We start from the raw sequence: 67,972 nt of genomic DNA, 5'->3' as shown, positions 1-67,972 counted from the left end.
GTTTCTGGCTTTTTAGTGGGTGGACTGGGCAGAGGGGAGGAGGCCAGGTACCTCTCAGGGTTAGCCCAGGTTTACTCCAGCCAGGTGCAAGAGGAAAGGCTGTCCCAAGCGCTGGCAGGTCTTGTGCTCACACCCCGCAGTGCTGAGAGCACCCAGAGCTGTGCCCAGCACAAATGCCAACTCGGTCTGGGGTCCCATCACATCCCCCCGCTATGTGAGCCTGTGCAGCTCTAGTGAGGGGAGCGGGACCCCTGCTTGCACCCCTCGCCCCCGCCAAGCACCTCCTCACCACCCCGTCCTCACTGAGCCGTACCTGTGGTTTCAGACGTGGATGAGTGTGCCAGCCAGAGCCATGGGTGCGGTCAGCTCTGCATCAACACGGCCGGGAGCTACCGCTGTGCCTGCCGGGATGGCTTCAGCCTCGCTGCTGACAACAAGGTGTGCCAGCCCCTGGTGCCAGCCCCTGAGCCGGAAACCTTCAGCCAAGCAGGTAACCTGTCCCCCCACATTGCAGGACAGCCCCGGCTGCTCGGGGCCTTTGATGAAAGCTGGGATTAACATGCAGCATCACAGGGTGGCTGGAGCAGGAGTGGGAAGATACAGGCGAGGGGACAACAGCCAGAACCCCTCACCTTTATTCCCAGTGACCCGGGAGTCCCTCTACCACCCAAACAACCACCTCATGCACAAATCCAGCCACTGCTCCATCTGCAAAGGTGACAGAGCCCATCCACAGCGTGCAGTGGCCGAGATGTGGCTGTTGTCTCCGTCATCATCGTTCCCGCAGGGCAAGTCTGGAGCCACGAGGAGCGGCGGGCACCGCTGGTGACGGCCCATTATTACTTTTGGTACGCGCTGTGACACTTCAAACTCGTACCGTGAGTAATAATGCGCTGTGGCCAGCATGGGCATCACGCAGGAAACGCCTGGGAGAGCAGGGCACCGTCTGCACATGCCCCGCAAGCCACCTGCCTTTATCCCCCGTCCAGGGCCCTCAGCAGGGACGATCCTTTGTGCCCACCATGGGACAGGGCAGACCCAGGTGCTAACTAATCTGACAACACGGGCACGAAAGGCCAGGCTTCGCCGGACATCTTGTCCTTTAAGCATCACCCACTGCCTGAAAAACTCCCCCACTTTGTTGCAGGTACTGCAGCAGCAAGGAGAGGCTTGTGCGCATTAGCAGCAGGACTAGATGCCAGTGCTTGCAGCAGGCATGGATTCAATTGACGCTCCAGGGGCTGGTCCCAGCGGGGCAGACCCTGGGGTCTCACTAGGATGGGAGCAGAAAGCAGCGGAGCTTGGCCTGAGCCCTGCAGCAATGTCTTTCCCCAGCACCTTCCACTTCACCTCAGGCAATGGGCTTTTACTAACTGACCTTTTCTTGGTCCCTTTTTCAGGTCCCCCCAGTGAAATGAAGGAAGAAATGAAAGACCTGAAGAGCAGAGTGGAAGCGCTGGAGCAGGTGAGCTTTCAGCACACACCTCTGCCCTGTCCTGTCCTTTCCTCACTGCCCTGTCAGGGCTTGAAGCCGCTCTCAGCCAGCTCCCACCCCAGGCTGTGCACAGCCAGGGTTTCCCTCTGCCTCGGCTCTATTTTTAACGTCACGCTGGCCTCGCACTGCAGCGATCCCAGCTGTGCTCCTCACTGCTGGCAGCGCCCACACAGCAGCTCTTCCAGCCCGGTGGCCCTTTGAACGCAACCAAAGCCCCGCAAGCCAGCCGGCATGCCGCCCCGGTGGGGTATGCCCCAGCAGGCAGCATGCTACGTCCCACCGGGTGGTCCTCGTGACTGGGGAGGACATGCTCACGGCTCCCCTTCTCCCTGCAGAAACTTCATTTGGTGCTGGCCCCCTTCCACAACCTCATGCCGTCTGCGCCGGAGGACGTTGGCACAGACCCCATCAGCCGGCTGTCCCACTCGCTCCAGCAACTGGACAGAATCGACTCCCTGAGTGAGCAGATCTCCTTCCTCGAGGAGCGTCTGGAGACATGTAAGTGCCTGGAAAAAGCAGGGTTGAAGTATTTCACTCCACCCATATTGGCCACGGTGAGCAGATGCAGGCCAGCAAGATCACTAACACATATGCCACTATTAATCTATATCTTCGTCAAGCTCAGCAGCCTGTAATTAATAAAAGATGAACACAAACAGCCCATTAGCTGCATTGCAAAGCTGTTTCTATGGCTGCACCATCTGACTGCCCTTGTAGCAGCCAAAAATCCTAAGATCAGCACATGGAAACGTGGCTCTGGGGCAGAAGCAGAGGGAACCCACTATAAGCAGTGGGTCATGTCTCACAATCAGTACCCTCGCTGTCTGTGTTCCTTTCCTGTACTGTTATAACTTAGTCCTTGGAAAAGAAACCCCAGCTCTTAGGAAATTAACAGTCCAAAAAGTCAATCAGGAAGGTTTAGGGAGCGTGCAGAAGTTGGCAGATTTATGAGCCTGGGAAGTTTTAGGCATTTCTTTTTGAAGTCTACAGACCAGTCCTTTGCCAAGCAGTGGACCAGAGAGGGTCTCCTAAGTAGCAAACTCTGAAGAAGAGACACTGGTGAGAGCTGCCATGTGCGAAATAGCTGAAGGCAGGGGGTCCTGCCTGGTGTGCTCCCCCGCAGCACTCCGGAGTCGGGCAGCATCCCTTTGGATTCCTGAGGTGTGTGCAATGCTCTCCCTGGAGCACTGCAGCTTGACTCAGAGTAGAGCACAAACCATATGAATGCTATTTTGATAGGCAGCTCTTTGCAGCTCATTCTCCCATTAAATAATTCCAGTCAAACACGTCCAGAAGCGAGGCATGGTTGGGCCGGCTCAGGAGCTGGTGTGAGGCAGAGGGGTGAGGGTGCTTGGAAGGACTTAGGGTGAAACTGTTACAGGGCATATCCAGTCCCAGTTCACTGCTTGCAGTAATGGCTTAGATATAAAAGACTTCAAAGAACTTGTTTGAAGACCAAGTAGCTGCAAACAGACACTTAAAAAACATCTCAGAAAGGGGTAATCATCAGAACCACCGAGTGTTCCAGCAGACCAAGTTTCCTAATAGTGCCCTGTACATATTATTAGGGACAGCACTGAGGAATGTGAGCAGTATCACAAGGTAACATGGATTTATTCCAAGGGATGACTCCAAAGTCCTGAAATGAACTCTTGCCAAGCCTGTTCCAGCAAGCAAAACTTGGTTTTGTCCCTCTCATGGTCTTGAAAGTCCCTGGAGGACACAAGACTGTCCTTTCGTACTCCAGCAAGCACTTGGGGCTTGCAGGGCATCCCACGGAGAGTTAAGTAGCCACCCATTTTCTGTGCCTTGCGAAGCCTTTCACAACTGAATGTTAAGATACAACTGCACTCTCCAATTATCTGCCCAGTGGGGATGTGCGTAAGGACTAAAAAACAGTTTCTCTTCTTTAAACCACCACTGAAGGCACAAGGGTGGATCTCTTTAAGCCATAACCGTTTTAGCCCCTGAGTCTGAATTACCCCCAATTCAGCACAGACTGTCAATGCTCAGCTGTGACACAGCCACTAAGCAGCACGACAGACTCACAACTGCACGTGGCTGGGCAGCAGCCACCCCATGCAGTCCCTTCCCCAGCCCACGGAGCTCCCTGGGCGCTGGGGACTTTGGTTACCAGCAGCACCTGCTTCTGATGATTGTCACACAGCAGCTGTGTCTGCAGTGGGGACAGGCTGGTCCCAGGCTCCTGTCCTGGGGCAGCCAGTGTTATTGTCACTGGCTTTTCCCCCTGCTTGGGATGCTTTGCACAGGACTTCCCGGGCCCAGGCAAAGCTGGCAAGGACTGCGGCATGCCGGGGAGGCGAGAGTGACGCTCCCAAATGTGGTGGGACAGAGCCAGCCTGGGAGCGTTTGGCAAAGGGAAAGCAGCAAGTGTGGGTGACATTCATAGAGGTTGAGGTCAACCTTATCCTTCTTGGGGAAAGAGGCAAACCAAACCCAGGCTAACAACATTGCTAGATTGTTTTGGGGTTTGTTTTTTTTTTTTTTTTTTCCTCTTCATCTTCCCAGGTTCCTGCAAAAATGAACTCTAGCCCAGTGCCCGAGGAATTGGAACAAGCTGAGTGCATCCGCAGCTATTATCTCACTCTCCAGCCCCAGCCTGGGGACAAAGCCACATCATCTACCAGAAGGCACAGGGTAGAAGAAGGCTGGTTTCCTATCAGCATCTCCATCATTTTCTTTTCCAACGCACCCTATCAAAGGTCACACAGTTACTTCCAAACTGGACTCTGAGCCCTCAGCATCTCACCCCCTTCCTGCTGGAGGGGCAGAAAATAAATGCCTTACCTCGTGCCATTAGTGCCTGTCTGGCTGTGCCAGAGAAACCGGCTGTATGTGAAGCCGTGTGGTGCTTAGCTTTGCTTGGCTTTTACTTAGCATGACCCTGGAACATACCTCCCCGTGGAGCACAGACCTGGCCTAGGCAGGACAGCTTCCCCCCATGCTCCCACCCAAAGAAAATGGGGGCAAGTCCTGCATTTGGAGGACTACGGCCAAAAATGCCTTGTGGCAGAGGGGGCAGCCCCATCTGCAAGCAGTGGATGGGTGCAACTAGTCCCTGCAAAGGTACTGCGCTGGCTGGGCACAGGGAGCGAGCGCCCATCCCTGCAGCTTCTGTTCTGCTCTCTGGGACCAGCCTCTCTCCAGGAGCTCTGGAGGTGGGCTGGTGCCTCGCTGCTTTTTAACCTGGCAGCTGCAGTAGCTTGCTGTGAAATTACCTGCTCCTGCTCACAGTCCTCTGCACCATCCCTGGGCCCTACAGAGCAGTAAACAAGGATGAAGCTTTTACAGAGGCCTGAAGGTGCAGACAGTCTGCTTTTACTTGCTTTAGTAGAAAACATTTCCCTGTGACACTTCCATCAACAGCACAGAGCAGACAGGGACAAACCTGTGCCACTCAGTAGTGCCAACAGGGTGAGGCCAAGGAGGGAGGGACAGTCCTCTGCACACCTGGATTGGGGACCAAGGCCTGGCACACCCACGTGTTTACACTGGCACGAGCAGCGGCTGTTGGGGCAGCCGGTCTCTCCCAGCTCCAACAGCTGCTGTGCATACACCTACCTCCCCCCAGCACAGTTCCCTCAAGCCCAAGGACACCGGTACAGCAGAGCAGACGTGACCAACCTGGTACAACACTTTCTTACTTGCCTAGAGCAGAGCTGCAGGAGGAGCCGTGTGGGCAGCGGGGCGCTGCAGGGGTTGTACCAAAATAAAACCTCCTGCTGTGCACACTGAGGCTGTGGGATCATTACTGGCTGGGAAGGTGCTTGCTCCAGAGCCCTGCTTTCACATGGGCTCCCACGCCCACAAGCACCACCTTCTTTTTCCCCTGCAACAGGTCCCTACAGGCATTTGTCCTCCTAGTTCAGGCCAGGCTGTGGCTCAGCGTGAGGCTAGGGTGCAGAAGCACAGGGTGGGGACAAGGACCTGCCATTCCCCCTCAATCACCAAACCCACACCCTGCAAGAGCTGATGGGTCAGCACCCTAGCACCCTTCTTCCTCCCACAGCAGCCCTCCTCCCCCAGCTCCCACACAAGACCAGGAGTCTCCTTTATTTAAATAACCAAGGGTGTACTTTTTTTTTTAAAGCACATAACATTATTCTCAACCCAATTAAAAGTGAACAGCAGATAACCGCAGACAGAGGCACTACTCCCTCCTCCCAGGGCAGGATGCTGCAGGAATCACTCCATGGATGTAGTTATCCCCCCCAGGAGCCCTCCCAGGACCCTCTGAGGTTTAACCTCCATGACAGCCCTTTATCTGCCACTCTTACAAAGTGCTGGTTTGGTTCCCATCCTCCCACCCCGACCCGTCCCACAACAGGTCTGACCCCTGAGTCTGTACTGTAAGGCCTCTCTGATAAAGCCCCTGGCTCCCACCAGCACCAGTTCAGCCCAAGAGCTCCCTCCCTTGGGGACCACTGGCTCTAGGGGAACTCCCTGCCTTTCCCAGTTGAGGCTTTAACCCCAAAATGCCACATGACCACAATTCCAGCAACACAGCTGCAAAAGCTGGCTGTGTCAGTTACACAAGTAGCCCCAGGTGGCTTATCTGAAGGTTATACACCCTGCACCATGAACAGCAGAGCTAAAGCCTTGCTAAACCCGAGTTAGAGGTGAAGGTTAGCCTCTGGAACCATGGACCTGACCCAGCCTTGCTCTTTGCAGAGGTCATCAACACTTCTGCAGCTTCCAGCAAGGGATGCAGGAGCCCTGCTCGTCTGTCACCCCAAAGCACAGGGGAAACCCCTTTATCTGAACAGGGGAAGGAGCCCATTTCCTGCAAAGGGAGAGCTGAGGCCTTCCGAGCCCCGTTACAGTTACAGCTCACCCACCCTGCGGCTCTGCAGGAGTTTTACAAGCCTTGCAGAGCAGCAGTTCCAGCAAGATCTGCACAAAGACACGCGGGACAGGCACCATCTTTCGGCCACTGCTGACCATGGCAAGTGGCAAAACAAGCATGACAGAGCCCTGTGCATCTGCAACAAGTACCACAGGTGCTACCGTGACAAGGTCAAACCACAGCAGGGAGTTGGCAGCACAGTTTCCTAACACCAAGGGAGCTCTGAGCCAACCCAGGTGCACATCACACACAGCATCCAGAGGTGTGCCACAAACAAGTCACACATGAGGACAGGCTTGCCCAGGACTCTGACAGATCTGTGCAGTTTTTGAAATCAAGCTGGTGGCTCTAAATAGTAGGAGCAAGCATAGGGGTGCATTCAGATGACTAGGCTGGCGAGGCTGGACAGCATTCAGCTAAACTCTGCCCAGACCATATACGCTGGCTTGGTCAGACTGCAGCTTCCCTCTCCACTGCTGCACCCCTCAATGAGCAAGGGCACTTTTTCAGACAAGGCAATCAAGCCCAAAGAGACACTATAAGGCTGACTGGCCCCACACATTCCCCTCTGCAGCCTAGCTGAGGTTATTGGCCCTAGGTACTTTCTTCAAAAGTGAAAGACTTGGCTCAGGAGTGCGTGGGCAACACAAAGCCCCAGCACAAGATGCTGCTGTGACCCAAGGGCATCTCTCCAGGAGTCAGGCCCTGCCTCAGAGACAGCCCGTGAGCTCCACCATGCTGGATGGCAGTGCTCCGGGCTGCCCAGGGAGGACACCATACTCCCAGTGCTGCCAAAGGGCCAGAGTCTGGATTTTCACCCTATTCTCAGCCCTCCTTGAGCAGCATGTCAAGGTTGTGCAGATACAAACTGCTGCCTGGTGGTTTCCATCTGGGACAGCACAGGGCCAGGCCAGCACTAGCTGAGCCTGCAGGAACATGGGTGCGGGGACACTCACGTGAGGCAGAGCCCGGCCTCCAGCCAGGTTTTTGTTGTCACCCCACACCAACTGCCTGAGCTGGGGGAACTCACCTCTCTGATCATTGAGCCCTTTGGTTGCACAAGTTTGATGCCTGAGAAATTCAGAAAAAGGAGAAGTTTCATTGCAAGATAATGAACCCATAAGAGAAATCCACTCAACAGGGAACCTCAGTGCTGGCTCGACACCCTGTGGGTGCCAGTCCGTAGTGTTCCCAGAGTGTCACTGCAGAGGAAGAGAAGTTCCTTCGGTGTTTGGCAACAGACAGGTCCGTTCAGCCACCACCACACGGTGACGCCACTGGAGAAGCATCTAGGACGAGTCCTTCACCTCATTTGGACTTGGACGGCCTGACAGCCTGAAGAGGGTCTCCCTCATGGTGCGGAAGCATCTGTCAGTGAGGTCAGAGACATCGTCTGATGTGAGGCCTTTGGTCTCTATTGGAGGCAGAATCTCAACCTTGATTTTGCCTGGGAACAAAAGAAAAGCCTATGAGAAACCCACTAACCACAGGAGCACTGTTCTCTGCCCTCCCAGGACCCCTGCTCCTCCCACCCTGGACAGCCCCAGCACAACCCTCATCCCCTCACAGGGCTTCAGGCATCCATCCCTGGAACACAGGCAGAAGCTGCACTGGTCTCAGGGGCAAGAGATTGCTCTGGGGATTAGACCCTGCCCTCTAACAGCCATGCCAAGCAGAGTATTTCCCTTGTGCCCAAACTGACACCCTTGCCAGAGCTTGCTCCTTTTCAAGGCCGGTGTCACTGCTCTGCCCTGACCTGACCTGCTAGCCAACAGAGTAGGGAGAGCCCAGGACCATGGACCCCCTCAGCTCCAGGGCCATGCCGGGCACAGCCTGCACCAGGTGCTCCCTCCACCTGCTTCTGTCCAATGCTCCTACCTTTGGCTGGCTCCAGCCATCCAGGCAGGGAGCATGGCAAGCCTGACTTCCTCCCGGAAGCGAGAGTTACAGCTCCAAGTTGACCGAAAGCCAACTTTCTGCGCAGCACTTGTACTGACAGACTTCAGAGCTTTGATATAACCAGCGTCCTTGGTTTGTTTGCAGAGAGGTGCCAGCTTTGAAAGATCAGGAGGCAGAGCACACTTGCTTCTTCCCCCAAGCCCTCATCAAATGACTTGGGCTGTACAAGTTATGAGAAGGAGAGGTGGTGTCCAATTTTTAATGAAAACATCCCTCACCGTATTTAATTACATTCTTTCCGGAGTTAACCCAGCCCAGGCTCTGGTGCCAAGTGCTTTGAACTAACTCCACACATCTCCCAGAGGGACTCCTCCTGTTCACCTCAGCTGTCCTTCCCTCCCACACCCTTGTGAACCAGATCTCCACATGGGTACAGCATCAACCCTGTCTCCGAGTGACTGTAAGGACCCTCTGGCTCTTTGGTACCTGATGTAAATAGATTCTTCTTTGGGTTATAGAAGGTGGTGAAGGAGGAATACACCACAGGGATCACTGGGACCTTGCAGAAGAAAAGGAAAAAGAGGAGTTACTTGCACTGCAGCAACTCAGGGCAGGCCAGAGACAAGCAGCAAATCCCATGCAGCACAGCTGACCTGGCCCGGCTCTCAGACACACAGGGTGCCCACAGCCCCACAAGCAAGACCCACTTCCAAGAGCTGGGACAGTCAGGAGTCAAATGGGATCAAAACCACTCCCCAGCAACTCAAGGCATAGGGACATTCAAGGCACTAGGGCCAAGCTACACTCCAGCCTCAGGTCGGCACTGGCTCTCAGGGCTTCTCATCCCAAGCCAGGCTTCAAAACCCAGGTATTTTCTGACTTGCCAACATTGGAGGATGCCTGTTTTGACAGGCCTTGCCGTGCTGTACAAGCACAGGTTTGGGGCAGGCCAGCTGGTGTGCCTTCAGCTTCTAAGAAAAGGAGTCACCAGTTGCAGTCAATTGCTCCCAGGGAATCTTCAGACAGGCAGAGACACAGCCAGGAGGGCAGGCACAGTGTCCTTATTTCAGTGCTGATAACAGACAGGATCTACAGTCGGTGACTCAGGGGAAGTGTTTGCAGAGGTGGGTACCATTTCCACTGTCAGCCTTTCCTTCCAGCAGCTGCCAGCCCCTGACTTGATTGCATCACCCTGGCAGGAATGGGGATGGTAGAATGCAGGCTACACCCTGTCCTTGGCCAATTGAACCCAGCAAGAGATCTGACACCTACTACCTTCTCCAGGATCCCTGCTATAACACCTCTTTTAGGGAAAGCACTTCCCCCTCAGGCCTCGAGTCATCCCAGTCCTGAGATGCGAGGCAGAGCATGCATGGGAAGGCAAGGCACCTACCTCCTCCCAGCCACCTAGTCCCAGCACCTGGGAGCCGAGCAGGGTGGCCCAGCTTCCAGCAATCACCTGGGCCCAGGCAGCAGAGCCAGGTCTTCAGCATCCCTGGCACACTGCCCCAGAGCTCTGCCCAGGCAAGCACCACCACTCCTTCAGGAGTGCAGACAGCTCTAGCTGTCCGAAGCCAAGGAGCAGGGGAGCAGACAAACAGCTAACTGCTCAAGGATCCTCTCATTTTGGGAAGAGAAGGCATTTAAGACATACCAAGAAGTGCCATATAGCTATCTGGAAGGGAGCAGCTATTTCCACACAGACCAAGCCCAGATGTTGCTCTAAAGCACTAGCATTAACAATCCTGAATCAACACTACACTATTGCAACCTGGGGGATTGAGAAATGCATCAACAGCTTTGGGATTCCCCAGGCAAGCTCACAAAGTGCAGCACCCGCTGGGGTCCCTGCCAGAAGCAAGCTCTGCAGCTGCAGCTGTGCTCCCAGGAGCAGGGCACAGGCACTGCACCGCCACGCTGCTAGGCAGCTGCCTGCAAAGCATAGAGCTCGAGGGTCAAGTGTGCCTGTCCCCCATGCTCTGCCCTCCAGATGGGACACCAGGAATGCAGTGCTGGGGCAGTCAGGAGAGAGGACAAGGCAGCTTCTCCACTGTCTGAAGACACCCATCCACAGGAGTCAAGTCACTCCTGCAGGGGAAGGAAAAGGGTCTCAGCTCCTGCTGGGCAGCGCTTATGACACCTAATGGTGGTTTAGCTGAGCAGCTCAGCTGTGACCTGGGAACACAGCTCACGAGAGCAAATAAACCATACCACTGCATGATCAGTCTGCAACACCACCGCAAAAGCATTCAGGGTCCCCGTGCAGGAGCAAAGTGCTGTTACCTGTGCCTGGACAGCGAGGTGAAATGCTCCTTTCTTGAATGGCAGCAAATCCCCAGTGCAGTTCCTTGTGCCCTCTGGGTACACCCACACTTTCACCTGCACATGGCGAGATAAGGCTCTGCTCCAGCAATCCACTTGCAGTGCTCCCTTCCTGCTGGCCAAGCCACCAGCCAGCCTTGCCAAGAGCTGCAGGTGGCTGTAACTCCAGGCAAGCCAGCATCAGCAGTTCCACACCCCCCCATGCCACCCCAGGATGCCCAGACACATGCCACCCTGCCAAGTGCCACAGTCACACTCACATTGTCAGTTGCCATAGTCTTGGCCACCTCCGCCATCACCATCTTGGCGCTGCTGGTGCTCTTCCTGTTGATGAAGATGACACCACCAAGGTAGATGATGAGCCCCACAGTGCCGGCGTACATCAGCTCCTTCTTGCCCACCTGGACACAGTCGTCGGGCAGGACCTCCATCAGCCCTAACATGATGGCAGAGGGTGAGACCCAGCAGCCACCCCCCCTGCCTGCACTCTGATGGGACAAGAGAGACAATCTGAGGTGTGGACAGGAGCACCAGGGATGGGCCAGGGCCTTGTTTCTCTGCTGGCTTCTGCTGCCATCAGCAGAGCAGAAGGAGACTCAGTACACAGCAGAATTACAGGCGCAGGGTGGCTGCAGGTCATAGCAAGACACCTGAAGAGGCAGCTCATTCCTTGGCCCCAGGGTGCCCAGCATGGCTACCAGGCACACTGACACACATGCTAGGCCAGCCAGGCTATCAGTGAGGCAGGGATGTAAAAGAGGATGAGAAGCACCTGAAGCTGAGCAGTACCTGGGGTGCTGCACAGGGATGTGATTGCTCAGACTGAGGGGACACCCTTCCTGCAACCAGCACTGAGAGAGAAAGCTGGATCAGTTGGCTCAGTAGCACGGACCAGTCAGGGCAAGAGGCTGCTTGGCCAGGAGATGTGAGCAGGATTTCTCTGATGGTGAGAAAGAACTGCTTGCTCCCTCCCTCCCACCAGCTCCTCACCCATCATGTCGAGGGTGCTCTGGTGGTTGGACACAATGATAGCAGGGCCTTCCACCTTGAAGTTCTCCAGTCCCTTCACCTCAAACCTCAGGCCGAAGAAATACTTGAAGGTCTTGACCACAGTTTTGATGATTCTGCAGAAGAGAAGAGCAGTTAGACAGCAGCAGGGCAGGGAGGCAACAGGGTCTGCTATACCCAGGGTGGGTGGAAGGAGACAAGAGCAGTTCTGTCTTGACAGAGAGCCTCCACTCTCATTTGCTCTGTGGTCCACCCAGGTGTCTGTCCTGCATGGTCCCATGTGCTCAAGGTGCTTCAGTTGCATGCTAAGCCCTGCCCATTCCCAGTGTGGGAATTTTACTGGAAGCCTGGGGGATGGTAACTTTGAAGCCAGTACAGCCAGACTCGATGGTCCATGCTTCCTTCAAGCTGACAGCATCAGCTCACAACCAGGCTCACTACTAGCTCTTTGGAAGAGGCAAGTCCAGCCTAGCACAGCTGCAAGAGCCCTGCAAACAGAGGGCAAACTGGAATCCCTCCAAAGTCCAGGAGGGAGAGACGCTGGTTTCAACGCTGGATCAAGGACCGCTCCTCCCGCTGCCAGTTCTATCCACTCAGTAGTGTTTGTTTTCCCCTGTGCCATGGCTGTAGTCTGCTCCGACGCTACCAGTGTTTTCCTCCTGCAATCAGTAGAGCCCCACAAGCTGCTCAAATGTCTCTTTTATGAGCTGCCACTCCCCAGCACGTGGGCCTTAGCCTGCACATCCGTCTCCCAAGGAAGGCTCTGCCAACTCTGCTCCTTGCAGTGCTGAAAGATGCTGCTTAACGATACAAACAAGCACAGGGTGCCATTACTCCATGGGAGTCCAAGAAAGGAGGAGAATGAAGGTTAAGAAACACTTCCCTGGACAATGCAAGGATGCAAGCAGCAAATGGGATGCTCCCCACGCAGCTTGGCAGAGGCTAGGTGCCCCCGGCAAACCCGTCTTCAAGCAAATAGCTTTTGCCTGTCAGTTCACTTCCCCAGTGGATCTACAGGTCTGTCCACAAAGCTCCCAGCTTTCTCCCTCTGCACCCGAGGGCTGGGGGCCCAGCTGGCACAAGACACCAGCAGCTCCACTCAGCCCTGCCAACGCATCGAGTAGGCTGCCGTGCCCTTGCTGAGCACATCCATCCCAGGCTCGCTGGCCCAGACCCTGCCAGCCCATGGGAGCAGGGCCCATCTACACCGCCCCCAGACAGGTGGGATCTGGGCACCTTCCAACTGGGCCAAAGGACACAGCCAGAAGCTGGCAGCACACAGGGGCTATTTTGGGCAGGGGAGCAGCCATTCACCAGGACAGGAGGCAGAGGAGCTTGCACATGAACAAAGCCCCCAGGAGCAGCCACCAGCTCTGCTCTAGAGCAGATTCAGGAGCTGACCTGCCTTCCAACAAGCACCTGGATGCCCCACCTCAGGGCCCACCTTCTCCCTGGCAGACAGTGGATGGAGTTTTCCTCCCTGCAGGAGGAGGCCAAGGGGCAGTGTCACCTTCTCCCCCACCACAGGGTCCAGCCGGAGGGCTGCACAGCACCATCAGCCCGGTAAGCACTCCTGTCACTGGGGCAGGAGGCGAGCACCTGGCTGGCATCTCATCCTGGCTTGGCAGCAGCTCCCAGCATCTGCTCTCCAAAAGCATCCCCACCCCTGCCACCAGCTCTTGAACCACACACCTTTGTCCAGGCCACTTTCCCTGGTTTTCTCCTACCCACAATGGGGTTCATTTCTCTGTGGGGTGCCCCACCACACAGACCACCCAGGCACTGACTTGGACACTGGAGTTCAGGCCAGGCCAACACCCGCAGATGACACAGCTGAGTGACACCACTGCTATCAGTCCCCCGGCATTCAAACTTGCTGCAAAGGTTAGAGCCGCACCCAGGGAAAGGACACAGGGAGGTGCCCAGGCTGTGGAGCTCCGGAGCACCATGGGCCTGCACCGAGGTTACGGAGTGCAGTCCAGGTGAAGAGACAAGGGGGCAGGTGAGGAGAGGCAGGGTGACACAAATCAGTGAGGTCATAGTGGATGCCATGCCACCAGACAGACCTAAATCCCACTTCTCCTCCCTTCTGACTGCCAACCAAAAAAGAGGTCACTGCTCTGGAAGTCACACTGCTTGGTAGCTGCTGGGAGAGGCTGGTTACACATTACTCAAGAGTAACCATTCAACTTCCTCCTGCCAGTAAGGAGCCAGCGTTTCCTTGCATAAGATGTGGCCTCAGCCACTGAAAGAGGCAAAGGGGCAGAGCTCAGAGCAAGCGAAGAAGCAGTGGGTGACCAGCAGCCCTGCTGAGCTGGCCACGTCATCCACGGGGTTAAGCAGATGGGTCCTACTCCCCTGCAAGCAGGTTCTCTGCTGGTATAAATGATCCTGACTTGGTGCAGTCACAGCTGCAGAAAGCTGTAAATCTCATGCACTTATTGCCAGGCACAAGGAGAGAGTAGAAAAATGAGAGGGAATGTGCTTTTTCAGTGCACCCCTAACAGCCTGAATCTGAAATCCAGCAGCACTGGCTCCACGTGCTCTGCTCCGCAGCCTGTGACAGAGGCCTTTTTAGGATCCTCTGATTTTCAAGGATTAATGAAGTGCGCTTACCAGATTGGAAGCTCTTGCAAGAGGTTTCGCCACTAGATAAACAGCTCTATCTCTATCAGACACAGAGGGCAAGCTCTTCCAAGTCACACCAGCTTGGCACTGGGGCTAGGAGCACCACAAGGACAGGGTGTTCTGCGCCAGGCAGCGACACTGTTATCGCTGTCTGTCCACCAGCACGTGCTCTGCTTCAACCCCCTCCCCGAGCCGGGATAAGCTAAGCAGACTGGGATGTTGTAGAAATAAGGAGCTCACTGGATCACCTCAGCCACAGACCTCCCAGGGGCTGGGATACATGACCAGGATCATCAGCCAGTGCCAGCACATGGAAACGATGGGCTTAAATTACAGGAAAAGGGCGGTTCTGGCCAAAATTCAGCTTTGAGTTTCAACATGAGTTGTCCAGTGCAAGGAGTTCTTGTTCCCAAAGAGCTCCTTTAAGTTTACAGGAGACTTACAAAGTTTTAAGGGTGGGGAAGAAAAAGAGAATGTCTCTGTAACTAACATCATAACTTCTCCCAGCTGAAAAGCTGGTTGTGCATTGGAAAGCTGCTCCTCAGCAAGCCACAGCAACCAAAGCTGGAGACAGAGCCAGGCTGGAGATCCCAGAGCAGATTGCTGTTTCCAGTGCCTGGGGCCACAGCATCAGAGTAGATCGCAGACCATCAGCTTGGGCAGGCAGGGCAGAGCCCACAAGGCATCATGTCAGTGCCCTGCGCCCACTCGCTCCGCCCTGAGCCCTGCCTGCGAGAGCCACACCGCAAAGCAAAGTCCAGCCCCACCAGCTGAGATGCTGCCCAACCTTTGATCCAAAAGGATGTATTAAGGCAACAGGGCTTCCCTTTCCCCCACACCCATATAACTTGGCCTGGAACACGGATGGTTAGAGTAGGTAAAAAGCTGCCTGTGGGAGAGCAAAGCAAGGAGCCCAAGTTCTGTGCTGCCAGCAGAAGTGCCAGCTCTGCCCTTAAAATGTGCCTTTGCACGTAGGGGAGCTGCTCTTCTCCAGCAGCAACTCAGCCACCGCCCCAGGCGCCCCGTCAGAGGACACAGGCAGCCTGACAGCCACAAGCCCGCCCCAGGCAGCTGCATGGCCGCCATGCTCCTTCCTCGCACCGGGCCGAGGGCAGCATATTAAACACTGTCTGCCAGCAGGCAGCTCTCCTGGCACAGCCTCCGCATCTGGAGGGGGAAAAACACCCAAACAAACACTGCTGTCACATAGCTTCCCCCAAAACCTGTGCAGCCCCTGGAGCACGGCTGCTGGCCGCCATCCTCACACCTTCCAGGCCCCTCCGGAGGGTGCTCATCCCCACATGGGGCTCTCCAAAGGTGAGGGCACAGCCGTGGGCCAGAGCAGCCCCTCACCACAGCCCCCAGCACCCCCCGTGAGCCAAGAGGCAACCCCACTGCCCCCAAGGCAGCCACCGAGGGCCTGCTGTCACAGACCTGAGGTAAAAAGGCCACCATCATCCCCCCCGAGGCCCCCACGCAGAGGCTGAGCCTGAAACCGATCCCCCCAGTTCGTGTTTCACCCCAGCCGCCCCTCAGCCCCGCCGTGCCCACGGCGCGGGCTCACCCACTCACCTCATGTTCTTGACGGTGCGGCCGCCGTTGACGAGGAGGCAGACGGGCGCCGTCAGCGCCGAGCTGACGATGCACAGCAGGTAGTAGAAGCCGATGCGCAGCACGAAGTTGACGGCGGGGCTGAGCTCCATCAGGACGTGGAGCAGCAGCAGCACCGCCGCGCCCCACAGCAACCACCCCAGCGCCATGCCGCCGCCTGACCGCACAGCCCGCCCGAGACGCCGCCGACGCCGCTGCTGCTGCCGCCTCCGCCGCCGCGCCGAGCGGCGTGGGCTGCCCCCGCCTTATGTGGGCGGTGCGGACGGCCCGGCCCGCCCCGCCCCGCCCCGCCCCGCCGCTCCCCTCAGCCGGGGCGGGACGGTCCCCTCAGGGCGCGGCGGAAGGGCCGTGGGGGCCCTCGTGGGGGCCCCGAGGGCTTGGGGACCCCTCATGGCGCTATGTGGGTCTGGGTCGCCTCATGGCACGGTGAGGAGGGCTTTTGGTCCCCTCATGGTGCCATGTGGGGTCTTTGGGTCCCCTCACGGTGCCGTGTAGGTGCTTTAGGTCCCCTCATGGTGCCATGTGGGGTCTTTGGGTCCCTCATGGTGCCATGTGGGGTCTTTGGGTCCCCTCACGGTGCCGTGTAGGTGCTTTAGGTCCCCTCATGGTGCCACGTGGGTGCTTTGGGTCCCCTCATGGTGCCATGTGGGGTCTTTGGGTCCCTCATGGTGCCACATGGGTGTTTTGGGTCCCCTCATGGTGCCACGTGGTTGCTTGGGGTCCCCTCATGGTGCCATGTGGGGTCTTTGGTCCCCTCATGGTGCCACGTGGGTGCTTTGGGTCCCCTCATGGTGCCATGTGGGGTCTTTGGGGTCCCCTCATGGTGTCGGGGGGGGGTCTTTGGGTCCCTCATGGTGCTATGTGGGGGTTTTGGGACCCGCATGGTGTGCTGTGGGGGCTTTGGTTCTGTTCATGATGCTATGTGAGTCTTTTGGTCTCTTATGGCATGGTGAGGAGGACTTTGGGTCCCCTCACGGTGCCATGTAGGGTCTTCAGGTCCCTCATAGTGCCATACGGGGTCTTTGGGGGTCCCTCATGGTGCCATGTGGGGTCTTTGGGTCTCTCCTGGCATGGTGTGCGGTCTTAGGGTCTGCATGAAAATTCGCAACCGACCAAGGTCAGCGCGGGTCAGTTGCGTATTTTTGTGACAGATCCCTGCTCGCCACATCTCCCTTCCTCTCGTCTCGCCCACGTTCTCCGCTGGTGCTTGATGCTGGTTTTCCACTGGCCCAAATGTGCTGAGCGGGATGGAGTTTCTCTGCTGGCACTGAGGTTAGGTCAGGATCAGGCCCAACGGCTTTATGGGTGTGAAGCTGGCAAGGGAGATGAAAGTGTGTCTGCTGGGACTGACACAAACTGTTTCACTGGCCTCCGCTGGTTTTGCAACGCTTTTTATAGCAAAACCCCAGTCCCGCGGGTGGTGGTGACTTCACCGGGGTAAGAAGTGACCCTGGCGATGCAGCCCTGGTGCTGTGGTCCCAAGCATCCTTTTGGCATCCTCAGCTTTGCAGTTCCTGGAAAACACAACGAAAAGTGATGACCCCTTTCCAAATAACCCTTGTTCCCTCTGCTCTCCCTAGACTCAACAACAGAGGTAGCGGCTGTTCGCAAATGAGCTGTCACCGAAGCGGAGGGGGCTCACTGCATTTTCACTGCCTTTCAGCAGCTTTAACACTTGAAGCAGGAGACAAGCTCCTTCTCTCTGCTGGAGAGCTCAAGGCCGGCACTCCCTACAGCTGCCAGGCAATGACATCTCAGAGCTGGTCTCATGATTCCTGCTAATGCCACAAAGAACCCTTATTGTATTAGCATCTCGACGCAGCATTAGATTAATCCCTCCAGCCCGCGTCGTACAGGCTGTTCAGAGAGCTTTGCTCCAGCACCGTGCCAGCCAGCATATGCCTGGGAAGTCACCGAGACCTTTTCAGCTGAACATACGCTGGCCCAGAGCAATTCTGCATTATCCTCGTGACTTTCGCTTTTGTTGACATGGGAAGAAAGTCACTGGTGATCTGTCACTGGGGCATCGTGCGAGCCGATCCGCTCAACTCGCAAACGCCAGCTGACGTTAGGAAACTCAAATGCGAATTCCAGCACGGCCGCGGCGCTGACGGCAAACAGCATTAACAGATATGGCGTGGTGGGGATAGCAGTTGCGCATTCGCTTCATGTGTGGGCTCCTAAAGGAGCTCGGCTGTAATTCCCTTCTCCCCACGCACTCCAACAGATTATCTGGAGTAATGCAAATGAAACGTTTGATATTAGTCTGTAGCTCAAGGAAGGGAAGTGATTTCTGATGCCAGATTAGAAGCCAGACATGGGCCTGCCTGCTAGCAAGCAGAGCTGTCACGCTGAGTTATTTCATAAGGCAAGCAGTTATGCTGCCAGATGACAACAGCCTGTGCATTACCATTATCATAACAAACTCCCTGATGGAAGCGGGCCCATGAGCCTCAGCACGCTCCGTAACGCAACAGGGATCGCGTCATCACCCCTGAAACGCGTCCGCTTTTGGGCAGAGGCAAAGGCAAACCCCTCCCTGCCCTCCCAAGCTTCAGCAGCCAGAACGAAGCAGTTCCAAATTCTTTTTAAAAAACCCAGCTTACTAGATTGTGCTGCGTGTTTTGCATATTTAAACTACTGACTGAAGTATTTAGACGCGTTATAAGTGTATCCTGCAGGTAGTCTAGCTGAGCAGGGTCCAGAAACACTGGCAGGAACAAGCACCCAGCCAGCGATGAGCAGGCAGTGAATTCTCTGCAGGAGGCACCACCGGTTGAGGGGGTGTGTGGCACCCAGTGCCTCCCAGCACCCTCAGTGGGCACCTTGAAAAGCTGCCTTGAAAAACTACCTTGAAAAGGTGAAAAAGTGCTAACAGCAAAGCATGGTGAGCAGAAGGGTCCACGCAGCATCGCTGATGGTGGGATTTCTGTGACTGGGTCCAAGAAAAGTCATAAAGCTGAGAGCGTTACCCTTGGCCTTAGTTTTCTGATGTCTTATAATAATCTGGCTGTGGTTTTTATCTTTTATTTGCCTTAATTGCTTCCCTTGGAAACAACATGTGACCTCACTTTTGATGACTAGCTTCTGACTAGGAAAGAAGTGGAGCCAGGGAGAAGGTCTCCCACGCATGCAGGGAGAAGGTGAGTGAAGGGAAGAGAGGGAAAGCACTCAGTGGGGTAGGAAGGAAGGAGAGACATGTCCATCGCCTGGCATCATCATGCAGCGCTGAGCAGGTTGTAGAGCAGCGGGAGGCTTGAGGGCGGACGGGTGCTTCGCGAGGACCCCCCGGGGAGGCACAGGCTGTGCCGAAGGAGGGCTGGGTCCGTCTGCAGAGCGGCGTCTGTCTCCCCGCTGCCTCACCGCAAGTCTGCCCTTGACTACCCGCGGCATCTTTGGCAGATCTACCTGGCGGCCTGCTTCTCTTCGCCTCCTGCCAAGGGACATGTGTTGAAAGCAGCAGCTGGGTTTGGTGACATTAAAAGCAGGGGGAGGAGGAAGTGACCAGCGCAGCTTCATTCTTGGCCGTGTCAAGGCATGCATGTGCGTGGCTTGTGAGCCCTCCCAGGAAGGGCGGATAGTGCGGGCAGCATGAAGCCCGGGGTTGCTCAAGCTCCTAGACAGCAACCCTTCTGCTGGGTGCAAAGCAGCCTCGATTGTCAGGGACCTGGGGACAGTAAATTGATCCATGCATCTGATCTAACTTCTTCCAGACCTCTGCCAGTCCATCCATCTGTCCATCCATCCATCCATCCATCCATCCATCCATCCACCTGCTGATCCATCCTCTTCCCTCTTGACCTGTCTCAACTACAGCTGGCTTTGCAAGATGTCTCAGAGCCTGGTGTCACTGAGTCTCACCTCTGTGGAGCTCAGGGTACAGAAAACAGCCCAGCATCACAATACAGATGTAGATATGCTGCTATAGCTTGCTCCCACATAGGCAGAGGTATAAACTGGTAACCCGGACCATCTTTGCATCGGTGAGCAAGGCTGCCCTAAGGGCTGACACCAGGAGGATGGCATCACTGAAATCTTCTCCTGAAAGTGTTGCTCTGGCAAAGACAGTGAAGAGGTCTGGCCTCGGCTGTGCTGTATCTACTGCTGTGCACAGCAGGGCCTGCTGCAGGCTGCCCGGTGAGGCAAGGATGGTGACTAAGAGCAGTTTGTGCAAAGGATGCGGGTGAATCCCGTTCCCATCTCATTTGTTTCAGCCTAAAAGGGTGCCGGTGCATGGGAGGTAAAGCTCTCCTGCTGCTCCTCGTGTGGGGTCATGGAAGCCCATGGCTGAGCCCACATTTGCACGGGCAGAGCTTCAGACTGAACCCCAGCTGCTGCGTTGGGTCCTGTCGCCCCGTGGTCACACTTCCTCTAGTTGCTGTAAGTAATAACACGTAAGCGCTCTCGTGACAACAGAGTAAACACTTGGGGAGGAACTGGGCTGTTGACTCAGCGTGGTTTGAATGTGAGCGCTGCAGGACTACGTAGCAACAGGGTTGCACAAAACCCAGAATCATGAGATTGCTATACTGCCCTGGTGCTGGGGTTCCGCATGCGCAGCCTCCAGTGGTCACTGGAAAGAGAAAGCGCCGGAGGGAGTTTGACTCTGGGAACACACAATTAAGAGAGAAACATACTGCAAAAGTGTATTAGATAATCAGAGCCTTCCTTCCTGTAACCTTTACTCACCTACAAATTACTGTATTGAGAAAGTAACTGCGTTATCTGCTCGGATGTTCGCTCCAGCCAGCCGTGGTTTTATGGTCCCGTTCGTCAGCGACTCGAGCACTTTGCAGGTTTCGGGCCCCACGCAGCCCCTGCCAGCCCTGCAGAAAACACCCCTGTGCGCTGCAGGTGCCTTGGACACCCAGCCCTGCCGCTCCTAACACACCTAAACCCTTTCTCAGCTGTGCTTTTTAAAGATCTGCTTTCTTGAAGCTTGCCTTACCTCTGCCTTGAAAAGCTCAACCACTTATTTAAATCCACGCAAAATACAAGGCTGATTTGGCACGATGCTTATCCGCAGGAGGAACGCCACACAAACAGCCCCATTGAGGGCCAGGGCACTGCTCCTCTGGCAGTCAGGGAGCAGGGTGTTGGTGTCAGTGAGCACACTGGCGGTGTTTGCAGAGTCAATGCACCATCAGTCAAGGATTACTGCTGGAGCTTCCACCCACCATGCCCCCCAACACTGATTTTTATTTTTTTTTCCTCTGGCAGACTGTGCCAGAAACAGGAGACTGCAAAAATGTGAGTCTGCAAGATCTTACTGTTGCATTTGCATTTTGTACACCCAGGCTGGAAATCCCCTTGCACCTGCAAGACATCGTACCATCTGCCCCAGGTGAGGCTCTGAGTAAAATGAGAGTGTATGAAGCGCAGGACACAGCCTTGGAAACAGCATCTCGTCCGGCTGCAGCACTTGAGCTCCCCTGGGCCCAAGGCTGTAAAACTGGAATAACTTATTTTTTCCCCCCAGTTGCTTTTAGGATTTGGCTTTTTCCCAAATGTCATGTGTAAATAAAAGAAATCAAATTGTTTCTAATGGATTTTGTGCTGGTGGAAGGGGCTGGGTAGTTGACCTGGAGACTAATGGACTGAATGGGGAGGGCAAAGCCGTTAGCCAAGGGCTTCTCGTGATGGGCAACCTGGGACTGAAGAGGGGTTTGCTGTATCTTGCACGCCAGAGACTCTCGCCTCAGGGAGCCACCAGCCAGCAGCAGTATAACTTGCCCCATCTGGGCTAGATTCAAGTGATGGTGCTGAGCTCTGTGTGTGTGCCTTCTTTTTCAGCGCTGAGAATCTGTCGGGTGCTTATGGCCAGCATGTGCCTGAGTGTGCCTCTTGCATGCACCGCCGGTGCAACCTGATTCTGAGACGACAATCTCTTCATCCTCTCCTCTCCTGCTCCCTTTAATCGCTTTGCTGTGGGTGTGTAACTGTAATTACTGCAAAGATGAAGATCTCTTTTCCTCAGAGAGCTGCAGTAATTACCACTGCACAGTGGCCCGTGCGAGCTGGAGCAGCGGGAGACTGGGGCTTTGGGAGTCGAGGCAAGATGTGCCCCAGAGAGGAAAGGGGTGCTGATCTCCATCGGGATCTCCATTCCCGCCTCCAAAAGAGCATTTCTCTTAGTCTGAAGCATCACTTGGTACCTGCTCGGTGCAGGCCCTGTTAGCAGGAGCCATGCTTTCTCCCCGTGCTCCCTCCGGTGCACAGGCAGCGAGCAGCGTGCCGAGCGTGGCACTCCCAGGCTGCCAGACCTGCTGGCGCGGTGCCGCAGGGTGTGCCACTGCCCCGGGACTGAGCGGTACTAAAGGGCCTTTGGGCTAAGCCTGCAAGTGCAATTAAACATCAGCTCAGCTTCTGCGTCACAGGCTATTCCCCAAGCTGAGCTCAGCCCATGCTGGAGTCCGCGGCACCTCCACAGCCGGAGCTTGCCCCGGGGCCGCTGGTTGCCCTGCCTGCAACAGCATACACCGCTCACAGTGGGCAACCGGTACCGCCACCTCTCTTTGCGGTCACCTTTGGAGGTGATCCCGTCCTTCTGCTCCTGAGCATGTCTCCAGCCCCCTTCTCCATGTCTTCAAGGGAAAATGGGCTCCAGCACCTGCACAGAGACTTGCTGGGGTTGAGCAGAGGAGCTGCTTGCAGAAGAAAAACGGGTGTTGCCACCACAGAGCAATGGAAATGTACTGACACAGTTGGGGCAGGGCGGGAGGGAGCGGTGCAGCCTGAGGTTCTTTCAGCACAAAGACCGTTTCTCTTGCAAACAACTCCAGTCTTGCCACAGGAATGAACTCCCGTCTTGCCTACAGCAGCAGCACTGCGGGCTGAGCCACCGGGCAAGGGCTGAGCTCAAATGCCAGAATCCATTGCCCCACTGCCAGGCGGTGACTGGATTTAGCAGAAGCATGATGTGAAACCAGTACCCAGGACTTTGGGCATATGAAATTAGTACCCAGCTCTTCCTGAGGTACTTGTGTGGGAACAGAGTGTATGGGCGATTTGGGGTGCCAGATAGGATGCTGGGGTACCTGGAATTGGATGCCAGGAACTCCCCAGCTCGATCGGTCTCATTGCACAGCCTGGCCGGAGCTGCCAACGTGTTGCAACCAGCTCAGGATCTCCTCCAAGTGCCAGAGTCCAGCACAAGGTGAATTCTTTTCCTGGCAGGCCTCCCTGACTGCTCGAAATAAAACAAGTGCACCTCAGCGGGCTAAAATCCACACCGGGAATATGTCTCCATGAAACAGTTTCTCTCCCTCTGTTCCCCTGTTATTGATTAATGCCTCTTAATGACTCCAGCTAAAAAAAATCTTGTAGTTGCTGCCTGTCACAGAAGATCAATGGAGCAGCATTAGTGAGAGATATAGAGGCAAACTGTCCCGGGCGAGTTCGCCGCAAAAGCCATCTCTGGGAGCAGCACCGCCGCCTGCTCAATCAATAGTTCATCATGACCTCTCCCTCTTGCTTGCTTTTTTTCCCCTTGAGCTAGCTGGGCAGCAAAGGCTGCTCTAAGCTTTCACAAGGACTAGATTATAACTATCCTGATTGATCTGATATGTAAAGAATAAAGGGGCCTCTTAAGCCAGCTGTCTGCACTGGAAAAACTCAAGTGGCTGCGCAGACAGGGTCAGACCCTCATTAATTCCTGGATGCTCAGGACCCTGCTCACATGACGCATGAAACCTGTACCACAGCACTGGAGGGAGTCAATTACTCATGACAAATACAATCCGACTTGTCCCCAGAGATTTCCCGGTCAGCTGCTCGAGCTGCTGGGGCCTTTTCATGAGTCCATCACCATCGGAGCCACCACGCTCTATCTCTTCCAGCACCCTTTTTATGATACCTCCTTGTTTCTCCTATTTCCCTGTCGCCAGAAATCACGGCGCTCGCTGTGGGGACATGGGAAAAGCCCTTTGCTGCTTCCCGCATGCCCACCACCAGCCCATGCCGTAAGATGCCGTGGCGAGCGGGAGTGTGTCCCAGGTGAAGCGTGGCCATATGTGGGTGTCCTGGGCAGAGGAGGTGAGGGGGGGGTCTCTTTTGCTCAGGCAGCCGCTGCCTTCTTGAAAACCCTTGCCCTTTTGCACAGCAAGCCTCCAGACTGGAGACTTTCTCCTGCAACCACCTGAGGTTAATAAACAGGGAGCACCCGGAAAATGAAGGCTGACTTAAAAACCCAAGAGCTGTGTGTGTTTTCTCCCAGCACAGCACCACTTCGAGATGCTGTGATATTTCACGGCTCCGGTGGGCAAGTCCAGGCTGTGGCTCCAGGTAAAATTTGTTTCCTGCTCTGTGTTCGTGCAGCTGTGTTGTACCAATGCCGTGGGTTACTCGATGCAGTTCAGATACCAGCTGGGAGACCCCGACCCCTTGTTAACACATCAGCACACTGGACATGACCCCAGGAGGCTGCAGGGGTGTCTGTGAGCATCTGAACGGCACTTGTGGGGAGAGGGATGGCCAGCCTTTCCTGGCCTGTGCCGCACTGGCTCTCGTTTGCCAGGGAGAGGTGCCAGCGTGCGTTTGGGTGCCGTCCCTCTCTGATCACAGTGGGCTGTGTGTGTGTCTGCACAGTGCGGCCAGGGTGCTTGTCCTGCCCGCACACCTCTGTCGCCTCCATGGCCAGTTGAGCCCCATGCCTGCTTCCAAGGAACAGCCCACCAGCCAAGCCTGACTTGGGGAGCCAAACGCTCAGGGGGAAAGCCATGTCCTGGCTCTCGCAGCAACAGGAGCGCTCTGGCTGAGGGTGGGGAGCAGCGTGGAGGGGCTGGGGGCTGGCAGGGGCTGCCTGCCTGCGGGCACCCACGAGGGAGGAATCCCCTGGGTTGTGTCTCCTAGCGCAAGCCATGACGATGAATAACTCTGTAACCAGCTAAGCCTGTGCAGGGATCTGCTTGCTCAGCCTCCTTGTCCGTGCTCCTTTGCAAGCTCCCGGGAAAAGCCCGTGGTTAGCACATGACAGAAATCCTAATGAGAGCAGCTCCCCTTCCAGAGCCGCTGGGCTGGCAGAGCCCCACCGCTCTGGCCACAGTCACCACCCTTTGCCTTTAACCCCGGCGCTGCCTGTGGCAGAGCCCTTGGGCTGCCCCTCTTCCACCCCATGGTTCAGTGCTGGGTCTTTTGGCAAGGGGCAGCGGTGTCCCTGGGGTGTCCCCAGCTCAAGGCTCTGGTGGTGAATGGAGGGCAAGACCCCCAAACCATCCCCAGCAAGCCAGGAGCTCTGCGGGGGCTGCACGCCTGTCCCAAAGCGTGCAGGGAGCCCCAGGAGCCCCAGCTTTGGACCCCCCCTCTAATTCTGTAGTGCTTAATTACAAGTAGCAGAGATTTGGAGAGGAAGAAGAGGGGGCGGGCATAGGACAGATTGGAGGGAAGATTGTGCTGGCGGTGGCAGGGCTGTCAAGCCAGAAACACAAGAGCTGATTAGCATTTCTAATTATAACTGCTTCGCTCAGCCCCATCAGGGCCCGGCAGGCAGGCAGAGGCAGCTGAGGCGTTGTGCCTTGTGCGGAGCCAGCTGTGGATGCCATGCAGGAAGCACAGGCTATCAGCCTCAAATCCTTAAAGGGTGCACAGAAAAGAACATTAGAGACCAGATCCATCATCTCCTGAGCTGCGGCAGCACCTGGGAACGCTGGGTGCCATCACAGCCCCCGGGGCAGAAATCCCTCTGGTTCGTGGCCACAGGGCTGATCCTGACAACATCGCTTGGAGAGGGGAGAGTATGGGCAGGGGGTGAGCATGTGCCCCTCTTTTCGTTCTGCATCCTGCACCCCCCTGCCAAGCAGTGGCTCTGGGCACTGCAGACGATGGCATCGGGCTGCGCTGTCCCCGGCTGTCACCCACTGCTGACATCCCACCCAGAGGAAGGCAGGTGGCAGAGGATGCTCTGGAGGGGACGAAGGGTGGGTGGGTGGAGGTCCTTGCTCACGAGTCAGGGCTGCTCTGTACTTTGCTGTTAGTACTAGCTGGCAAGATAATTTATTCAGTATTGAATAACATTAACATGTAATTGGGTAAATATTATGGGCCAGCAAATGACTTACAGGGCTGTCGGTGCCCTGAGAGCTCCCGTGTCCCGAGGGCGCAGTGCTCTTGGGGACATGCCCGTAGAGCCACCGCACGTCTGGGAAGTGATCAGAGGTGAGTGTGCCACACGCCGTGGGTTTAGCAGAGATTAGCAGGGCTTTCATGGGCTGAGCGTTACAGGAGAAACCGAAGCCGCTTAATCAAGGGAGTGAGGGAAAGAGTCCCAGGAAGGACATCAGCATCGCCTGCTTTCGACATCTTCTGGATGCTGACGGCTCCTGGGGGACCACCTTCCCCACCTCCATGCCACACGGAGCACCTCCGGATTCCTGCCTGCTGCCAGGAGCCTGGCCTGGCAGTGCCAGGGGATTTTCGGGGAGGAGAGAGACCCCTTGCACAGGGGCAGCCCTGTGGGAGTGGGGCGGCAAAATGGGCACCTCCGGTGCCAGGTCCTCCACGTGCCTGGGCGGTAAATGGGAGACCGCACCGCGGGGAGAAATCCCGCTGCCCTTGCACAGTGAATATAAGATATAATCACACCTGCAGAATTTTTATTACTCTTTTGATTGGATTAATTAATCATTCAGTGATAACCGCTCATTAGGCATTCCAACGATCAATACTAATCACTTAATTACTTGGCGTATTACAGCTCGGGAAGGTCTGCTCATTCCTAATTAGATTCTCCGGACAATCCACCCCTGAAGGTTGCAGAGCCCCGCAGCAGAGATCCGTGGCATTTCAAGCCTCTCTCAGCTTTGGCCCAGGCGTGTCGCTTCCCATCTCCGACGAGGGTTCCATTCTGCCTGCGTGCACCATTGCTCGGCCCTTGAAATCAGGGCTGAAGGCGCAGGGACCTGCAGCAGGACGGTGATCCGGGGAGCGCTCGTGGGTAGCACAGGATGCTGCTGAGCCCAGGTAGTGGGAGTGACTTCGTGCCGCGAGCACAGAGGGGACTTCACTGCAGGCAGCTGCCCTGGCAGAACAAATACCGATGGGCATCGCTGTGCTTCATTCTGTTGAGTCTCAGCAGGCAGGAGTCGGGGCAGAGGGGCAGGCAGGGCAGGAAAGCTGCCTGCCGCTGCTCAGCCTCCCGAGATGGCACGGAGGGTGTTGGGAGACAAATCGCGCTGAGGAAGGCTCAGGTGAGCGTGAAAATAACCATCTTCAGGCTGGGAGGGAAATAAGGAATTTATTGGTGCTTGAGTAGAAGAGCTGTTTCCCTGTAGCTGTGAAGGAAAGCAGCATGTCACAGCACCGGGACCCCCAGGACCCTCCTCATCCTCACAGCTGGCTCAGCTACTGGGCACCCAGCAATGCATCTTCTTGTCTCCGCTGTTTTCCAAATTACCAACACCAACGTAAAAAAAAAAAAGTAAAAAAAAAAAAAAAATCACAGAGGCTCTTTCTTTTACTGGGCTAATTAAAACTAAAAATAAGCTGTGTAAGCTCCAGAGAGCCATCCTAGCTTCAGCAGGACGTAAAAACCTGCACGAAGAAGAGCTGCAGGCAGACGAAGCAACGTTAACCCGGCCCCGTTACTGAAGCAACGCCATGGGCAATGTCTGCTGGTTCGGAGGCGAGCGGGGAGGTCACGGCGCCGCGCTGGCGTTGCGCAGTGTGAGAGCAGCAGGCATCTCCTCGATGTTAAAAGCGGGCAGCAAAGGAGCCGCCGGATTTGGGGTGTTTTGGTTTGGTTTTGTTGTGATGCTCATTATTTATCACTGCTGATCGGATTAGGCCAGCACAGGCTTTCGCTGGTTAGTCCCCGGGCACCCGGTGCTTGACACCGAGTGGGAACCGCTGGGTACAAAGCGACCAGCTTGTTTTCTAAGGTCATTTTGAGCCAAATTCGAATGGAAGGAAGCAATTTGATGCATGAAAAGAGGACAAATGGATAATCTGAAGAGTTACTAATAGCGAGCGAGGAGTTATCCTAACAACGGCCTCACGAGTGACCCTCCCAGCCCATTTTCCATGATATTTTTGCCTCTCTTTCCCCCTTGCTCTAGCGTGCCCCTGCGGACTGCAGCCCCCCTGGGTGAGAGGCTGTCCCTGGCCTGTCTGCTCGCTGCCTGACACAAAGCAGCCCCTGTCTTGCCTTGAGCTGTCCCTGCCCGGAGGCAGTGGAAGCGGGAGGACAGGCACTGCTGCCGCCGCTCGGCTTTAAGGCTCAGACGGGGGACAGCGAGGAGAAGGAGCCGGGGCGGGGGCTGCTCTCGGCCCCGGGGGGCACACAGCCCCCGGGCCGTGCTGGCGGGTTACCCGCAGCAGAGCGGGGGGGCTCTTCCAGGCTGCCACCCCAAACAGCTTTACCTAAAACCCGAGTGCTGGGGATCAGCATCTCCACGAACCGCCCCCCCACCCCCCGGGTCACCGACCGGCCCCGGGGCTGGGGCACCCTGCGTGGGACCCCCGGGCGCTGGGATGAGCCTGGGGGTGGGACCCCGGGTGGGACCCCGGGTGGGACCCCGGGTGGGGAGCCCTGGGGTTGGGTTGACCCGCGGCCGGTGGGGTGGGGGCTGATGCCGCGGGGCCGAGCCCAGCCGAGCCGTGCCGGGTGGCAGCCCCCCCCCGCGCCCGCCTCCCGAGCTGCGGCGGAGCTGCGTGCGCCGCCCCGCGCCGAGCCGGGCGGAGCCGCGCTGAGCCCCGCCGGGCCGGGCCGGGCGCGCTGCGGCGGTGCGGGCGGGCGACGCGGCTGTGTCCCCCTCCCCCGGCCCCCCCCCCGGCCCCCGGCGGCGAGGCGGGGGCCGCGGCCGCCCCAGCCATGCCCCCCGGAGCCTGAGGCCCGCGGCCGCGGGGCGCCCGCAGCATGCGGAGGATCCGGCGGCTGGTGCATCTGGTGCTGTTCTGCCCGCTCTCCAAGGGCCTGCAGGTACCGGGGCGGGGCGGGGGGGGTTCACCGGGCCGGGGTGGGATGCGCCGGGCCGGGGGGGGGGGTCGGTGATGCCCGTCTCCGCATGCCGGCACCGGCCGTGCACAAAGGGACGCTCCGCCGCGGTCCCCCCGCCGGCCGGTGCAAGGGGCGGGGGGCCGGGGACCGGCACCGGGGGGACCGGGACCGGCACCGGGAGCCGCAGGCGGTTGCATAAGCCGCGCCGCGCTGCGCCCCGCGGGGCTGGGGGAGCCGCACCGGCCGGGAAGCACCAGGGCAGCCCGTCCGTCAGCCCGCACCGGTGAATGAAGAAGCCGATGCAGCAGTGCAGGGCGGGGATGGCTCCTTCCCTCTCTTTTCTTTCCTGTTTTTTTCCCCCCTTCCCATCCCTGAGCTGCCGGGGGGGGTGGGTGGGGCTGGGGGCCCGTCTCAGCGCTCTGGGGACCCGCCGGGGCCGGGGGTGCTAGCCTGGGTGCTTTCTCTGCAGCCATGGGATGAGAAACCCTGATTCCTGAAGGTCCTGGACCAGAGAGGTTATCCCGCTGGAGCGGAGGAGGGGGGACGCGGGAGGGGGTGTCTGGTGGGCAGAGGATGCTGGCAGGAGGTGGGTGCAGAGCTGGGGCAAAGCCCTGGGCTCACTGGGTGCAGGAAGGGCTGCACAGCCAAGGGGAGAGTTTAGAGGGGTGGCTCTGTGGGTCCCCAGGACAGCCAGGATGGGTGCTCCGGCTCCGCTCCCAGGGGAGATGAGCCTTTGGCTGCTGAACCACCCCAGAGGCTGTCTTCTTCCAAGACAAAAGGCCTGAGGAGCAGTTGTATGGGGCCGTGGCGGTGGGCAGGGGCTGGGGACTGGGTCTGGCAGCAAGGGCGAAGATGGGTGCAGAGTGAGGGTGGGTGGGAGATGGGGGTAGCCCTTGCGTCGGGATCACCGCACGGATACCCCATGGGAGGGGGGGTGACAGCCACGCCAAGCCAACCGCCGAGCACACCAGCCCTGGCGAGGTCCCCACCGCGAAACAACCCCCCTGTTCCCAGGGCGCTGCAGGGGAACCGCGGGGATGGAGCAGGGTTTTGTGATGCTGCATCCATTTTGCCTTTGAAGTCAGCTCTGGCCCAAAGTCACTTCCAGGTCCCCCAGAGTCGCCCTAAAACTAAACACAGCAACTCACCCAAGCGAAGGGTAACACCCTTTGGCGCAGGCTTACAGCCAAGGCGGTGGGCAGGGAAGGCAGTGGGCAGGGAAGCCCCTGTGCCTTGAGACTGAGCCCCAGGAGGAAGCCTTAGCACCAGCTATGAATCCAAAATACTACCGAAGCCCAGTGGAACCTCTCATTGCAATGCATCCCCCACCTCCATGTTTCTTTCCACCATTTAGGGGACGATGAAGCCAGCGCTCCCCATGCCGTGCTCAGGTCGCAGTCCTGACCCCACTGCTGCCCCGGGAACGTGACGGATTCTAGGTCTGAATAAGCAAAAAGGGACATTTTGGCCATTCCAGGGCTTTGCCACCCCACGACGTGTCTCTAGTGGGAAGTCCATGGAAAGGGCCCCTTTGCTGAGGGCAGGGGGCCTGATGGGTCACGTACCCACCACTGGGCAGTTTTTGGGGGGCTGCTGCGCTGGGGAGGATCTCACGGGTCGCAGTGGTGTATGTCTGACTTCAGGGACTCGAGCTGGTTTTCAGCTCACAGGAGCAGCCGCCCATCCTTTGTCTTCTTTGCCAAGTCGTCACTGTGGTTGGCTTCTCTTTAACGGGTGTTAATGAGCGGTGCCATTGCTCGACAGGCAAACTGGGCATCGTGGCCCGCTTCATGCTTTGGCATTTCCAATTAACATGCAAGATGTCACGATCTTGAGGCAGACCTGCCTGCTTTCACCCTCGTCTGCCGGTTCCTGTGAAGCCTGCTCGTCAGGGCCGGGGCGAGCCAAGCCGGTGCAGCAGGAGGGCAGGAGGCTCCACCGCCGCCGGTTACTGCCGCAGGGCAGAGCCCTTACAGCGCTGGGCAAGGGGCCAGGGAGGAGGCATTGTGGAGATGTTTTTTGGGCTACAAGACCCAAGTGAGGATCCCTGGCAGGTTGTAACGGTGCCGCATCCGCTCGGATCCATCCCTATCCCAGCAGCAGGTCGTGGTCTCACTGGCTGATGCAGTGCAAGGAGAGAGGAGGGTTTGGAGGTGGCCACTGGCCAAGGGCTCTCTTGGCCTGGCGTGTAGCAGGAATTATCTGTAGAAACCAGAGGGAATGGGGTGTTTGATGCACGGATTAATTCCCTGCCTTTAGGAACTGCTGGGGATCTGCGCTGCGTTACACGGGTCAGGTAAACAACCTATATTGCGGGGAGGCCAGATGGCAGCAGCGCTGCTGTTACAGGGGCAGAGGGGAAGAAATGAAGCCAGGAAAAGAAAATCAGGCTGCAAGCCTCTGAGATGTTTGCATGGAGTATTATCCATGCGCTTCCAGGTTTGTTGCTCGCCTGCTCCCACACGGGAGCTGGTGGCAGCAGCCTCCCGTGCCTGTGGGGCTCTGCAAGGGGGGGTCTGCTGAGAAGGGTCCCCCCAGGCAGGAGCAGAGCCTTCTGCAGCCCTGACGGTGAGCCCCGGGGTTGCAGAGGGCAGCGGGATCTGCCCTTGTGCTGGCAGGAGAGCAGGCGTACGTGGCTGTGGCTCCCGGGCATGGGGATGCCTGGCAGCCAGCTCCTCACAGCCCAGCACTGTAATCTCCCTGCTTTTAGGGAATTTTAAGTGACCTACTTGCAGCAGGAGTTGCATAATAGACTGGTGAATATATATAAAAAAGGCTGAAGGTTTCACCAATGCTCAGGTCGGTTTGTATAGAAGGAGTCGTCCTTGTCCAGCCACTGCCGACCTGTGCAGAGCCCCGGCCTTCACCAGCGTTTTCTTTTCCTTCCAGAGTCGCCTCCCGGGCATCAAGGTGAAATACCTGCTGGTGGTGTGGCTGGGCATCTTCGTGGGCAGCTGGGTGGCATACATGCATTACTCGTCCTACTCCGAGCTCTGCCGCGGCCACGTCTGCCGGATGATAATCGTGAGTGGCGGCCAGCAGCCCCCGCGGCCACGCTGGTCCCAGTTCGGGGTGCCGGGGTGAGCGGGGCTGCGGGAGCCCCATTTCCAGCCCCCCAAGCCCTGTGCGGTGCTTTGCAGCCGGCCAGGCAGCGCTGGGGCAGCATCCTGCACAAGAGCTGCGCTGAGGAGCCCTCCTGGCAGCTGCTTCCCCGGCACCATCCCCGGCGTCACGCGGAGCTCGGAGCGGGAGAGGTGACCTTATCCTGCCAGGGCGATGGCGAAACAATTTAATGAGATGTCGGAGGGAAGCAGGCCAGGGCAGGCCAGGCAGACGTGGGCAGATTAATGTCTGTGGAGATGAAGTTGCAATGTCAGAGCAGGATCTGCAGGCAGGGAGAGCATCGCGCCAGTCCCCCGAGCTCCGTAGAGACAAAAGGGGAGCAGCCAGTCCGTGGGTTTCTGTAACTGGGGGTGTGCCCTAAAGAAAGCACCAGCCTGCATGAAAAGCAGACCCCTTGTCGGAGCTTGGCTTGGTGTGTTTTGCCCCTGCCTGGGGTTTGCAGTGGGGTGCAGCCTGGTCCCCATAGCATCCCTGGGGCCAGCAGCGAGACCCCCCTCCCAGGACTGCTGTGTGTGCCCCATGGCAGGGGAGCAGGTCGCCTGCCCAGCCCAGGCAAGGAGGACGATGCCAGGCTCTGGCTGAAAACACCTCGTTCATCAATCCTTCAGCAGAGAAGGGAGGCAGGAATTGCCATAACAACAGCGACGATCGTTTAATTTGATTTTCTGCGTGACTCTGACCATGGGGTCTCAGGCGCTAATTCCTGCTCTGACTTGGGGCTTAAGACGCCGTGTCTGGCTGTGTCCCCTGTGTCCCCTCAAGGTTAATTCCCATCCACATTGGGGAAAAAAGAAGAGGGAAAAGATGCAGTGAATTTCTGCAGCTCCTGTTTCCAGCCCTGAGGCTGTTTTGCCCTTGCTATGAAGCTGCAGAGCTGCTGTCTCTCCTGCCTGGGGATGCCTCCAGCTCTAGACCTAGCGGCCCCGCTTGCAGATCAGAGCCACCGTCTGTCCCTGTCCCTGCCACCACCGGGACTGGGGCCAGCCCATTTCATAGCAGAGGTTGCTGCTCTGCTGAGCAGCCTGAGCTCATGCATCCTCATCCTCGCCCAGCTCCGCATTGCCCTCTCTTCCAGCCCTGGCACCTCTCCTAACCCCCGGGGTTTGCAGCAGGGGCATCCAGGCATCCCCTGCGGTCCCTCCGGCGGCACGGGGGTCCCTGCCAGCCCAGCCCCAGCTGCCCCACAGAGCCCTGCCTGCAGCCGGCAGCTCTGCCCTCAGCTGCTGCCAGTTTGGCGGGGGCTCAGCCCCAGGTGCACCTACACACTCCTCTCCCTGTGTCTCCCCCATTAAAGTCCTTGCTCCGTAGCCAGTAGAAATCTTTGGATCTTAGAGCAGAGATTTTGGGCCAGGATTTCTTTGGAAGACAGAGAGCAGGGAGTTTGCAGGTGCTGGAAGGGGCTGGACTCTGAGCAACTGGCACTACCTCTCCTGGAAGAAGTCTGAGCATAAGGCTCCCCTCCCTCCCAGACACCCTGAACTGGCTGAAACGGCTGCCAAGGTACAGACATCGCCTGGAGCCACCTGCACGCGTACTGGCACGGCTGGGGTCCCCTGTGGCGGGTGGCACCTCGCAGGCTGCCAAACACAAGGCCAAAGTGATTTGGGGTGGTGACCCCGAGCAGCCCCTCTGTGCTTGAGAACCTCAAAATCCCAGGAAAGAAATTGTTGGCAATTTGAGACACTGTTCTTGCCTCCAAACAGCCTGCGTGGCTTTCCAATTAGATGAACCTCTTTTAAGGGGTGTTTTTCTCTTGTATAAAAGACTTGCGTGAACTCAGAGGAAACGGGCTCACTGGAGATGCGATGGCATTGATGATGCCGTCAGGTACGCATGGTGAATTGAAAAAACAGCACTGGCCCCAGCCCTGCTGCAGGAACAGGGGGTGAGGAGTCTGGGCACGGCAGGTGACGGGCACGGGGCTGGTGGCAGCACGGGAGGCCGGGGGGGCTCGCGCTCCCCCAGCTCGTCTGCTTGGGTTGCCCCACATCACAAGCTGTGGCACCGAGCCCAGATCCGTTGGACTTCGGGCGAACGGGGAGCTGCCTCTGCTGAATTCCTCTCTCTGCCTTCCCCTCCCCAGTGCGACCAGTACAAGAAAGGAATCATTTCTGGCTCCACGTGCAAAGACCTGTGTGAGGAGCGCAGCCTCCTCTTCCAGCACTGCCTCTCCTCCTCTCCCACCCAGCAGGTAGGTCTCTGCCCTCCGGGGAAACCACCGCACGGCAAGGGATGGGTGCAAGCATCAAACCCGGGAAATGTCCTCCTCCACCCGCGCGTCTGCTCCTCACCCCATCCCTGGTACCCGTCCCAAACTGATCCAGAAACCAGTCCTCTGCACTTGCTGTTGTTCTCCTCCTGTCCCCACTGTGTACCCTCTCCTTTGCTGTAGGTTTACAGCGGGCTCTGGAGGGAGAGGGAGGTGATCATCAAATGCGGCATCGAAGAAGCCTTGAAGGCAGACAGCCACCCAGACTCTGTGCCCAGGAGGGACGTGGTCCTCTTTGACAAACCAACAAGAGGGACATCGATGGATGAGTTCAAAGAAATGCTACTGAACTTCCTAAAGGTCAGTGTGGAGGATCCCTCCGGGATCTTGCGGGCCTGGGATGCCACTTGTGATTCAGAAAGGCTAAACACATCTTTTCCTTCCCCTTAAATGAGAGCTCCTCTGGCCCACGCTCCCCCATCAGCTGCGGGGCGCTGGGCAGGGCTCCTTACCATATACTGCAGAGCAGGTACCAGATTAGCCAAGAAAAACCTCCATTCTCGCACAGCAATTCTTGTTTGCAAGATTTTGGTAGCAGCAACCCTGGAGGCGGCTGTACCGTGGCTGCGGGTGGCATCTGTGCTGGGCAGAGCTAATCACAGACCACGGGCGGCCCTGGCAGTGCCAGCACTGCTGCAGCAGTTATCTCTGCGCAGGGCTTCTGCTGCAGCGGTGGGACGGCAGCGCTGCCGGCCTTTGCTCTCAAAAGCTTGCTCCCACCTGGGTCTAGAGCAGCCCCGAGGCTGGTAAAATTCTGCTGGAGCTGAATCCGTCCAACCATATACTATGGTATGGCACTGAATTTGCTGGAGCGCGGTGGCTGTTTCCCCCTCTCCCAAGCTCACTTCTTTGCTTCCTCAGTTCAGTTTTCGTGATGCTGAGCCCAAACACAGAGAGCTGCAAGGGTCTGATGCCACTTCTTGTTCTGTTTGCAGTCCAACCTGGGAGATCAGCCTTCTCTCGCTGCCTTGGTGAGCCGGATCATCGCCATGGCAGATGTGAACCGGGATGGGAAAGTGTCTTTAGCAGAGGCCAAATCCATCTGGGCGTTACTTCAGCTGAATGAGTTTCTTCTCATGCTCTCCCTCCACGAGAAAGAGCACACTTCCAAGCTGCTGGGGCACTGCGGGGACCTCTACGTCACTGAGAAGATCCCCCACACCTCCCTCTACGGAGTGGATGTCCCCCCCTTCCTCCAGTCACTGCTGCCTTCAGTCGTCCACCAAATCATCCACCAGTGGTTTGCACCAGCCTGGCCCCGGCGGGCAAAGATCTCCATCGGCCTTCTGGAGTTCGTGGAGGAGATATTCCACGGGACCTACGGGAACTTCTACATCTGCGAGACCAGCTTTAAAAACGTGGGCTACAACGACAAATACGACTTCAAAATGGTCAACCTGAGGAAGGTGGCAACGGAGATGACAATCAGAGGTTTCCTCAAGGGACGTCACTGTGAGCAGAACGTGGACTGCACCTACGGGAAGGACTGTATGGCAACATGCGACAAACTCATGAAGCAGTGCAAAAGCGACGTGGTGCAGCCCAACCTGGCGAAGGTCTGCGGGTTGCTGCAGGACTACTTGCTGTACGGAGCACCACCGGAGCTGAAAGAAGAGCTGCAGAAACAGCTCCGAACTTGCATGACCCTCAGTGGCCTGGCCAGCCAGATGGAAGTGCACCACTCCCTCGTGCTGAACAACCTCAAGACCTTGCTCTGGAAGAAGATTTCAAACACCAAATATTCCTAACGGGGGAAGCACGGTCCTGGAGTTTAGAATCTGCAATCTTGGAGTCAAGTCCAAGGGTTAAAGGCCTGTTTCTCCATCGTCTCCCCCACAGGACAAATACACCCTGCACAGGGAGTTCAGCATAGCTGCAGCCCCTTCTCCTTCATGGAAAACCAAGCGTCATGACTTCCACCGCCCAGCAGGATCATCGATACAGTCGGCAAGAGCATGCTGCGGAGCTGGGACGTCGGGAGCCGGGCTGAACAGGCTTGGGGGAAGAAGATGACATGGAAAGCGAAAAGGAAGCGGAGCCCAGCTGGATGCATCTAACTGTTCCTTGATTAAGAGGAAAGCAGTGCAGAGAGAGGAGAATGAATCATTCATGCTGTACTTGTCACATCTTCTTTTGATGAACATCTCTGATGTAAATAAATAGCTTTTATGTGAATCACACCAGTACATCAATAGCGAAACAGCAGCCCTTTAAGTACCAGCTTGCTTGTGATCTAGAAAGGAGAAAAAGGTAGATTTCCCTATTCAAAAGTCTCTCCTTAAGTGTCTGAGTCATCTGCCATCAGATCCAGCTGTAACTTAGGAAGCAGATAAGCTGTCTTTTCCACAGCAGAGAATCCTGGCAATTCTTTCATTCCTTTTTTAAGTGCCTGACCCTAGACAGTGATGCGGTGGCTTGTGTGAGGCTCCCACCCAGCTGCTCCTGCCCGCAGTCTGAAATTGGCAGCACAGGCCATTCCCTCTTACGCGTCGGCTTTGGAAGCATCTGAGGCCAAGAATAGCTTAAAGGAAAAGGGCTACAACGTGAACAATCCTGTCCCGTTACTGTATGTGCTTCGTGTGTTACTGCCCGCAATGCTCAGAGCAGGGATAAGCCAACCTCTCGGTTCAATTCTCCTAAAACTAAGCTGGGCTCGCACTGCAGAGGTTAAAGATTAATACCAGAATAATCCAGTGCTTCTCCCATTATTAAAATGAATCTCCAGGCAAGCTTTCAGCAGGTTTCAAGACATTTGTTTGGCTGTGTACATACTACCAGGTCTCTAACTACAGTCCGTTTCCTTTAAATGCTCAATTATAGCAACATTTTAAAACTACAGGTAGAGGAAGAGTTTATGTAAACTACCCCGAGCTTGCTCTGTTCCCAGCACAATCCTGTTCCTGCTGGTGGACCGTATGCTAGTGCTCTTGCCAACAATTGCTTAGTGAAGTGGAGCGTGTATCTGAAGCGTAATCACCACGAAAAAAAAATACATCTGACAGCATATATAGCCTGTGAAGGCAAGCAGTAGTGTCACAGCGGCAAATTTATGAGCCCTTTGGAGGAGAGATTATCAGTATTTCCTTCTATGAGTTCTATAGGGTCATCAGTACCCCTCACTATTATTTATGGAGGAAATGTTTCAGTGTCAACAGTGCTCTAAATCTAGCATGGAGCCAGCGTAGCTCGCTTCCCGCTGAGGAGTTGGCTTCCCAAGGTAATTCATCCGTGGTAAGGTTGAGCATTTGTGAGGTTTCCGTGTTTGAAGGGTGGCAAGTTCCTCGGCCCCTCGGAGTCAGCCTTCGTTCAGTCTGAGCACTGGGAAGATGGTCAAGGCAGGCTCGGAGCGTTTGGTGGAGGACGAAGGCGAGGACTGGAATTGGGGAATGAGGCTCCGTGCAGCCAGCCCAGCTCCTCGCCTGTTGTCCCGCATCCCCATGACAACCAGTACCACTGACAAATTAATTTTCTTCTGCTATTAGAAAAAGGAACCTAACAACCATGCCAAATCCTCTCCTCATATCTTCAGGAAAGCCATTTTTCACCCTCCCCTCTGTATTTGAAATCTCTAGTAAATTTTGTTTAGTTAAGCAGCATTCCCACTACACTTAATCCCCACTGCTCCCTTCCCCAAAAGCAGCATTAGTTAAAGCAGTGGGTAAGCACCTGGAAGAGTGGAGAACAACCATGCCCCTTGCTTATCCCCATAATCTTAAATCCCAGCATCTCTAAGCATTTACGATGAAAGATGAAGTTCAAGGAGAAAGACAGCCCCTGTACTTTAAAGAACTAGCCAAGACAGCTTTAGTCAAATAAAGACACTTCTGACGCTACCATGTTATTGATCTGCACAGCCCAGCAACAGCAGCGGACACTCCAGGAATCACTTGTGACTCACACCCCCAAGAGCACAGGGTTTTGTTCATCACTAATAAAAAGCACAAGTGTTTTCAGACGTGCTTATGGTTTATGAGCTACACTACAATATGGGAGAAAAATTACTAAAGGCAAAGCTATTTTATGCTTGTAATTCCTTCTCCAGATTTCACACCTTAGCTGGAAAAGGAAGAGCCAGACCACTGTGAGACTGACCATCGGATCTCACCAGATGCTGCTGCTTTAGCAGCATTAGTAGATCTGTGCTACAAGGGGATGGAGGTAAGCAGCAAGACTTCTACCTTCCGCTGTTTAAAGTAAAAAAAAATCCCAGTTCTCATATCCACAAATAAAAAGTCTTAAATCCTAGAATGGTTAAAAATTAGTATTACTTGGGGTGCTACAAATACACAAGCATAATCATTTCAGACTTACTGTAGGTGGCATCTTTATTTAGGTTTTTTTTTTTAAATGCTTCTTAACCAGGTAGAGAAAACATGGATTGAAAGAGCAGTGCTTTAGAATATGGCTGTGAAAATGAAAGCCGAGATGGCCAGGAGAAGGGCAAGATTACAACTCTTACAGCTATTCAAAAGGAGTACAGCAAAAGCAGAACAGTTGGAGCAGAACAACTCTATTTTTTTTTTTTAAAACTGACATTTGAATACATAGCTCGCAGCAAACGTTCAGAACCACCAGCAGCATCGCGTGCACGTTCACTGGCTGTGGTGTGCTTGAACCCACGTATGAGAAAAGATGGACTTTTAGGAATCTTCAAATGCAGACACTGCTAACCGTTTCTTCTGCTGTAGCCAGGTCTCCTAGAAATTCTAAAACTCAAGGCACGATCTGCGAATAAAAAGAGGCCCAGAATGTTAGACAGCTTCAAATACAGCCAGCACAAGTTAGCAATACATGTCAGTGCCAAGAAGCTAATTAATCCATACCATCCAGACTCCCGCTGTTCACTATGACACAGTATCTAACCTGAGGCACTCCAGCTAGTTGGGACAGGGAATTGCTTTTTATTTCAGAGGCAACATTTTCAGCTAATTGATGAATTACATCAGGTTTGTCTTGGGACTGTCTAAAGATTTGTCATATCCCGGAGGAAATAAAGCTTCATAAAATGAAACCGATTTTTAGGGCAGTCATTAGCTGGGCTGTTACCATGATTCACAGGGAAACTTCAGAAAGAAATTTACTTCAGTCCAGAACCACAGAACACCTGAACTCGCATTGGCTGTATTCACTGCAGTCAGTGGAAGCCAAGTGCCTGCAAACTTGTGTGGATCAGGACCTAAAGCAGTGACAAAAGGCACTAATAAATTAAGACTAATTTAAGAGAGAGGTTCTTTGCCACTAGATCAGAAAGGTTTTGAAAAAAAACCTCCGGCTAGGCACAGTGCACTCTGGCGAGCCTAGGGAAGGGATAATTTAACAGCACGCTACCTGGAGCCTGCTCCTGGTTACTCTTTCACACTTAGGCTCCCTAAAAATCAAAGGTGCGTTTGTCAACCTCAATGCAGAGGCAAGCTATTAATAGTGCAGAGGAAGAAAAGCTGGGCTTATTCCAGCATTCAAAGCCATGACATAACTTTTAACCATTTAGAACTGGTTTAAGTTAATGTGCAGAAAGATTTTTAGTATCTCTCAAAACCACTTTAATACAAAATATTCATCTTTTCTACAGCTGAAAGCCAGGCAATTGTTTCAGTAAAGCAATATTCATAGCCTGGGATTGCTGCTCAGCCTTGGGAAGACTGTTAGCAGCAAATGCTATTAGGAGAATTTTAATAGCTATCCTATGCCTCTCACAGCAAAATTCTAAAGAGAGACTCGTTAGGCACTCACTACCCCTACAGGACCCTTGATGCGAGTGAAGTCTGATCAAAAAGCTCAAATATGTGTTTCAGGGTTAAAAGAAGTCAGGAAATTTAAATAGAAGAGTTACATCTTAAGGCATGCCTCTTTGCATAACCTTATTAGCATTCTTTTCCAAAGCCACTGCTGGTAGGCAGTGACTTTTCCCAATTAAATGGCTCATTTTGCAGCCAGCAGCTACCCGCTTGGTTAATGGCACCTTCGGCCCTCATAATGCCCATTTAATGAGGACATTTTCCACCATTTAGCACGCCGGATTTTGTCAAGCTCTTAGTCACTGCAAAGCCTCTCAGTTTCACAACACTATCTATGCTTAGCCAGAGCTTCTCTCGCCACTTGTTCAGGAACGCCGGCACAGCAGAGGCTCACGTGCACCACATCACCCAAGAAAGGACAGCGACACGCAGAGCTATTAGGATGTATTCATACCTGTGCTCCCTAGCAGCTCACTGCCTTGGAGGGCAAGTTCCTTTGCCATCATGCTAGCACATAAACACAGCAGAAACCAACTAAAAGGTCCAACTGTGCTCAATTGTATTTTTGCTTTCTGTCTGCTGCGCTATCACCTAGAACATGATGCTCAAGGAACCCAGATCTTGTCTTGGGAAACAGGGCAAAGCATTCCACTGCTGCACTTACTGGAAGTTACTTTAGAAGGACTTTAAAAAGACTACAGGTTTTAGCATTATTTTTTTGCTTGGATTACTGAAATCAATCTTTCTTTCTTCATTATGCCTAAGACACAATCTCGTTACCTTGCACATCTGTGACACAAAAATTTTTTTCAGTAGTGTTTTGTGCCAGACTGCAGTAGTACCAGAGCCTGTTTTGATAATCTCGGGCACTAATATACATAAAAGTGTAAGTCAATAAAAGTGTCTTGTTCTGACTGACAGCTGCCCTTAAAAGGATGCACTTTGGGAGCTGAGAAAGGCAGTTTGAGAAAGTGAAATAAAAAAGTTAATCAGAAGAGTGTTTAAGATTGCTTACAAAAATTACTGCACTAGCGGAACAGGGGAACCTGAAAGCACTCACATGAAGTAGAGGTTTGTCAGCAAAAAAGATGAAAAAATACTGACTTTTAAGTTCTTTCTGCAAGTATGCATAGTAGCATTTTTGTTTTTTATTTGTCCATGTCCCACAAGAATTCAGAAGGACAAGATGTACCAACCCAAGAACTTCTACCCAGACACTGACCGTTTTCCTAACACACTGAGGTTTAGCACAGTTCCAAGAAATGACATAATACCTACCTTCAACATCTGAAGCAAGTTCCAGAACTCAGTCCTGTTCTCAAAAGTAACTGTAAGAAGGAAAAGATCTTCAGTTTGGGTTGGGTTTTTTTGGGGTGGTTTGGTTGGTTGGTTTTCTCCCCCCTTTCCCCCACCAGCCTGATTATAAAGCTGTATTTCATAACATTGCCAATTGCACCTTCTGGTCAAACTTACTCAGCACGCTTGGAAGTCAAGATGCTGCTGGCCGAGTGTTTTATTAATGTTGGGAACAGGGTGCAATTTTCTCCATATGCTAAATCCACACCCAACTGTTTCTAGATCCTGCCAAAACTTTGTAAACAACAAACTTAAGTGCCTGTGTCCCCCACCTCCTCCACTCCCAGGTGCAATTCTCGATATCTACATAATGCTGAACCCTGCAAAACATAGGAAGGACCTTCCCCTGATGCAGTTAAAATTGGCATAATTTTAACTGCTTTTCAGAGGAAATTTGCTCCATCTTCTGCTGATTCTCTGGAGAGAGGTACGCATGGAAACGATGTCAAGCTACTCATCTCTGAGCAGTTACAAGTTTCAGACAGAGGAATTCCCTTCACCTCTGCCCTCTCATGATATTAACATGTCAGGAGAGCAAATCTCCAAGGACTCAGGTCTATTAGAATAAAGAATACTGGAGTTTGCCATTCCTCCATAACAAGATACAATATGAAAGAAATCTGAATTAGCTTTTGACATAGCGTGTTAGTAAAACATAGCAAGTTTTACTTCTAAAACATAGGACATGATGGCAGAAAACAGGTGCATCTCTTATCTGTCACATAAACAAAGTATTAAGAGAATGACTGTCACACCGAAGGACAGAGCTAGCTTCTGAACCCTGTCCCTCCACACCTGTGCATCCTTCATGAATTAAGAATAACATTAAAGAAATAAAAACAGGAAAAGCAAGAAATAATTGTCAGGTTGCTCATCATTCCTGAGTGCTCACAGGTTTCAGAGCACTAGCAAAGACATAGCCTTTTCCTCTCTGCCACCTAATGACACAAACATGGCACTACAGCCACATCTGCAACACGAGCTGGGGCATGGAGCTATTCAGCAGGGCAACCTGCATCCACTGCTGCTCACCTCAGGTCTTTGAGAAGACCTCCTGGGTCTGCCACGTCAGACAGCTTTCTCTGAAAAAGAAGTGGAAAATATATACAGCATTTATTTTATATATTTATACATGGTTCAAAGCCTGGTTATATGGTTACTGTGTCACTGACGACAGAAATTTGAAAAGCCCAGCAACAGAAGAAAGCTAAAGAAATAAACGCATAGCGCAGGCATATTTTTACTTTCAGATAGGAACAGGGTCGGGGCTGCCAGCATGCGACTCCCAGTAATGTCATCAACTTGCCATGTGGCTTTAGACAGATCACTTCAACTCATTCTCTGTCATGCAAGTCTACATACTAACAGGATCCTACCATTTTCCAAGGCTAAATAATCAGAAAGCCACACAGAGCCTTTCTGCTGCACATCCACTACAGGTCAAACAGGACACCTTTCTATTCTATTAGATACAGATCTCACATTTAAGGCAATTAAAAAGCTTAGGGAAGGCTTAGTTTCTCAAGAGTCTTCTACTAACCAGCCTATTTATAAATAATGTCAGGCTATCAATCACTCTGAGTGCTCACGGGTTTCAGAACAAACGAGCGTAGAACATAGCCTGTTTCTCTCTGCCACCTAATGACACAAAGATGCCACAGCAGCCACCTTTGCAACGCCTGTGGCAGGTTGAAAAAAAAAAACCCACAAAGACTGAAAAAGGTGATATTTACAGGTATTTATAAGAACAAGATTATATCACCTACTCAGAAAGTAGTATTACAAAGGTATTTGGTGCACGTGTAGATACTAACTGTAACACACCACTTAAGAGACTTAACAAGATGGCTGAAGCTTACTTGGACAGCCTTTGTGATAAACACCACTTACCCTTGATTTTTCAAGACACAGCAATCTTTTTCACTTCACCCTTTGTCTTCTGCCAGGCTGAAGAAAGACAAATAAGAAGAAAGGGAGAAGAATGCAGTTAATAACAAACGTTTAGCTGACTGCATAACAACCTTCTTAGTGATCTGCACCATTAAACAGAAACCCGAAAGATTAAAACATAAAAAAAAAATGAAATTGTTTAATACATTCACTTTAGTTACTCATCTCTTTAATAAGATTTCCCTCAAAACCTGAAAAGCCCTCAATTTTCTCCCCTCCTTCACTGGAAGCATGTGCCTTTGCCTCATTTACCTTAATCCTAGTACATTCCTATACATTAGTTTAATAATATACCCGATCTACACTGAACCGAACCTCTACCCAATCCACTGCGGTTGGACTCGATGATCTTAAAGGTTTTTTCCCAGCCTGTATGATTCTATGAAGCCAGCAGTGCCTGGAGCAAACAGAGCACCGGACGGGGCCCAGGGGACCTGCGGTCTCCTCCCGGCTGCGTCCAGCCACGTGGCCGAGCGGGGCACATTTTGTCCCGCCTGGGGCCCAGAAACCTGGGGAGGGCGAGCAGGGAAGGCTGGGGACTAAAGCCCGATTTTCCTGGGGCTCACCCAGACCAGCACCTCACACGCAGGCAGCCCACCCAGCCGGCCACGGGAACCACCCGCGCCTCCAGTCACACCTTCCTCCTCCTCCCCCGGCACAGGGGGGTCTGCCGGTCCGTAGCCATGTCCTCACGCCGCAGCCTTCCCTTGCTCAGCGGCAGGGGAGAAGAGGAGAAGCGGAATCGGCCGCCGCCGCCCCACAGCCGCCGTCAGGGCCCGCCCTGAAGAAGCTTCGCTGCAACATGGCGCGGGAAGGGGCAGCTGGGGAAAGCAGCCGGCGGTCAGCGCGGCAAGGGGCCTGCCCAGAAGGGCCCTCCTCGCTCGGCACCAGCTTCCCGCGCCCGAGGCCGCCCGTCGGCACACGTCTCCCCGCCTGAGGGGGCGAAGGCATTCCCCCCCCCCCTCGCCTTCCCCCGGGCCGCTGCGGCCTCGCCCGCCTGGAGACACTGCGCTCCGGCCAGCACGGGCCTCCCCCGCCCAAGGGGACCAGAGACCTTCCCTCCACCCCACCAGGACGGAGCGGGACCGCGGGAGAAGCCGGCCCCGCTCCCCGCAGAGGGACCCGCCCGCCGGTGCTCCTCGCCCCGCCGAGCGCCCCGCCGAAAAGGCAGCGCGGCTACCGCCTTTGGCTTATATAGGGCGGGCGGACGGAAGCGCCGCGGGGACAATCCGCGCAGCGCGTTCGCTCCCGCAGGCTCCCCCTGCTGGGCGGGAGGACACAGAGCGTCAACCGACCGGGGCCAGGGCCGGGGACCCGGGACAGGGACGGGGACCCGGGGACCACTGGCCCAGACGTCTTCCCCGCGCTGGGCCTGACCCCCAGCGCTGCAGGACCGCCCTAAGCCCTCCCACAGAGACACAAGGCGTGTCAGGAGCTGGATTTCTCTTCTCTCAGCTGCACCCTGCAGCCCCCCACTCCCCGCGGCAGTGGCAGAGGTTGGACCGTGGGACAAAGCGGGGACCCTCCAACCCCGTGATGCACCGGCCAGACGCACACCACCCCTGCTCCCAGCCTGCAATGCCCTGAGGGTCCCCAAGCTGGGAACACCCTTCACCCCCCATCCTGTGACCATAAATGTTTGCCAGAGACTCCCCCGTACCGTCCCGTTTCACAAGGGAAGACAGAAAATAGGCTCACAGTGCCCTTTATTTGAACTGTCAGGAAGAGGCGCGAGATACAAGTGGTTTCAGGTGAGATCACAAGCTCAGGAACAGGAAGGCCACAGGACTGAGGAGCCTCCTTGCAACAGGGACAAACACAAAGACAAGGGCTGGGTCTGGCTTGGTTCCTTCTCCCCTTGCATGGCTCCAGAGACATTTTTTTTGAACTAGAGACCCACTGCAACTGTGACCGCCACGGGATCTCCACGCAGTGGCTGAGCTGGGGGGGTCCCTTCCACAACCAGCCCAGCTCTGCCGAAAGCTGGTGCTCTGGGCGCAGGATCAGTCCTGCAGCGCCTGCGGGAGCGGAGCAGGACACCCATCACCAAGCTGCTGGGCACAGCTGAGCCTGTCCCTAAGGCTCTAGTTGCTCTCTGCTTTGCTCCGCAGCTCATCGAAGACCTCACTCTGTCGCCTCTTGTCCTTGGCGCGGATGATGGTCATCCTGAAGAGCTTGCAGTAGAGCTCCACGGCTGTGGGGCTGTCATCGTTCCCGGGGATGGGGTAGGTGATCAAACAGGGGTTGCAGTTCGTGTCCACCACCCCCACCGTGGGGATGTTCATCTTGGCAGCATCCCGGATCGCCACATGGGGCTCAAAGACATTGTTGAGGCTGCTGAGGAAGATGAGGAGGTCGGGCAGGCGGACACCAGACCCAAACTGGATGTGGGTGTTGGTGAGCAGGCCGCCCTGCCAGTAGCGGGTGTGCGCGTACTCCCCGCACTCTCGTGCCGTGCTCTCGACCAGGTGGCAGAACTGGCGTTTGCGGCTGACGAAGAGGATGATGCCCTTCCGGTAGGCGATGTGGGCGGTGAAGTTGAGGGCCAGCTGGAGGTGCTGCATCGTCTGATCCAAGTCGATGATGTCCTGATCCAGGCGGCAGCCAAAGATGTAGGGCTCCATGAACCTGCAGGGACAGAGGGAGGGAGACACAAGAGGACGCGGGGACAGGGTGCTACAGGCATCGAGTGGCATTTCCGAACTCGTCGCAGCCCCTCAGAAACCTTCTCACACCTCAACTCCCAGCCAATACCAGAGGTGCTCTCTGTAGAGAGCCCTTGTGCACAGCGCCTGTCCCAGCCGGGCTCAGGGGGCTGCAGGTCTGACACCCCACACGGTGCCCACGCTGACTGGGGTCCCTGCAGTTTTGCAGGGCAGTGAGTGTGCCCAGGCAGAAATGTGGGTCTGTGTGGGCAGTTCCAGACCCAGATCAATCTAGTGCAGCCCCCAAAGGCTGATGTGATCAAGGGAAACGCTCCGGATGTCAGCAAGCGTTGGATCACAAAATGGGGTCACTCACCTATGCCGACATCCCTTTTTGTGCCCCAAGTGCACCCGGGCATCAAAAAGATCTTTCAGGGAGAAGAGCTCCTTCACGTTAAAGAAGTCAGGATGGCTGAGAGGCTCGGACAGCAGCTTGTCATCCACAGCTGAGAGAAGGAAAAGAAAGAAATCACTGCTCCCTCTCGTTGTGCTCGCAGGGGATGAGCCGGGACGGGGGAAAGGGCCCTGATGCGCCCATGGCCACTTGACGGCAACAAGGGCCTGGCGATACCAGCAAGGCCATTGCTCAGCACCCGGCCCTAAGTGCCGGCAGCGCTGCGGGGTGCAGGGCTGAACCACGACCCCAGGCCTGGCTCGGGGGACCCCCCCCTTTCCCCGGGGAAGGGGCCGGTGCGCGGCAGCACTCACCGCGGGGCCGGGCCGCCGCCGCCGGGGCCGGTACGCTGCTGTAGAGCCGCGGGGCTGCTGCGGGGAGAGAAACCGGGGGGTCACACGGGCGGGCCGGGCCGGGCACGGCTGGGCTGGGCTGGGCACCACTCGCTCACCTGCCCGCAGGAGCCGCGGCACCGCCATGCTCCGGGCCCAGCGGCCGCAGGGCGAGCTGGAGGAGGAGGAGGAGGCAGAGGAAGGTCAGGCGGTGCCTTCCGCTTCCTGCGCGGCGGGGCGGGGGCGGGCACGGCCCCTGCGCCCTCCCCCGGGGCGGGGCGGCAGCCGGGCCCGGTGCGCGGAGCGATCGCTGCCCGCCCACAGCGTCGCGTTGCCGGGCAACGCGCAGCCCCGCGGCCCAGTCCCGTCCGCCATGTCCGGCCCGGCGGTCGCCGCCAGCCCCGGCCCCCGCACCAGCGACTGGTACCGCACCAGCCCCGGCCTGCCCGGCCGCTTCCAGCAGCCCGCCTGCTTCCGCGGCTACGGGTGAGCGCGGCCCCCGGCCCCGGGGCTGCGGCCGAGCGCGGCCCCCGCCCCGCGGAGCCCCCGCGGCAGCCCCCCATTCACCTGTGCTCTCCCCCCGCAGGAAGCCGGAGCCTCACCCCCGGTACCGGACCACCAACCAGGCCTACGGCAGCAAAGCCCCCACGGTGCACGAGGTGCCGGTAGGTAGGGGTGCGGGGCGATGGAGGCTCCCCCGGGGCTTCTCCGGGGGTGTCGCAGACAGCGTCTCAAAGTTTTGGCCTCTGCAACGACCCCGGCAACGAACTCCCTGAAGCGCGTGAAGATAAAGTGCCCTTATCGTTGCATCCAAGCTTCTGAGTGTTGCAGGTGCCATTGATGACATTTAAGACATCTCCTTCCTCCCTTTTCTCGCTCTCGCAGACCTCCTTCCACGTCACCTCGCACGCGTTTTCAAATACTCTGGCACAGTGTGGCATGTACAGAGATAACGGGCTCAACACCGCCCTGGAGAAGAGCCACGTCACCGGCCCAGACAACTTCATCACCGCCTATGACCACCTCAACTTTCATCCCAGCTACAACCCAAGCGGCCCGTCGCACTGCTAGATCTGCAGCAGTAACGATGGCACTGCTAGATCTGCAGCAGTAACGATGACAGTATCAAGCCACTTCAGTTTACTGCTGGCTGCCTAGATTAAAAAAAACCCAAAAACCAAAAAAAACCCCACGAGCAAGCAACAACAGCACTGACCTTATCCTAAATCTGTTGCTAAGCCTCACCTGGAAGCATGACAGGCGGCACTACACCATTGCACTGTAGCTGCTAAACAAGGTTACAGTCTATTTCATCAAGAATAAGGCAGGTTTCTATTACAGTCACGCCCCGTGCCATCAGGCTGGGACGAGGCACTGTTATTAGAGCGCTTGGCTTCAGGTTACCTCTCCTGAAGGTAGACGTGGGATGCCACAGCAGAAACAAACAGCAGTGGACAGGGAATTAAGTGGGTAAGCAAGCTGGTACGAAACCCATATTGATGAGACAAGAGTCCTAAACTTAAAGTACTGTTTCAGAGCTGTTTTCTTAACAAAGAAACATATACAGGACAATAATGTTGCTTTTCAAAATGCCTTTGAGCATACAGGAACGCTGTGACTGCGAAAGCAAAAAGGGCAGCTCCCAGGCAGCACACCTTCCCATGCCATGCTGCTCCGCGAGGGCTTTGGGAAGAACACCCAGCTATGATTTCTGGCTATTGCTCACCCACTATTGACTCTGAAAATAAGCAGGGAAAGGGAATTAGTAGCGGCTGATCACCGCTTTCTGTGGCAGTAGCATTATGTCTGCTGCAAGGCATCCGCAGTACCTAAGTGATACTGAAAATTTCAGCTGTTAGCAGTGAGAAAACTGTATAGACCGTCAGGAAAATAATTCATCAGCAGCAGATTAATGCATATGCTTCACACTATTAACCACGTAAGTCAGGACTTAATGAGAACTTTTCTCCTTAACACAGGAAAAGAAAACCTTTCAGCTTGGTAATGTGAGACTTGCTATTGCAATGTGATGAATAGCTACAAAATTAGCAGGTTAAAGGTAGCGGTACATTTCTAAAAATGCCCCAACCTAAACTGTTGTACGTATTTAGGCTTTTTTTTTTTTTTTTAAACAGGACTCCTACCTAGTTTAGGCCACAAATACTGCTTTGGGGGAAAAGCAGTTCAAATCCATGTTATCAAGACCAAGTTCAGTGATTTGTTGGGAAAAACACATACAGCCACTTTGGTACTAGATGAAAATGACTAATTTACAGAATGAGTGTTATTAGGAATAGTATCTTAATTTATAAAGATTTAATGTGATTAAATGTCAGTTAAATAGCTCATATGAACCATTTTACTTCCTTTATAGGCAGCATATAGTTATAAATACTAGAACAATATACATTACATATATATATACACCCCTAACCTTTTCTCCATCACTAACAATCTTTTAAACTCTTGGCCACTTATCATTAAAAACTAAGATTTTAAAACTGTTTCTGTACTATTTAATGAATAACCAAACTGCATGTTTTCCAGAGTTATTCATTAAGCCTTTGGACTTCTTGTAGAAAGCATGTTCATCTTTCTTACCTCTCAAAACTGCAATGTTTTAAGAAATTATTCAAATAAAGACAACTAATGAAAAAGAAAATACTTTCTTAAGTTTTATTGTAACAACTGTAGTTACACAGCCAGTGAAACGGCATCATTTAGACAGTAACTGCACTATAAGGAACACCTTTGCACATTTTGCTTAAAAACTAGTCATGAAGAGAAACTAGTCTGCCTGTTTGTGATGAGAAATGGTCCTACCTTACTGATATAACAGTCATAGTATACATTAAAAATGAGCATAATACTGTTTTAGCTGTTTGCTAAAAAAATTAAAAAATTACTGTAATAGTATGTCCAAGTACCACTGCAAATTATATTCTTCACATTAGAAATATTCCCTATCTGTGTCATTTTTATATAGTCTTATAGACTGCAGGGGAAGCATGACCAGACAATATATTTAAACACACTTGCAAGGCAGAGGTATTCTGTTTGTTAATAATGTCACGACGCAAAAATCTGAAGTCCAAAACCGAGCAGGCCTATACTTGTGCTGTTTTTAAACATTCAAACCCCAGCGTAGCGACATGTTCCTGGCCCCACCAGCACGGTTTCAGTCACACCTACCAAACAATTCTAGTCTTCACTGCAATGCATTTGGTTATCTCAAAGAGAAGAACAGCCGGCTAAATTCACCTTTGCTGAAAACACACCAATACTTTTGAACAAGTAAATATACTAAGCAGAAACGGTCCTGAAAAGTTAACTTTTAAAATATTTAACATATGAAAATATATAAGCAACCCTCTTATCATTCACTACGCTTCTATAAGACTCTAGACAATACCTTGAGCTTCTCATAACTTCGCTTTCTTCTCCTGAAATGAAAAATAACATAAAGTGCTGAATTAATACAAACAGTTGTGACAATTTTACATATATTTTTATCCACAGATTTTTCTGCAGGTGGAATAATTTAGGAGTAAGATTGCCTCTTAAAGATACAGATTTAGTGGCTTTTGTCATGTATTTTCCACTTGTTTTCATACTTCGTCTGAAAACACCCACCTCTTTTCTTCCTTGCCTTTATTTCTTCCCTTTTTTGTTTTAGTCTTAAACTGAAACCAGTTCCTTTGAACAGTTTTGCATGCAGTGTACCTTACGTCACCCTCATACAGACTGTATCCTGAGGCACAGCACGGTAAGGTTATCCAATTCACTTCCACTGAGGTTTGCTGAGGAGGTAGCAACATGCAAGCTTCAGTTGCAGCCAGCCCCAAGAGACATGCCTCTACACACTCATTTGCTCAAGACTACACTTAACCGTACTTAGGTCAAAGACATTTTCCTTGTGTTTACTTTCCTATATTTCCCTATTTTAGTGGGCTTAAGAAATACTGACCTGTTGGTCAGGTGTTGGATACCCAATACACTTTTTTTCCATTTTTAAGAACTACCTGTACAAATTCGAAATATCATCCTGAAGATGACACATTTTACCACAGAGAATCTACCTGAAACAGTCTCTTTCTACTTTTCACATTTGCAGATAAAATTATGTAAGGCTGTACTATCAAACCAAGACAAACTGCAGTTCTTAAAGGTCTGAAAAATTAAAAAGCATATACATTAATAAAAGAAATGCTGGCAGAGATGGTGTGTTCCTTCCTTGTATAAAAAGCAGATACATGTCAAAACACATGTTCCTAAAATAGCAGCAAAGAACTCTTTATAAAAAATTAAGGTAGTCCTTGTGGTTCCCTGAGGATTCTTGAGGATTACCCTTCCTGAAGCACAGAAAAATAGTCACTGTGATAAAAATGGAACAACATACCTGTTCCCAAAGTCCTGAGTGAGCACAGATTTATCTGAGAACTCTGGTATTGCAGTCAGGATGCTGTAACTTACCGTAGCCATAATAAAATATACTGAGTAGCTTAATAACTTAACATCCAAATTAGAAAGTTTTGTGCTCTGACTGGAAAAAAACCCCAAAAATCATTGTGCATTTTTAAAAAAACATAAACCAGCAATCATTAAAAAAAAAAAAAGTAACTTCTTTACATGCTTGAGTAGACCTGAGGTCATGGTTCCATGCACGTATCTACTGCAACAGATAAAGGATCAAATTAATGCCTCAGGAGGGTTGAGATAATGGAAAAAGGAGCTTGTTCTGGGCACTCACCAGAGCCTTTTCAGTTATCACTGGAGTGCTGAAAAGGGTCAGGAGGAGCGTATAGTCTGTGCCTACCCTACAATTGGCTGCCTGTTATGATCAGGATCAATAGGAAGAAAAAAATGCTTTTGGTACTGCATCTATGAAGATTCAACCTCAAGAGATTTGTACTGCATTCCCAAACTTGGTACCGTATGTGTGCGACTCTTGCTCATGAATTTATTCTCACTCAATATGATCTTTCTACTCCTCAGCTGTTCAACCTTTAATCTGTAATGTATAAGAGTGATTTCTTATTGCTCCTAGACACCAGACTTCTCTTTTTCAATGAGTGATGAGAACTGTACCCAGAATTACGATACTGCCAGCAGAGCCACGGCACTCTTCTTATGGCTGCGGCACCAATTCCAGAGATATTTGCTGACCCACATCCCCTGTCGCTGCTTGCTCCTCCTTGGCAAGTCAGCAATTCTCATGGGACAAAGTCTGGAAAAATTACTTGCTGAGACCAAAGACAACTGGGAGGACTTGGAGGTAGAAGGGTATACATACCCATAGCATATTGGTACAGAAACACCAGGGGTGACGGGATGGTTTGAATATCAAAACAGCAGTCTTCCTTCCCTCCCTCCCACTCTCAAGACTAGCTCAGAGTCTCCATGCTTTCTAGAACCTCAGTGCTGGGTGTCGCAACATCCCCTGTAAGCAAGAAAGCACGTTCAACCCATCTCCGCACCATCAAGGGCTCCTAGACTCACTGCCACCAATCTTCAATAGCGGGGCAGAAAGGATCATGTGCTAATCCTGGAGGCTGCAGCACAGAGGATGTGCTACAGCGGATGCCACATAGAGATACACTGAGTGCTTTCCAACTGAATCACAGATCTCACCTGCTAAACTCTGCCTCAAAACCAAGGAACCCCTTTTGCTAACCCTTTTGCGGCTAATGCAGAGGGGCAAGCACAAGGAAAGACTCCACTTCTTGACCACAAATGCCAGGAAAGAAAACTGCTGTTAGGGTTTGCTAAAATAACAAGCACCATTCTCACCTCCCAGAATAGCCACAACTTTTTTTTGCCTACGTACTTTGTAGATTCTTCTTCTTCATTGTTTGCTATTAAGAACAACATTCCCTTAAACAGCCACATCTTTAAAGATCTGGATTCTATTTCACAGTCACAAGGAAATCACACGCTATTGTCACACAAGAGATTACAGTCTCAGACAGCGGGCGGCTGAAGACAATAGGCGGCAAGAAGCAAGAGCAGCAGATGAGCTGAGATCCTGTTCCCAGGTTCGGCTAACACAAACACTGTGATCGTCTGCAAGGGTGACATCCTTCACTCACAAACGTTACTGGCACAAGCTAATTACATCTTTGGACTCCAGTCGGGAGAGAAAAAAAGGTAACACAAAAATACTGCTCACTAAAGACGATGACACAAACCATAGGAGCACTCTGGTTTCACGGTCCGTGGTCAGAACCCCATTTATTAAACATTATAAACTTATCAATGTACACCATTTCCTATATACAAATCAAGTTTATCAATTTAAAAAAGTGCTGTTTGAAATTAGGTTTTATTTAAAGCACAAGGTAATTGGAATTGCATCTTAACTGAAAGTGAATCAGTTCACGAGTAGTTTTGAGAACACAGACACATCGACAGGGGCACAAAACACCTTTTAAGTCATGATGTTGATTTACTGAAAACTTTGAGGAGAAACATTCAGCTTATTTTATACAAACAGTACATAGTGCTTCCATCATCTCTATTAAAATTAAGTATACAGTTTAATCCTTTTAAAGCAAGGTACTCTGAAAACTTCTATTTTAAAATACCAGCCTATTTACCTATTCCAAACAAAAGGCCCAAATCCTGCAACTGAATCAAGGCAGACAAAAATATATGCCTGTGTAGACGGACTGCAGGCACATGAGCTAAGTAAAAAACACTTTTCCAAGGTATCCTACCACAAAAATGAGATGATCTAGCATACAGATCTCTTAAACAAACCAACCAACCCAGGGACTATAAAAAGGTGGCCGGACAGTAAGAAATGTCAAGTGACCACTATAAACATGTTTAAAATGTAACTGCACAACAGTATAAACACACAAAGGATGTTGTTTATTTCTCTACATGCCACAGTTACTTGTTCTACTCTACGCTATGCCGTAGTTTGCCAATATTCTGCAAATGCGATCACACCAGGGGATACTGTATTATATTGGATCCATCCCCGACTGCTTTTGCTCCATTTTGCAACGTTAAGGCCAGCCTCCAGGAAGACTGTTGAAGTGACTGAGAAACAAAGTGATACTGAGTGGTAGTTTGGCTGAGAGAAGTTCTGTAGAAGACTAGATAAAGAGAATATCGGATCAATTCACAGGGACAAGATGTAAGAACACACTACTCAAAGGACTTCACGACACACAAATGAAAAGGAAAGAGCCACTCAACAGCTTAAATTCACACTTTTTTGATTTTTCAGTGAAACCAGCAAGGGGGCACTTTTTTGTGATACGAACACACTACTTCAATCCTATTTAAAGCTAGTACAAATAAAAGATAGTAGTGAAAAATTGCTTTATTCTGGCTGCTGGTAACGGAGGCAGAGAAAGCACTACCAGTATGAAAGAACAGTGCCGAAAATATCCGTGGCATTTACATTACGGACTTCCTACAGCAAATCTAGCTTTGTTCTATTGCACAAAAATTGTAAATGAAAACAAAAGTTCACAGAAATGTAACATTTTAGAAACAACTTTTGAAAAAGGAAAGTAAGGGCACTCAATTCAAGAAAGTTCATTCAGGAAACCAAAAGCCATCGCTGGTTAACTGCAGGGCATCAAAATTAGGCTTGAGAATAATGAGGAATTGTTTCAGCCTTGCAGGCCCAACAGTACGTAAATCTAGCGAAATCCACAGAAATCATGTTGTCTGAACAGACACGCTCCTTCACTTTTCTTGAACTGCAATTGTGCTTTGCATCATCTGCTAGCACGAGGTTTCTGATATTCAAAAGGTACTTTCGGCGGCTGCCAAGATCACTTTACACAGGACGTGCAGACAGACTGAGCCACTTTATTTACCCAAATTTGCATTTGTATCTTCAAGGATGGATCTCCACGCCTACAGCTGCGCTGACTTCGCTGGAGTTCTGCTTACTGAACTCGCCCACCAGTCCTCGGGGTGGGAGAACTGAGACCCCAGCGTAAAACCTCTACGCAGGATTGTCCTAAGGCAGCTCGAATGTGAACAGATGTCAGATAATCTGCTTCAAAAGCATAGCATTGCTATCAAATGCTATGTTTTCCTAGGATCTCTTAACAGATTGCCAAATACATTCTGCGTGCAAACAGGTTTCCTTTTGATATGATTAGAAGCCTCATAATTTAAAGCCTGATTAGTCAGTATCTTCTTATCTACAGTAACTACAGCATCCTGTAGTAATGTAAGCCCTAAAAATCATTATAAAAAATATTTCCTTAGAGCACTTTAAATAATTTACAAAATTCTACAAAAACTATGTATGTTTATCCATGATATCCCTGTTAAATAGAAGCATTTTTCACATTAGTGTGTATATGATATACAGATATCAGCATCTCCCACTGTCTCTCTTTTCCCGTCTCAAGTTTTATCACGGTAATTACAATGATAGCTCTTTCCTGTTTCTGTAAAAAAAAACCAACAAACTGTACTTACATATTTGAAATTTTTCTTTTCAAGAGGGAATCTGGGCAGTCCCCTGCAGGTAGGTCAGTAAATTTTGCACAGGTTTTGTCTAAAACTTCCTGTCCTTGGTCCACTTCACAAGCAGTTTCCCTATTCTGCAGGACAGGTATTTTTCCTTCCAAATTGGAGCTGGATACCTGAATTTCTTCCTGCCTGTCACTGTCCTGGCAGATAACTTTTTCCTTCTTAATGCACATCTGCATACTGTTATTTGTACATGCTCCTCCACTAGTTTTGTCCACTGCTACTGCTGTCACATTTAGTTCCTGCAGTGGGCAACCTAAACTTGGATCTGGCCTCTTGTCCTGCTGGTTATTCTCTCCCTTACTGCATGCATGTATACTCTGCTGAGATGTGCCTCTGCTAACTTTATCTGCTTTTACCACTGCCATACTGTGTTCAGGGCGTGAGGGATCTAAATTTGAATCGGCCCAGCTGTCTTTGTGAATATCTCCTTCCTCAGTCCACATCTGTGTGTTCTCAGCTTTGGATGTTCCTCTGCAAACCTTATCTACTTTTACTGCTGCCACACCCTGCTCCTGCAAGGGGAGACTCGAGTGTGAATCCGACTGGTCTCCTGAAGCATTAGCCTTTCTGCAACCCCCTGCTTCCTCTTTGATATACAAAGGAGCAGCCTCCAGTCCATCACAGGTTTCTGCTACACAGGGACTTGATGCTTCCACAGTGAGCTTCTGAGAACTGGATTCTTTTATTGCCGTCATACTCTCCCCACTAAATTCACCTTTTGGCAAGGGTGCTCCTCTTCCCTGGTTAAGTACGCCTGTATCCTGGGAAGCTACCTCCGTTCCTAATGCACTGCTCTGGGCGAGCAAACGCTCTGCTTTCTGCCTTTTGTTCAAAAGCATGGATTTCTTCCTGTCCCGAGCGTATTTTAGACCTGCAATAAATTTACTCGAAATTTTAAGGTGAAAGGTATTCTTTCTTTTAGATCTAGACTTCGCATTAATTACTTTCCGTACTTTACAACCTTCATTTTTGCTGGGTTTACGTGGAACCACTTTCTGCATGGGCTCTGTATCAGGGACATCCTTTTTACCTGTTGTGTTTCCAGATAACTCACCACCAGCAACACCTTTAACACCCACCACTCCTTGCTTAGCTTTTGACTGACCAGTAGTATGAAGATTAACATTCTCTGCAGAGGAAGCAGATTTCCCACTGCCATGTAACATTGCACTTTTCCCTTCCGTTCTCTGAGAGTTCTTCAACTCATCCGTTTGCTGAGATACCTCAGTCTTTTTACTCTGACCCAGCATGAGGTCAACCTCATTTTCAACCGGCTGTTGCTTTGCTTTTCCTTTATTAGCAGTTTGTTTGGTCACTCTCAATAGGTCCAGAGTTTCATCATCTTTTTGTATCTCCGAACTGCTTGCAGAGTCTTTAGCCTTTTCTGCCAAAAACTTCCTAATTTCTTGTTCGATGCTGTCATCGCTGTCCACCGAACTGCTGTCATCAGCATCTGACGCAGCTGTGAAAGTACGTTTTCTATTTTTAGCTACCTGCAGGTTATTCTGGTTTGAAATTGGTTTAGGTTTATATCCTTTTTTAAGCTGTAAGCTAAACTCCAAGTTCTTCACGGTTTCTGGTTTTTCACTGGTAAGTTTAACATTTATGTTGTCTGGAGGATTTCTAATTGCATTCTCTTTCACAGCTTTTCTAGGTTTTGAGAGGCAGCTTTTCAGCAGCACGGGATTTTTACATTTCCACTCGTTTTGTTGGAGGCTACTAAATTCATCTAGCAGCTGAGTTTCTGTCTCGCTAAATCTGACTCTCTTCTTGCACTGAGATTTCTGGTCCTTGGATTTCTTCTTTAATTTTCTTTTAGACCGTAAAAGGTCCTTGATAGCACTATCGAGGTCCTCATCACTATCGAGAGAGCTGCTCTCATCATCTGAACCATCCCTCTCTTGAGTTTGGATGGTGTTTTTCATAAGCTTTCTTGCGCTACTCTGAACCTGCATAAAAGGGTTTACAGAGTCAAAGGCCACACATCTGCCAACAGATCCAGATAATTCAGAAGACATCACTTGCTGCTGCCTTGTCTCTTTGCTAGTGAGCCTTTGAGCATCACAGAGTTCTGTGGGGCAGCTCAGGGCACACCCCTCTTGGAGGACAGGAAATTTCGAATAGTTACCTGTCTGGAAAAGTCCTGTCTCCAGCTGTTCAGGTGTTTTTGATGCACCTTGCTTTGCTATTCTGCCTTCCCTTTTAAGTCTCCTTTTACGACTCAGTGATAGCTTCAGTGTTTTGGGAAGAGAAGGCTCAAGGGTACCGGTGAGGCTGTTCTGATCAGAAGGCAAAGGCATCTGGATTGAGTGTGACAGGCTGGAAGGCTTTGTTCCAAGGCTTTCTGACTGTGCTTTCAGAGCCAAAAAAGCCCTGATTTCTTGCTCTATACTATCATCGCTGTCCACAAGGCTACTGTCACTTTCACAACGGGAGGACGAGAGAAGCTGGGGAGAAAAGAAGGAGTCTGCTGGAAGTGATTTGTTGTCACTTCCCATTTGGGATGGCATGATTGTTTTGGAAATATCAAGGATAGCTTCCGCACACATGAGTTCTGCAGATGTGTCTGCTCTGCAAGAGGCCTGCAATGTGAGCTCACAAGCAGCAATCTTGTTTTCCGGAGGTGCAAAATGTCTGGCTTTTTTCAGCGGTTTAAACAGCTTGTTAAATTCATTGCTGGTGCTTTCTAATTCTGTTGACTTTGAATTAATTTCTTTTCTCTTGTTGCTTATAGGGCTTTTATGGATTTCTGGTGAGGCACTTTTTGTTGAGCTAATTGTCAGGCTTGCAGAAATGTCCGCCATACCCTTTGTATCAAATTGTTCCCTCTGCAAAGGGACACAGTCTGTTGTGTGACCTGCCTCCTTCCTGATTTTCTCCAGCTGATAAAGCTGAATGGCTTCTTCAATGCCGTCATCGCTACTTGAGTCAGATGTGTGCATGCTCTCATTGATAAGTGCTCCCCTTGTCTCCCAGTAATTAGCTCCACTTTCTTCATTTTGCTCCACTAACCAGGGCTGACTGGCAGTGGCCATTTCTAGATACGCTTGGTTCACTTGGCTGAAATCACTGGGGTCTTCTTGGATTTTAGACTGCAGACACTTGGACTGCGTGCTGGTTTTCCGTAGCTTGGGATGGTGTCTCAAGAGAAGTGCATTACAACCTTGCTTTATAGCACCACAGTTTGTTTTGTTTGTTGTTTCTTTGTTGCATTTTAGGACAGCTCTCACATGGGAATCTTTTTTATCCTCCCCGATTACACATTTACTAATTTCTTGCTGCTTCTTCTCATTCAAGAACTGCACTATTTCAGCTTGTATGCTCTGTTCAAAAGAGTCATCGCTACTGATGCTCTGAGGGGAAGCAGGCTGTAGCCTTTTACCAATTCCCAGGTGGTCAGACAGGTACTCTTCAGAGAGCATCTCAGCTTTAAATTTCACAGGGAGAAGGTTACTAGCCATTTTGTTTTGGGAGAATTCTCTCTTAAACCTTTTGTCTCTGCTTATACTCTCAGAACACTCTGCATTCCTTTGCAATGACTGGTCACTTTTGCTTTTTGCTTTCAAGTACTCTTGAATGGCTTCCTCTATACCTCGGTCAACAGAATCGTCGCTATCAGAATCAAGCAAGAGAGTCTCAAACCGCACGTTCTCTTCCACTTCAGTGTCGTCTGAATCAGCAGGGCAACCACACTTAGTATATTGAGGACGCTTCCGTAGCAACGCGGTGCTAGATGTGACTCTGTTACTAGTGCCCTTTTCTCCCTTTTGTTTCTTCTGCATAATACAATCATACTCATTGTTCATACCCAGGGGAGACTCTTGGCTTTGCAGGTTGTTTATGATCATCTGAACTTTTGCACTTACAGAGGTTCTAGTGACATCCCCTTCAGATTCAGAGAAGCAAACGGGGTATCTACAATTCCTTGCTGGTCCAAAGGACTCCCATTTTGTCTGAAGAGCTACCAAAGGAGAAGCATTCATAAGGAACATTCTAGCAGACAACAGCAAAGTCCACAACGGAACAGTTTTTCAGACTGGTCTCTCTTCCATCCTACAACAAAAAAAGAGGAAAATATTTTTTATTATGCATCTACCCTCTAGAAGTTCCATGTAATAATACCGGTAATATAAATTGTAAATTATGAACACTCAGACTTACTGTGCCAGATAATCACAGGAGTTACTCCTCAACATCACTTTAACGGGTAAATCCGTCACTACTGCCATTAAGGATAAGACAGAGCACTCATCATTTGTGGTTTTCAGTATTTTCTGGCACAACCATAATCCAATTCAGGTAATCACCTTCGCTTCTGAAACTCTTCCTGCCCTTTTCACTGACGGTCGCACTCTCTTTTGTGCACGCTCCTAAATAACCATGTATTCTCAAGACACACAGAGAATCACTCTGATGATATTCCAGCACAGAGGTGTGCGCGATCCCCTTCTGCACTAACATCGTCTTAATATTTTTGCAGTGAACTTTGTGGCAAAAGAGAAAGAACAATTTTAAGGGAATCTCATAATGAAGTGGAATTGGTGGGAGCGGAGAACCCTGCAAAATATTCTGCTCCCTGTGTTTCCTTTGGCATAATCGCCCCTTTTAAAGAACTCCCGCCATGCATAGCTCAGCTTTTCAGTTTTACAACGAAAACAATGTTGGCTATGTCCACGTGGTATATAATGGGTGGACGTGAAGCAAGCTTGCCCATGATCTGAGATGGTGGGACAAAACCAAGTCTTACTCAAAGAGCAGAGTAACTGCGTTAGCATGATGCCTCAACTCACACACTAGCCCAAGACAGCTTTTACTAGTTGTGGCTTGGCATTAAACACACACAAATGAGGGACCTGGGGCAGCTCAAGGAGGAGGAAAGGGAGCTTATTTCTTCCTGAAACATACTATACAGAAATAACCCTGAGACATCGATCATTCCAGCCTTACTGCAGGATAGAAACTCTTGGTAAGCACAAATCTTTAGGAGTTTGCAAAAGCAGGATGAAGATGATGAAATATTCTTTGTATTATAGTAGAAAACCCAAACAGAATGAAGCCCTGTTTCGTAGAATAGTGAAAAATGCCATCCACAAAATGACAGATAACACCCCAAAGAGTTCACAACTTCCACGCGGTCCCACGAGGGCTGAAGGTTTCACCTGCAGCATCATTTGGTGGGATCAAAACAGCATCTGGCTGACATAAGGCATACAGCAACCCTGACAAAAAGCTGCAGCAGTAGCACAGTTCTTCAAGCCCAGTTCGCAGTCTCCCACACAAACCCAGCGAGCCCCGACTGCAGTGTGGCACTGGACTCTACCGACCTACAGAGACGTGCTTCTGCCTCTGAATCCTCTTAGACCTTGCCCTCGTCAATTATTCTCAGATTCTGGTTTCAAATTAATCAGTGGCAATAAATATTTTAAAGAATTAATCATTCTAAACTCTTTAAAACTTAGTATATATATTTGCTACTGAAAATAAGGTAACACAACCAGGGAAGACGATTCTTTATCACTTTTTTAAAGAGCGCAGCGCCCCAACGAAGAACGTTATATTTAACATGACAAATGCTTTTGTCAAAATTATTCTGGGACCTGTGCTCAGGGAGCAGTTTTATTGCCATCTTGTTAATAGACTAGAATATTCTTGAAATCTTACTGACCAAGGCAGAGTCACCCTGAACATGCCTTACATGACGTCCACAGAGCGGTTAGCTCTGAACACACCACTGATAATGCTTTTGCTGCTTCTTTTGCTAGTTTTCTGCCGCAGAACGTCTTAGCAGCATACGTTTTACCCCAAGCTCTGGGCATCCATTTCTGATTTTCTCTTCCTCAGCGGTAATTACTTTCAAAACATTGTTCCTGCGGAATTAAAGTTCTAAGCGTAGCGATCAAGAACATCCCTCCTGGGATGGAACCTGGAGCAACCCAACACACGCTGGTTTAACTTCCACCTTTTAGTCAACTGACGATAGTTTAGACTGACTTCTGCTCTACGCGCGCCAATAAAGCACAGTGCTCCAGACCGTTCGCGTATTTGGCCATGAACTAACCTGGGAAGTGTCTCACAAGCAGCCCGACACGACGGGGGTCAGAACCCCGACTTTCAGAAACACGTGAATGAACACACAATTTCTAAAGCAGCCTCCAACACACTCACTAGGGCAAACATAAATTAAAAACATTTTTCCTTGTAATAAGCAGCTAAGGATCAAAAAGACAGAAATTAGAATACCTAATTATCTTGAAGAAATGCAATTACCACACTTAAGCTCCCAGCTTCATTTAAAAAAAAAAAAACACCACCAAACTTATTTCCTATTAACCTATTTCCACAGTTTCCAGGGAAGGCGCAGGTGCCTTCGTTACCCTACACAAGGACTGCAGCCGCACTGTGAGACTTACACAGGACTGGGATGAACTTTCCCGTCCCAGCACTGCTTCAGGCCAGGGCACCCACCCAGGGGCGCGGGCTCTGAGGGGGCACCCACCCGAGGGCACCCACGGAGGGTGTGAGGGGACAACCAGGGGCACCTGGAGGCTGTGTGAGGGGGAATGTGAGGGGACACCCACAGAGGGTGTGAGGGGATGCGAGGGGACACCCAGAGGGGCTGCATGAGGGGACAACCCACTCAGGGGACACGTACAGAAGGCGTGAGGGGATATGAAGGGACACCCACCTGGGGGGCACCCACAGAGAGAGGCTGTGAGGGGACACCCACCCGGGCGGCACCCACAAAGGGTGCGTGAGGGGACACCCACCCGGGGGGGACGCGCAGAGGGTGCGTGAGGGGACACCCACCCGGGGGGGACGCGCAGAGGGTGCGTGAGGGGACACCCACCCGGGGGGGACGCGCAGAGGGTGCGTGAGGGGACACCCACCCGGGGGGGACGCGCGGAGGGTGCGTGAGGGGACACCCACCCGGGGGGGACGCGCGGAGGGTGCGTGAGGGGACACCCACCCGGGGGGGACGCCCGGAGGCGGCGTACGCGGGGCCGCCGCCGCGGGGCGCCCCGCCCGCTACCCGCCCGCTGCCCGCGGCCAGCCGGGCCCTGCCAGCGCCGCCATGGCTCCCCCTTCCCGCCTTCCGCCGCCCTCGCCGGGCCCGGGCTTGGGCCTCGGCCTCAGCCTCGGCGGGGCCCCGCCGCGCCGCCCCGCTCGCTCCCCGGCACTCACCTGCCGCCGCCGCGGGGGGAGGCCGAGAAGGGGGGCGGGGGGGGTGGCAGCGCCCGGCCCGGGCTCGCCGCTCCACCGGGCTCCGCTCCGCTCCGCCGCTGCCCGCCGCGCTGGTGCAGGGGCGGGCGGCGCTTCCTTCCCTGCCCCCGGGGAGCGGGAGGCATGCGCCGAAGGGCTCCGCCGGGGAGGCGGGGGCGACCGCCCGGCCCTCCGCGGCCGCCGGCTCTGCCCGCGGGAGCCGCGGGGTGGGGAGGGGCCGGGCCGGGCCGGGCGGCCCCGCCGCCGGGGCACAAAGGCAGGCGCGGCCGGCCCGGAGCGGAGCGGGGCTGGAGCCCGTTTCAGGATTGATAGTGGAAGGTCCGCCGGCGAGGAAGGCGAGCATCCCGCCGGCCCTGCGGAGCCGGGGCCTTCTGCAGCCCCAGGGCCAGACTTGGTCCCCAAACCCCGGTCGTGCAAATGCTGAGCAGCTCCGTCCCGGGGGGACTTTGAAAACCCACGTACCGGGTGTTCGCACCGTTTACTTTCGAGACAAGAGTCGAGTACAACGCGCAGGAGGAGAATAATTGGACGCACTCCCTTTGGGGTGCGATGGGGGCTACCAAAGGTGGGGAAAACTCAAAACATCTGCAAAACGCACCAGTGACCATCCCAAACCCGAAGTTTGGGGATGCAAAACTAGAACTGGGGTTAAGAGAGCTGAGGACCGTTTTTTCAGAAGCTGAAGCGGTTGGTGCTTTGGCTCCTGGAGTTACCAGGGTGGTGTTGCTTTCATGTAAAGAAAAAGCAAAGTTTTAGTGCTCTGTTTCTTCTCTGTTTCGCTGGCAAGCAGGCTTTCCCCAAGCATGCTCTGCCAGCCATGTCCTACCGGCCCCATGCTCCCCGAACGGAGCCAAGCTGCAGATCCTCCCTTTCGGGACACCCGTTTCAACCTGTTCATTCACTAAAAAGCACAGAGCAAGTCATAACTCTTGGTTTGTAAATCTTCACAAGCATTTCCATTCCTAGTTTCTGGCAAATGAAAACCTGGTGCCTTACCCCAAAGTGCTGCCTATTTTCACTTTGCCAGTGCATTTTTTTTCCCTCCATGGTGCTTGAACACCTGTGATACTGCAGAGGAAACCAGCATCTTTTGGCTGGGTGTTGCCAGTATCGCAGGGAAAATGCTCAGGGTAAGAAATGTCAGGTGAACATCAGTGGGAAACAGCAGATACGAAGGGTCCCAGGCTGAAAAATGGGGTGACAGCTTATGGCAGTGCAGACCAGGCATCGTGCTGACACCCCACTGGGCTCCTCTGCCATAAGGGAAATTACTTCCAGTGCGCAAGAATGTGGTGGATGTCAGAATCAGGCCCGTTATCCTTAATAGGTGCATTGCATACATTAATAATTTTCTGTGTCACTTTTCATTCCAAGCTCCAGACACTTTGCTTGACTGATGTTGCTGTTTCTGCCGCAGCTTTGACAGCACGTCGCAGCACCGCAGCGCAGCTTGGAAGAAGTTTAGCTCAGAGTTAGATGGCAGTTTCCCAATGTGGCGTTGAACACTGGAGCCAGGCTCCAAGGTGAATCCATTCTGTCCTTGCAGAAAGAGAAGGCGCTGCTGGAGCTGGCAACGTGGCTAGACCGACCCTGCTCTGTCCCCGGTATCGGTGCAGGGTAGGTGCCGGACGCTGCGGCTCTGACCTGCAAGGTTCTTCAGATGTTTTTGTGCTCGCTCTGTGGCAATACATTGCAAGATGCAAGGGTAACATATGCTGAGTGCTGTGGAACAGATTTCCATCTTTCACCCTAGAGATGCTTGTTTTGGAGAGCACGTGTATTTTCATGCCCTGAGGAATCGTGCCATTTCCTGGACTCCAACCTCACGTTCTAATTTTTTTCTTTTCCCACGCGTCCGCTACCTACCAAACTAGGTCTGACCCTGGGGATGCGGGACAGAACCATGTTTCAAACCGTCAGACACAGTTATAGCCTCATATTAATTTATCTCCTGCTCTTACAATAGATAAAACAGAGACGATAAGACATTTGCCTGTGTGTTCTTGTCCCTGGGATATGTAATATGCTTTTATATTCTGAAATGGCTCGCTTGAACAAGACTGCTGAAAACAGCACAGCCAGCTTCTGTGTGCAGAAGGAAACAATGAACTTGCTTTTCCTTAGCTGCAGAATTGCAGCCCGGAGGTGAGGAAACTTTGCTCCTTTCACCATATTACTCCTAATGCCACTCCAGAGGAAAGAAAGGGCTCTTGTATTCATGTATCCTCTTGGGCCAAGTCAATTTACATGTGAATGCACTTTAAAAATAAAATGAAAGTCAAAGCTGCGGCCAGAAGCCTGATAAATGTTCCTGTGCACATGCAGTTGCTCGGAAGGGGGAGGCTGGCTACTGCTGGAGAGCCCGGCTGTTGCCAGCGGAGGTGGCATTTTATGGCTTTGCAGAGCAAGTTGCCTCCATGTGCAGCCTTTGACTTGAAAGAAGAGCAGAGCCTCTCCCCGAGATCCTGTTAGGGATGATTTGTCTTCCTGATCCATTGCTGAAATGAGAGCCGTGGTCCCTGTCCCTGCGTCCCTGGTGGACGGATGACAAAGTCACGAGCACTAATTGGACCTCTTGTTAGGATGGCCGGAATGGCAGGGAAACATTTATGTTTTCAAAGTGAAACATCTTCTCCGACCTCAGGATCCGCTCATCCCATTTGCAGCTTATTGCAGGGGGTAGGAACAGGCGCTCATTATAGGCGTCTCTGGATACATTAGAGGCAAAAGCTGCTGTGGGTTTTCAGAGGCTGAAACCGGACCTCAGGTGATGGCTTTTTTTTTTCCCCCAGCAAGAAAAAGGAAAAGATTAAAAACAAAATAGTAAGAATAAAAGGACTCACCTTGCAGATCTTCCTGTTGTCAGGTAACCTGTGGCTTTGCGGCCAATTACAGTTCTTACATGGTGCCGTGTTAAAACACCAGGCATTTCTGTCGCGCTGGTGTTCCGTTGGGAACGTGAGTCATACCCGATGCTGTCCGAGGGCACAGCCGTGTCTAGGACACGAGGGAAGTCAATAGCCTTGGGTTCTGCAAATCACTTCCTCTGCTGATGGCAGTTTCGCATTCCTTGAGCATGTCTTTGGGTTTTGGGGCAAAACCAATTCACAAAAGTGAAATCCTGCTGTAACCATTGAGTTTCTGGTGGAAGCAGTGGCAGGGAAAGGAGGTGGACGGAGTCCAGTCTGAACCTTGAGCTCAGTCAGTATTTGGGGCCCATATATCACGTGGCTTCACCGAGCTTCAGGAGGCTCAAAACCTTTCTGGCAAAAGTAGTGCAAGCGTTGGCTTTAAAATAAATCGAGCGGGCTGCTTGCCTCTGGTTCAAAACAGAGCTCAGGCTCTTGCTTCCCTCTCGCATGGATTTGCTCGTGCTACGAGCTGCAGTGAGCACAGGGCACATCCCGGGCAGCAGCAGGTCGCGGTGGTGGCCCTGCTCCTATGTCATCCCATCCCATTCAGCTCCTTCAGTCTAATCGCAGGTGGTGTATTAGATGGAGTACAACTGGATCATGTAGTAACATGCTAAATTGAAGAGTTTAGTTGTTATTTAATAAATGCCAAGGAGACTCATGAGGCCTTGAAGTTATAATAGAAAGATCTAATTTAGAAAAAAAGGAACAGAGATGCCTGTGAAAGCTGCCAGCAAACAGCACTTGATATTGAACATTTCTGCTTACCCTCTGAATGGAGCAGAGATGGCATGAGCTTCCTTACAGCAGAGCTGGATGCTGCCTGGGGAAGCAGCATCTGGGGCAGGAGGAGGTCCAAGGGCAGTTCTCGGTGGAGCTGGATCCCAGGAAGCTCCACTGTGTCTTGTCTTAGAAAACACCATTGCTGTAAATCACCTTTGGATGCCAGATTTTTTTAAGAGGAGACCCACTGGCTCCATGAAACACATCCAGTGGGAAGTATAGCACAGAGGCACAGTTACAGAATACGTTTAATGTTTTGGAGTCAAATCTGATGAACTTCCCATTCATTACTGACCATTACACAAAAACTTAGCTGAAGGTCTCTGTGGGGCACAACTGACTGCTTTTGAAGGTGTCCCTTTTCCGTAGTAACTCCCACTGTATCTGGCATAAGGCTACAACCTGAGAAATACAATTCAGTGCCAAGAGGTTTGATTGCAACCCTGACCTTTCCTTGCTATCTTATGGCAGAGACCTGTAAAATGTCAAAGGAAATGATGGCACCTCTCTCATATTCTGCACCTAGAACCTTTTAATAGTTTTCATACAACTCGTTCCTATCTAGGTTAAATTATAAATTTTTCATGTTTACAATCATGGAAGTGTGCTGGATGGGCTCTTAAGCATTTTCTTTACACAACTCTTCCCTTCCAGCCTCGTGGGTTTTGCTCTGAGGCAATGCTGTCTGTATTCCCATGAGGACATTTCCAGCTGGATCCTGTTCTTGTCACAATTCTGCTTGTGCCCATTAGGTGTCAGACTGCTATCAGCACAGTCTCCTCCAGTTTCTGGGACTTTGCAGAGAAGAGAGGCCAGCATGATAAGCCAGGAGCCAGTACAGCTTGTCTAGGGTGCTGGCTGCATGCTTGCCTATGGGTCCTACCCAAAAAGGGCAGACTGGATGGTGTGGTGCTCACGGGGCCACCAAACGGGGACTTTCTGCTGGCCTTTACCGGCTGTGGTTCCTCTGCCATCTCATCCAGGGCTGCAGGCTGAGCATTCACAGGCAGCAACTCCTGCCCCAATACTGCAGGGTTTTGCAGTACGTTTATATTTTTGATCACATGTAATTGCAGTCCTCAGCTCAGCTCTTCATACTTGCAATAGCTCATTCTTTCTGCTCTCAGACCTGCAGGGTCACCGAGGCACTGCCAGAGCAGTGATGGGCCTCTTTCCACCTCATCCATCATCCTCTTGGGGATGAGCAGTTGAAGTTGAGTGTTGAAGGTGAGCGCCAAGCCATGCCAGCAGCATGAGTGCAAGGTGCTGGGTCAGCTCAGATGTTTCCTGCATCTCAGGGCTTGGGAGCACTGGCAAACACACGAGGATTCATTCAGAGACAGAAAGTCAGTCTTTTTTTTCTTCTTTTTAATGAACCATGTGCAAAGTTTCCCACAGCAACACTTTGATTTCAGCCACAAGCCGGCATATAAACACAGGCATTGGGTGCCATGAGCCAGGGTGGAAGGTGATGAAAAGGGGTCTGTGAGCTTCAAAATGGCCTATTTAGAGAGCAAGATCAAAGATGCACAGTGAGATAGATACCTTCCCCACTACACAAAGAAAAGCTGTAATGAAACTGAGGTGCTGCACTCGCTAGATATTTCAAAAGGAAACTGTTCTGCTTTGACTTTGTGCTGCAATTGCCGAGAGCTTTAAGGGGGCTGGGGCAGCAAAAGAAAACACATTGCACTCCAGCTCCCCTCATTACTGCTCCTCTGACTCTTCTGCTGAGAAGTCCCAGCATAGCCGTGGACTTGTCTGTCCGCAGTTATCATGTCTTGCATTTACAGAGCGCCTTTCCTGACCGACTGCTTGCTCAGGAGCATCCCTGCAGCAACCCATGAGGCAGGAGAAGCGCCGGATGACTTCCGTGGAGCAACTCCCAATTCCCGAGCACCATCGCAGCGCCCATTAGCT

The 67,972-nt window shown here is 52.5% G+C and overlaps 6 protein-coding genes, 1 long non-coding RNA gene and 2 other non-coding genes across 10 annotated transcripts in view; 3 read left to right on the top strand and 6 right to left on the bottom strand.

Moving 5' to 3' along the window:
* Positions 1-5,245, top strand: part of EGFL7 (EGF like domain multiple 7) — a 10,714-nt gene extending 5,469 nt beyond the window's left edge. Inside the window, exons 5-8 of one of the 2 annotated variants that reach the window (XM_059828711.1) lie at positions 326-490; positions 1,401-1,465; positions 1,831-1,993; positions 4,025-5,245. In XM_059828711.1, coding sequence (XP_059684694.1) covers positions 326-490; positions 1,401-1,465; positions 1,831-1,993; positions 4,025-4,047 — 416 coding nt within the window. In that variant the 3' untranslated portion in view covers positions 4,048-5,245. Of the gene's footprint in view, positions 1-325; positions 491-1,400; positions 1,466-1,830 lie in introns of both variants that reach the window. The other variant, XM_059828712.1, reaches the window with a different exon arrangement.
* Positions 5,246-6,545: 1,300 nt separating this feature from the next.
* AGPAT2 (1-acylglycerol-3-phosphate O-acyltransferase 2) lies at positions 6,546-15,979 on the bottom strand. The gene is made up of 6 exons (XM_059828785.1): positions 15,792-15,979; positions 11,574-11,707; positions 10,844-11,019; positions 10,545-10,640; positions 8,748-8,820; positions 6,546-7,809 (listed from the first exon to the last, which is right to left on the bottom strand). The coding sequence occupies exons 1-6, from the start codon at positions 15,977-15,979 to the stop codon at positions 7,652-7,654; spliced, it is 825 nt and encodes a 274-aa protein (XP_059684768.1). The 3' UTR covers positions 6,546-7,651.
* A 12,701-nt stretch (positions 15,980-28,680) lies between these two features.
* On the top strand, positions 28,681-36,328 carry DIPK1B (divergent protein kinase domain 1B). The gene is made up of 5 exons (XM_059828890.1): positions 28,681-28,743; positions 31,651-31,785; positions 33,968-34,075; positions 34,277-34,453; positions 35,089-36,328. The coding sequence occupies exons 1-5, from the start codon at positions 28,681-28,683 to the stop codon at positions 35,899-35,901; spliced, it is 1,296 nt and encodes a 431-aa protein (XP_059684873.1). The 3' UTR covers positions 35,902-36,328.
* Positions 36,329-38,420: 2,092 nt separating this feature from the next.
* On the bottom strand, positions 38,421-44,022 carry LOC132319080 (uncharacterized). The gene is made up of 5 exons (XR_009484443.1): positions 43,832-44,022; positions 43,135-43,191; positions 42,277-42,326; positions 41,167-41,216; positions 38,421-38,878 (listed from the first exon to the last, which is right to left on the bottom strand). It is a non-coding gene; the product is annotated as an uncharacterized LOC132319080 (long non-coding RNA).
* LOC132319137 (small nucleolar RNA SNORA17) lies at positions 42,103-42,236 on the bottom strand. Its single transcript, XR_009484453.1, has one exon. It is a non-coding gene; the product is annotated as a small nucleolar RNA SNORA17 (small nucleolar RNA).
* LOC132319136 (small nucleolar RNA SNORA17) lies at positions 42,801-42,933 on the bottom strand. Its single transcript, XR_009484452.1, has one exon. It is a non-coding gene; the product is annotated as a small nucleolar RNA SNORA17 (small nucleolar RNA).
* Positions 44,023-44,883: 861 nt separating the features above from the next.
* On the bottom strand, positions 44,884-46,772 carry MRPS2 (mitochondrial ribosomal protein S2). The gene is made up of 4 exons (XM_059828886.1): positions 46,745-46,772; positions 46,608-46,664; positions 46,216-46,345; positions 44,884-45,822 (listed from the first exon to the last, which is right to left on the bottom strand). Exons 1-4 carry the CDS (start codon positions 46,770-46,772, stop codon positions 45,279-45,281), a joined length of 759 nt encoding a protein of 252 aa, XP_059684869.1. The 3' UTR covers positions 44,884-45,278.
* Positions 46,771-47,696, top strand: PIERCE1 (piercer of microtubule wall 1). Its single transcript, XM_059829051.1, has 3 exons — positions 46,771-47,111; positions 47,212-47,290; positions 47,511-47,696. Exons 1-3 carry the CDS (start codon positions 46,771-46,773, stop codon positions 47,694-47,696), a joined length of 606 nt encoding a protein of 201 aa, XP_059685034.1.
* A 2,320-nt stretch (positions 47,697-50,016) lies between these two features.
* Positions 50,017-59,128, bottom strand: PPP1R26 (protein phosphatase 1 regulatory subunit 26). Its single transcript, XM_009817476.2, has 2 exons — positions 55,080-59,128; positions 50,017-50,068 (listed from the first exon to the last, which is right to left on the bottom strand). Exons 1-2 carry the CDS (start codon positions 59,126-59,128, stop codon positions 50,017-50,019), a joined length of 4,101 nt encoding a protein of 1,366 aa, XP_009815778.2.
* Positions 59,129-67,972: the final 8,844 nt, after the last annotated feature.

The sequence above is a fragment of the Gavia stellata genome, chromosome 24 (genome assembly GCF_030936135.1).
Source record: "Gavia stellata isolate bGavSte3 chromosome 24, bGavSte3.hap2, whole genome shotgun sequence".
Taxonomy (NCBI): domain Eukaryota; kingdom Metazoa; phylum Chordata; class Aves; order Gaviiformes; family Gaviidae; genus Gavia; species Gavia stellata.
The sequence above is the reverse complement of the archived record's forward strand: the minus strand, read 5'-3'. Positions and strand labels throughout refer to the sequence as shown.

Coding starts and splice junctions, on each gene's coding strand:
- AGPAT2 (XM_059828785.1), bottom strand. CDS start 15,979: ATGGCGCTGGGGTGGTTGCTGTGGGGCGCGGCGGTGCTGCTGCTGCTC. Junction 11,020..11,573: donor GAGCACCCTCGACATGATGG/GTGAGGAGCTGG, acceptor CCATCATGTTAG/GGCTGATGGAGGTCCTGCCC. Junction 7,810..8,747: donor GAAGAATCTATTTACATCAG/GTACCAAAGAGC, acceptor TTTTGTTCCCAG/GCAAAATCAAGGTTGAGATT.
- DIPK1B (XM_059828890.1), top strand. CDS start 28,681: ATGCGGAGGATCCGGCGGCTGGTGCATCTGGTGCTGTTCTGCCCGCTC. Junction 34,076..34,276: donor CCTCCTCTCCCACCCAGCAG/GTAGGTCTCTGC, acceptor CCTTTGCTGTAG/GTTTACAGCGGGCTCTGGAG. Junction 34,454..35,088: donor TGCTACTGAACTTCCTAAAG/GTCAGTGTGGAG, acceptor TTCTGTTTGCAG/TCCAACCTGGGAGATCAGCC.
- PIERCE1 (XM_059829051.1), top strand. CDS start 46,771: ATGCTCCGGGCCCAGCGGCCGCAGGGCGAGCTGGAGGAGGAGGAGGAG. Junction 47,112..47,211: donor GCCTGCTTCCGCGGCTACGG/GTGAGCGCGGCC, acceptor CTCCCCCCGCAG/GAAGCCGGAGCCTCACCCCC. Junction 47,291..47,510: donor CCACGGTGCACGAGGTGCCG/GTAGGTAGGGGT, acceptor TCGCTCTCGCAG/ACCTCCTTCCACGTCACCTC.
- MRPS2 (XM_059828886.1), bottom strand. CDS start 46,772: ATGGCGGTGCCGCGGCTCCTGCGGGCAG. Junction 46,665..46,744: donor GCCGCGGCTCCTGCGGGCAG/GTGAGCGAGTGG, acceptor CTCTCCCCGCAG/CAGCCCCGCGGCTCTACAGC. Junction 45,823..46,215: donor AAAAAGGGATGTCGGCATAG/GTGAGTGACCCC, acceptor CTGTCCCTGCAG/GTTCATGGAGCCCTACATCT.
- PPP1R26 (XM_009817476.2), bottom strand. CDS start 59,128: ATGTTCCTTATGAATGCTTCTCCTTTGGTAGCTCTTCAGACAAAATGG. Junction 50,069..55,079: donor AAAAGAAAAATTTCAAATAT/GTAAGTACAGTT, acceptor TTTTCATTTCAG/GAGAAGAAAGCGAAGTTATG.